Raw genomic sequence first — 72089 nt, forward strand, 5'->3', positions numbered from 1 at the left:
ATGACTTTTTATTTGCTGTTACTGTGCTTATAGTGTACTTCTGTCCCTATCTAACAGCCAGTCAGAGCCAGCACCGTTTTGCATGCTGCAGTTAATGATCCATTCATTCAAATCATATAATCTCTTCATTCTTCACATTTCTAAATAATGAGTCAATTTTATTCCTGCTTGTATTATTAATATCTTAAGCAAGGTTCTGGATATGAGTGCATTTTATTTCATGAAACCATGACTGTGGATGGTATGATAAATAATAACTACTCAGCCATGTTATTTGTTGAATGGGTGGATGTAATTGACATTGACTGCAATAATCTAAAAACAGATTCTTATAACGTTTTTATTCAAACATGACCCGTGATCATTCCTAGATAGCACATAGCTCTGCCATTGATGCTGATTGGTCCCATTAGCTGTCTATATTGTAAATGGATTCATGTGCTGCTCCCTCTTAATTGTGAGTCAGTCTTTTGCGGTAAAAATTAGTAAAACAATAATTAGGGGATGGGCGAGTGCAGGTCAGTATTGGTGCCAATACTAGCCTTTGTTTAATGTATCGGCACTGCAATGGGGGCTGCCATCTTGTGGCCGTTTTCTGTTCAGGAAGTAGAAATAAGAATAATAGAAAAGTGCCATTGATTTCGTGGAATTTTAAGGAAAAATGCTAAATATGGGAAATAGGTCTTTCTTTAAAATCATCTGTCTGGATTCGATTTGTGTCCATCAAAAGTACTAGTGGTATCGGTACTTGGTAGCATCGGGGCAAGGGGGTGGTGGTGGGGGGGGGGGGGTTCATTGAACAAGCCTACTACTACTACTACTACTAATAATAATAATAATAATAATAATAATAATGATAATATAATTTAATAATAATAATAATAATAACAATAGTAATAAAGATGCCTGTATGCCAGATGGCAAACACACGACATGCCCCAAAAACATAATACAGAATCTTGTCAATATATCGTGTTAATTACATCCGTATTATTTGCTGCCGTTTGATTAAAAAAAATCCTGCTATGAACGAATACCATTGTTTTATTTTTGGATGTGTAATATATATATACTGTATACATCTGGTTTTCATTTAAATCAAAACGATTACAAGAAATGTGGTGGATGGAGAAGGAGAAAAAGAAGGAGGATGTGGAGGAGGAGTATGCAGCCTTCGGCAGACAGTCAAGCGCAAAAGACACAAGAAGAAGGCTCATCCGCTCGCCTCCCCATTGACGTCAGTCCCGTATCACATGAACCGGCGCCGACCAATCAGAGCGGCGCTGCTGGAGAGAGCTGGCTCATTTACAGCAAGATAGGGGGAAAATACGGAATAAAAGGAAACCGAGCCAGTGAGCCTGTAATGAGCACAAAATCCCGGGGAGGAAGCGAGACCGGCCGCAATTGGAGTTTTCTTTCCTTTTCGTACCCCTCGCCGCGTCTTTCTGCCGGTGGATTATTCGTTTTGGCTCGGCGGCGGACCAAATGGATAAGGCCATGGCCCTAACATATTGAATCGCTCATTGGCAGCGGAGGGGAGTCGAGACGCGCACCGCGGACACACTTCATGGAGCGTTGTGCGGGGAGGAAAATGGTGGATTGTTTACAGTGTATCATAAAAGCCTTCCCCCGTGTGGATATCCTGCCATAAAAGTGCTCTAAGGCTCCTTTTAGCGCCCGTCTCGGCCTCGTCTCTCCAGTAATTAGTCGTGTTCGAGCACCACTAGGTAGGTAGGTGCCCCCTCCCCCAGCTCGATCAGACACTGCTCATTTGTCATATACATACATGTAGGTAGGTGTCTTGTTGTGTGGGTGTCTTGTGTCAAGCGATCGTCCTCTGCTCATTTCGGGAAAACTGTTGGATTACTGGATTATGGATTTCAACAGCGCCGGCGGAGGCAACGAGCTGCACAACAACCAGTTTTATCAGTGCGAGGAAAGCAAACCTTTACTGGGGGACATGACGGAGGGGAATAATAACGCCAAAGTTGCCGCGGGGCCGTGTAAGAGGAGCCTGCAACACTGCAGCAGCAGCGGGATGCGCTACAAGCTGCTGCACGAGGGCGACATCCAGGTGTGCGTGGTCAAACACCCTCGCACCTTCCTCAGCAAGATCCTCACCTCCAAGTTCCTGCGCAGATGGGAGCCGCATCACCTCACGCTCACGGACAGCAGCCTGACCTCTGCCACCGTGAGAATCTTCATTGTATTCCCTGCGCGCGTGTGTGTGTGTGTGTGTGTGTGTGTCGTTATACAATTAATACGCTGCGTCTCGCATTCCACAGGCAGCGTCGGTGTTTTGTCTTTTCTTGTCTGGACGCAGCAGACGAACGGCAAGATTGTGCACAATCTGTTTGACGCAGTTGGCGAGAAAGCAGCGTGTCAACATGTTGATGATAACACTGACGTTGTGTTTGACAGGCGCCTTCGTCGGCGCACCTTCTGAGTCGATCATACCTGTGGTAGCTCACAGGTGTTTAGGTTTTCATACGGGGTGCGCAGTCGGGACAGCTTTCAACATCACTTCTTCCTACCATTTCCTCTTTGGTCTGCGGGGTAGGAGAGTGCTTAGCACATCCACCTGACAGTTCTGAGGGTTCAGTTCAGAGTTCTTTTGGGCTTTGAATCAGTCCAGTGGCCTTTCTTGTGTGGATTTTGCGTACGTTCGATTACTTCGGATACTCTAGCTTCCTTGCACATTCCAAAAACATGCATGTTGTGTTTATTGATGACTGTAAATAGTCCTCAGGTGTGATGAATGGCTGTTTGTGTATAAATGCGCTGCAATTGGCTGTTGGCCGGGTCAGGGCCAAAGTCAACTGGGAACTCCAGCTCCCCTGCAGCCCAGCAGTAAGGATAAGCAGTCGGGACCAGTGGTGTAGTCCAAGGGTATACATGAGTACAGCAGCTTATTGTATGCTCAGTACCAACATGTTTTTCAGTCAGCCTTGTGTATACCTAAATCCCATCAAATACACACCATTCAGTAATATATGCGAGTCATATTACCCTTTTTATCTCAAGGATGTTGAAGCCATGACCGACCCTCCTTTGCCTCTAATTGGCTGGTATTCGCCAACCAATTTCATACAAAACAACCAAACAAACTTACAGAAATTATTGTACTCCTGACAGAGTAGAGTTTTATTAATGCCCGAAGGACATAGTGAGACAATGTTGAGTATTGTGAAGCGATGTGTAAACATAGTCATTCAACTAGTATATTATTTGTTTTTATAGCATATATCCTGTTCAGGGAAACCAGAGCCTATGCTCCACTGACCAGTGACCATTAGGACCAACATTAAAATTCAGTAGCGTTGTAGGTCTAGGCGTCCATAAAAATAATATTTTTGTAAGTCTCTGTAATATGATCTATCTATCTATCTATCTGTAAATTAGTCAGTTCTACTCATGCTAATGTAAAAATAAATATCCCTGTGCCATCTAAGGGAGAGCATGTTTATTAGGAAGTGTGTGTCATAGTTTTAAGGAAATAACATAGTGCCGCTCACAAGACTTGTTCACAAATCGGACTAATGTGACTCTAATTTCTAACTTGCCATGTTAGCGTAACTATCAGTGATTGCTGTAAAGTATTGAGCCTGCCAAAAGTTGGTCTGGATATAAGAGGTTGTTGTCCTTTTCACAAAGTAAAGTTACCACAGCACTGTACAGTAGTGTTACTTTTATTCACCATTTTAAAATGTAGTCTCAGTTTTATTTAAGTCCAGTTTCAATCATGCTTTGTTAGTTTTTATCATAGTTAGTCAACCTCATCCCGTTTTGATTTAGTAAATTTTTAGTCAATTAGAAATCTAGCATTTTAGTCCAAGGAAGCATAATTTTATTCTTCTAGTTTTAGTCAACAAAAACTGTCAACATTTTAGTCTAGTTTTAGTCAGGACAATAATCTTACCCCTGTATATAGCAGATAATGTTGAACATTTCGGATCTAAAACTATTTCACAAATAATTTTCTCTCATCTTTTTCTTGAAAAACAACTTCACACACAATTACAGTATATCAACAAGTGACATGACTACTATGGCTCCATGCTATGAGCTAGTAAATTAGCCAGCATTGCTTAGCGGACGGATTAACATTATTGTTGGAACGTTATAGCCGTTGGATTAATGTTACGTTAATATTAACTATAATTGACCTTTCACTGTGAATCCACTTCCTGTCTGTCCCATGTGTTTGTGCATGTTGCACTCGCTAGCTGCTGATTTGAAAGGGGCTGTCTCACATGGCAGATTAGCAGAGACAAATTTTACAAAATCATATCATTTTCGTCTTGTTCATGAACTAAAATGTCCAGTCCCAGTTATTGCTTATTGAGGGTTTTAGTCTCGTCTAGTTTTAGTCCAGTGAAAAATGCCTTCCTGGGTGGAGTTTGCATGTTCTCCCCGTGCTTGCGTGGGTTTTCTCCGGGTACTCCGGCGTCCTCCCACATTCCAAAGACATGCATGGCAGGTTAATTGAACACTCCAAATAGTCCACAGGTGTGATTGTGAGTGTGGGTGGTTGTTCGTCTCTGTGTGCCCTGTGATTGGCTGGCAACCAGCTCAAGGTGTACCCTGCTTACTGCCCGAAGCCAGCTGGGATAGGCTCCAGCGCCTCCCGCGACCCTTGTGAGGTCAAGCGATTAAGAAAATGGACGGATGGATGGATAGTAAACTATATTAACTTTAACTGAGTCTTCTTTTTTTTTTTTTACATTTCTGGAATGTTTACTTCTGTGAATGAGAGCAGGGAGCTGCTATTTAGGGAAATTGGCACATCAAATTTCCTGCGTCATGGTCTAGTAACATTTGAGAGAAAATCAAATCTTTGTGGCTTTGTTGTGAAGAAGGTATGTTATACTGCGGGGCAATCTCCTAGAACGGTGGCATCCATGTGATTGTGATGTACCTAACACACTTTCATATGGGGATAGCGAAGCTTAGAAACACCAAGACACCCCTGAGGGATGTGGGTATGGCAACTTGGCGGTCGCAGTGCTTCATTATTTGCTGGCGCCGGAGCGCTGGGCGAGTGGTGAGATACACCCTAGAATGGTCATCAGCCAATCACAGGGAGAAATTATGTATAAACAAATAGCCATTCACAGTTTTTAACACACTATTGACACATTTTCAGTTAACTGAGAAATGTGGTCTTGGGGATGTGGGATGAAGCCAGAATACACGGAGAAAGAAAACCCACAGTAGTATGGAGCTGAGATTTGAACCATTAACCTCCGAACTGAGGGAAATGTGCTAGCTATGATGTCTGAAAATAATTTTCCCAACCAACTCTAGAACTTTTGAAAGGTTTTCTTAGTACGTGGGCAACACTTTAAACCGTGCCATTAAGTGTAAGCAAGGTTGGGGAGTCCAGGTCCAGAAAGTAAAATCCATTTGGCTTTAGCCACAGATGCTTCTACTCAACAGGTGGAGACGAGCTTGTTTACCTGCCAGTTGAGTAGAAGCACCTGTAGCTCTTTTTACTTTCTGGACCTGGATTCCCCAACCCTGAGTGTAATACACACGTTTAAAATGCCAGTGAGGCAAGATTGGGATCACCGTTCATGTCGATGACTATGTTTATATGCTGTAAATTATCAATATTTGGGTTTAAGTAAAAAATAATGGTTTCTGAAACATTCGGAAGAACCCACTTACCTGTGTGAGCAACTGAAAGTCAGAGCATAATTAAACACCCAAAAATGTGTTTGTTTTTTAAACTAATATCTAGTAATGGCATACTTTATTTTTTATTATTATTTTTATTTGTAGTTGTCTGTGAAATTTGTGTGGTGTGCTATTAATTAATTATTTATTTATTTAGTGCCGCAGGGGGGCAATCTGCACGTTCGCCTAGGGCACCAAATCACTTAGCCTGACAGGAAGAAAGCGAAGTCATAAGTTGACATCCTTCAAAATAAATTTTCCAAACCTGCCATAAGAATGTAGTCTTAGTTCATGATAGTTAACTCAACACATACTATGCCACCCATTGATTGGATGCGAGTTTCCGGTGCCTTTTACAGATGTTTATTGGACAGCAAAACACCGTAGAACTAAAATTTCAGACATACAAAAAAGACAAACATATTCCATTTACTACAAACATAGCATTGCTTAACATCTAAGCTAACAATAGATCATTCAAAATACTACTGACCACTTTGGCCTGTTCTCAGTCAACGTCAGGCAATCATCACAGCCGAAAAGGCTTTAACAAATTCTTACACCAACGTTGCCAATTTGCTCGGCTTTTACAAACGAGGAATGACGACGAAGAGCAACCTTCTCGAAAGGAAAACGGCCGCTTTTTCAAGTGCTTGTCTTTAGCTGCGTAAAACTTACGGAGCTGCTGTAAGAATGCAACTTCCGGTTTGACATGTCAAAATAAAAGCATCGTATTGCAAAAGAAATAAAGATGGCAGCAATCACACATACTGTACCTTTTACACGCAACTAACTAAAATCTGAGATGCTAGCACAGTTGACAAGTAAACAGAACCTGCCCCTTTCCAGGTTACGTTGCTATTCGTGTGAATTTATTATGCAAAGGAGTTAGCTGTCATAGTTCAGAGTTGAAGTTCAGCTTTGACCATTGTCAATATAGTTGTGATGCATTGAACCGCAGTATTGTTTTGGCTCTTTTGATTGTGTCACATGTCCAGTTTATCCTGAAATTCCCTTGTGTGTGTGTGTGTGCGTTGTTTTTCTTTGTTCATATTTTGTGTCAGCCAGCCTGCACACAGTGATCATGTGCCTTTGTGTTGACTTGTCGGCGACGTCACATATTCTTGGCTCAGCGAAGGCAGAATTCTGTTGGAGACGATTGTATTTAGGGTGAAGCATGACTTTGTGTTTGTTGAGAGAAGTTATGTGGGCAGAAAAGCAATGCTGATCCATTTGTTACAGTAGGCCTAGCTTGCGCAGTTGCTTGCTTTCAACAAAGAGGCTGCACACAATATTCCAAGCAAGATGGTTTTACAAATTCCCCATCTTAAAGCATAGCACCATTGTTCTCAAAAAGCAAGAAACCTTTCAGAACATGTAGGAAAAAAAGTTCATCCTTTTTAATCCAGCTAGCCACCGAACCATGTTTGTGTGTGGGAAAGCTGTGTATGTGAAACACTGGTCAAGTCCGCCATCAAAAACCAAACCTTGCATCACATTGATGAAAGAAGAGTGATAGAGTAAGCACACTTCCTGTGTGCGAGTGGCTCACAAAAGGCCTGAGACGAAAGGAAAGTGGGTGCGGCACAAGCTTAATAACCTGGAAAGAGCCACATTGATAATGTGAATCACTCAAAGGTGTTTTCCACAATATCAATCTGGGACTGCTCCAGTGTGATCTGCTCGGGAGAGGCGGTACATTCAGTACAATACTTTGAGCTGATTGGGCGATGGGGCAACTTGTGCACGCCTACCAAACATTTGACCAATCATGGCAACGGATGAAAATGTCATCGTCGTCGTCGCACGGATTTATATCGCTCCCTATATAATCCACCCATTTTCGTCCATCTCAGGGGGCGGCCATTTTGTTACTTGCTGTTGACTGTAACTTACATTACAGCTGCTCAGGACTCGGGTAAGAGCCAATTACGGGTCAGCTTCGGAAAGCTGTGACCACTATAGTGATGTCTAAGAGGGATAGACCACCGATATTGGGCATTTCGACGATTATCGGTATCAGCGATTTTTTTTTTAATTTAACGGCCGATAAAAGGTAACACTAAAACCATTTTAAAGGTGTATTGAAGGATTTTTTTGTCGCTGCGTCTTCCGGGTGGATCATCTTAATGATTGTTTCTCGATCTTGTTAATCAATCTGCTGTAACGACGGCGTGCGCACTCGTTCCTAGCTGCGCATGCGCACTTTGAATGTTTGTAGCATGTAGTCGCTGAGCTTCGGATTCAGCCATTCATCGTTGTTGCTCCAACCGATCTCACCGTATACTTAGAAAATGGCTGAGAGCCGCAAGAGGACATCCGTCTATGAAGTAAGGCTGGCTGCAGAGACTGATGAAGATGATGATAAAGATGAGCTTGCACGTTAGCAACATTTGACAAGCATTTCCTCCGGACGAGCAGGAGAGCTTGTAGGATGGTCTTTTAAAAAATGTGACAAACTTGAATACACAACTATTTATTTACATTTTCAGTTAACTTTATAAGAGATGCTGCTGACCCTGGGAGCCTTCTGAACTTTTGGGTTTTTTTCGACATTAAAACAAAGAGTTTAAGATTTCAGGTATTTTTAATTTTTGGAAAAAAATATTTACTGTAGAAAACTATAGAGAGCTATCGTATTTACTTGTTTAAGTTTTGATTTAACTATTACATTTTTTAAGAGGTACTGATAATTAGTGTTGTCCCGATACCGACTCTGATACCCAATTTTGCAGTATCGGCCATCGGTTCAGAGCATTCAAAGGCCAATAGGATATCTTGGCTCAGCATGCAGCGAACACGTCACACATCAGTGAGTGTCGTGCAAAAGCAACAGAAGATGCTGCATCCAAAGTCCTATATTAGTGTCTGAAATAATGGTATTGGCATGATACTTGTTAGTACTTGCCAATGTCGATGCCACTGTTTTTATGCAGTATCGGGGCCTCTCCTGATGATATTGGAAGCTCCCTGAATATATATATTTTTTTATTAAAAAGATAAAAAACAACAAGCAAGCAAAAAAAAAACACATTTAGGAAAGTCTGAAAATGTGTTAAATAAGCAATAATACTTTAAGACATTACAACAAAGTCAAGTTTGGCATTTGTATTTTTTTTTTTTAATTGACACCAATATTTCCCCCCCATTTTTACTGAAAATGAATATCGGCCTTCTTGACTAATAATAATCGGTATCAGCCCTGAAAAAACAATATCTGTCTATCTCTAGTGATGTCCACATTGAGCAATCTGATTTAACACTTGCTTTATTAAGAAAATGCTGTGATATCATCAGCACTTGGCACTTATGTCAGTGACTTTTTAAAATGTAATTCGTGAATATTGTCATTCACTGTGTAGGCTTGATTTGTGGTCAGTCGTGTAATTGAGGAGTGATCTACTCCTAAAGGCAAATGAACCATTAATTTGAAAGACATTTTATTTACTACAATTACAAAGTACAAACCTACTAAATACTTAGATGTGCAGTCTTGAATGTGCTCACTACAACAACAGAATTCTACCACACATTAGTAAGAAGTCTCATTAAGTATTGTACAGAGATTACAACAACAATGCAAACAAATCTGTGGCTTTACCACTTCATCATAGCCAATGCTTCATGAAACTTATCTTTGTTTTAATTTCAAACAAAAATAGAAGGTACAGAAAGTTCCCAGCGTCAACAGCATCTCTTTTAAATTTAATAGAACATTTAAATGAATGCAGTAGTTCGCTGAAGTTTTAAATTGATCTATTATCAGCCATATGATTTTTCAAAAAGGCCGTTGCCGATAGTTGTCAAAATGCTGAATATCGGCGCCAAAAATCACCCAGGGTCAATAATCATTCCATCCATACATTTGAGCAAGTAAATGTAGTCAAATGCCTTTCTTTACCTTATTCAGCATCCACACACAACTCGATAGAAAGTCTAGACCAGGGACAGGCAAGTTCGGTCCTAGAGAGCCGCAGTCCTGCAGGTTTTTGGTGTCTCCTGCCTCCAACCCAGGTGTTTCAAATCATCAGCTCATCATTACGTTCAGCAGGAGCCTCTCAGCTGTGTTCGAGGAGGGATACATCAAAAACATGCAGGACTGCGGCTCTCAAGGTCCAAACTTGCCTACCCCTGGTCTAGATGGAAAAACGCTGATAAATTCTGCTGGTTAACACGACAATATGTGAAGACCATTTTATTTCCACAAGTAAACTTAGTTTCTAGGAGCAGATCGTGACGACTACGGCTTCTGAGCATTCCCGGCTGCCGAAGCTCGGAAGCTGGTGCCTCGGAACTCTGGGCCATCGGGTGACACCGAGTGAGCCTCAGCTGTGGCTGTCATTCCATTCAGGAGAATGGGAGTCTCTGCAAGCGTGTGCTTGCCAAAACTTTTACTCCACTTTCAAGATTTATAATAAATATTGTTTTTTTAGTCTCAAGCAGACTTCAGCTGGTTCTGTGTGCACAAGCTATATTTCTTTTTCCCAGTCGTCAAGATTGACCAATGACTAACTGTTTACTTTTTTTCTTTTTCTTTTTAAAGACACACACACACACACACTCAAACTCACAAATGCATTATCTTATAGGGCTAGGTATCAACTCTGAAAGATATTCTCAGAAGTACCAATGTTGCAAATAGTAGAAACTTCTTTCTCTTACTTGGAGCATTAGTAAAAATATGAATATTTACATATATATAATTGAATCCAATGCAGTTACATTAATCATGTATGTTTTATTGAACATGACCTGATCAAAACAATACATAATAATTGAAATCTATGTAAATAAAGTGGCAAAAACACTCTGGCAAATCACGACATTCACATTCCTGTGACGGTTTTTATGCTAAGCTTCCAGTGATTAATAAATAAATAAAAACAAATTGACATAAGAGACACAGTCATAGTGCATAATTATGCATCCACATTTAGTCCAATTTCATACCTTACTTCTTTTGGGGGGTATTTGTGTTCAGTCTTTCGCGTTTTCTTTCATTTAATGTACAGTTTAATTACTGCCACGTGCATGCACTCCTCTTAATAATGTGGCGGTAATGCACCAAACGCACCTGCCAACCGCGATAAGAAAGAAGAATAAGTCATGCATTACCGCCAGTGGCCTTCTTCATAGCCATATGGATCTATGCTAAAGAAGGGGGCGCTAATGAACCAAAAGTATTTGACAACCATCAAATGGAAGTAGAATAAGTAGTGCGTAGTCTTGTGTAAGTTATAGTGTAGTATGACTTATTTACTATTTAGAGCAGCAAAATGCACAGTAAACGATCAGGATTCTACTTTTGGCTCCAATGAGACGCATAATTTTAATTAAGGTAAACCATTTAAAACTTCTACAAAAAGAAAAGGTTTTCCATAGTGCATCTGTCTAAACAGTGTGTGTTTGCATGTGTGTATTTTTCGAGAGGGAGACCCGCGATGTGATCCTCTTGCGTTAAAACTTGGGCCATTTTTAAAGTTATATAGCAATCAGCCGCTTGGAGCAGCTCATTCTTCAGCTGTTTCCTTTCTTTGTAAGCACTGGGCTCCTTTTGGGGTACTTTGAAGGGTTACTTTGAATAACAGAAGGGCACATTTGAACAACGCTCAAACAAAGTTTTGAACAAGTACGTGCCTGCCTCTGGCACATTAATTTACCCGAAAAAGCTGTATTAAAAGTATCGATACATGGTTTTATGAATCGATACTGGGCTATGAAAAGCAATATTGATTAGATATCGATATATCAATATTTTAAACCCAGCCCTATTATTTCAATCGGTTAGCGATTAGGCGGGGGCACCACCTTACCAACCAGAGCCCAGACTCACATTTACTTATGAAGTCCAGCACAACAGCACCATTTTGCCTCCAATGTCATCCAGTGGAGGCTTGGGCTCTTAAAGTGACAGTAACCAGAGCAACGTTAGTGTATCTCAGTCTGCTTTCAATATCGATCTAATTCTGAGCTATCGGACTGATATTTTAATTATATTAATTATGTCATTTTTTCCCCAATATTGGTCCAAAAATTATCCTGCATCCCTAGTTTTTTTTCAGTTGTTATCCGCAAAATTGCATTAAAAAGAGTTTGAAATTGATTGAGCTATTGGATCACATTGCTTAACCTTTTAATTATGTCAGTGTGAGCATGTGACCCGACATGACGCAGGAAGAACTTGTGAGTGACTCTTATTGTGCTACTAGTAGTTGCATGACTTTTTTCATCTGGTCAACAGTTTAAAATTACATTATGGCTTTGTATGTGGATGTTGGCACTGCGGAGACTTTTTCTGACGTGAGCGAGTCAGGAACTGAGCATTGTTGGCTTAGATTTCTCAAAGCTCTCATGACAGAAGCAGCCACAGCAAACCCCAAACCACATAGTCAACAAACTCGCAGCTCAGAAGCTTGTTTTTTCATGTTTGGGGACATTGTCGGTCATCTGTGTAATTTCTGCAGCCATTGAGTTCCTCATTTAATGCAGAAGTATCATTCGGGGAAGTGACACTTAAATGCCGCATGGACGTCATACTAGGGAGTTCAGCAGCCATACACATGCATCAAAGTATGATCAAGTCCCTAAACACATCATATAACATGTCATGATCAGGTCTGATCATGTGTCTTAACCAACTGACACCATACTATGACAATGTCAATTTGAGGGAGTCACACTTGTGATTATTTGTAAAAATGAAAACAAGGCAGCCAAGATGTAAAAATCATAATGCTTGCTTGAGAACAGGAACAGGAAGAACTTTACCCGTTAGACGGATTGTGGTTTTCTTTGTGTGTGTGTTGCAAACACAGTGGCTGCAGAACTCTTTCTGTGTTTTATGTGTCAATAAATGTGACATGTAGCCTTTGACCAAACGAAAATAAGGATGTGAATTAGGGCCCGACCGATATGCACTTTCTGAGGCAGATACAGATTTTTGGCAGAAGAAAATACTGATTACCGATTAATCTCATTATTTAAAAAAATATATATATATAATGCATAAAATTACACTTCACCCAATTCCTTTTCGATGGGTGTCACTTACGCACAAACTTTCGCTATTAAGATTCTCTGCTTTGAATGACAAGTCCATAATCTTATTACAAAAAACATGAAGTATACAAGGTTATTATATAGATTTATGTGTCAATGATAAAACCATTCTTGCTTGTTTACAACTGCTGTAAAGCATTAACCTTTTTTCCTGTGTGTTATGGCCTCTTGGGGGCAGCGTGGTGCCCTGCATCCATGGTGTATACACTTAAAGTGAGTAAAGAAGAAAGTTGCGATTGAATTCTATTAAAATAACTCATTTTTCACACATTGGGAAGAATTTGTGCCTTTTGTGCCACAAGATTTGTGTGTGGATATTCATTATTGAAGGAAAAACACTCCAGTCGATGCTAACTTGCTGTTAGCATTTGAATGGGATCCTCCCTTCGCTTTTAACATTAGCGCTAAGCTTGCGATGTTTTAAAAACAAAGCATATTTTGTATTTAAATATACAGTGGATATAATTCTTAACATCGTATGTTTAGTTTTACATTTAACTCCAACTGCGGTGTCATTAAACGGCTTAAAGGACGCTTAAAGACAACAGAATAACCAGAACAACATACGCTACACACTTGCTAGTTTGCTAATACTACGCAAAAAAATGGTGCATTCAGGGTACTTTCACAGCGTCGGAAACTTTGGCTTTGTTCGATAAAGTTTTTAAGGGGAAATAATCAGCCAATTGGCCGATTGTTTTGGCTGACGTTTGAAGGCCAATAATCGGCCGATTGTAATCGACGGCCGATTAATCGGTCGGGCCCTAATATAAAGAGAAAGTGAGATGAGTGTCAGAAGGAGTTAGATGAAAAGAAGAAAAATAAATAAGGAAGTAAATGGAAGAAAGAAGGATGTTATTGAGAGAAAGCTGAAGACAACATGAAAAAAATAACAAGGCAAAATTGAAATGCAAATGAATATGAATGGTTACTTACGCTGCTTTACGCAGCTCTGCTTATTTAACTCAGTTTGGAGCCATCAGTTTTGCCGAGATACCCGGGGGGAGTGCGAAAACCAAATAACATTGAACGTATCAGTTAGAGACACACCAACAACAACAACAACAATGGAGGTCATTGAGGGTCTTTTATTTACTTTGAGCATGTGACTGTGACAGTAAGGAGACTAATTTAATTTGACAGGAGAATGGGGCCAGCATGAAAATGGACTTGCTACATTCCTTGTCATATCCTTGTTTTATCAAATGGTACAATGATGCAGCGATGACTTATCAGTTAGAACATTGAGAGACCAGCAGCGGTTTATGTTCATCTTGCGGCATCAACTCACCATGTTCAGAACCCTGAATGACAAGGTAGTACTTACCTGGTTTTGAATTTCATGACTGTGAAAATGTACAATGTAAAAAATCTTTCCACTCATCGAATTGGAAATTGAGTGTTTGTTTCTAGCCATTCATGTAAACCTAATAAGAGCGACCTTTTCACGGCACAGAACAGAAGCAGCAAGGCTCCCGAGTCTCTTTAACCCTCCCTCAGCTGTGTCTCTTATCAGGCTTCCTCCATGACCCCAGTTCCTCTTTCCTTTCTATCTCCACTTGCTTTGTGTGCAGAGTGTGTTTGAGCGTACATAGCAAATATGATCTGTGTATATTATTTTAAACTACAACCAAAGCAAACGGCAAGAAATAAAAGGAATTGACCTAAATGAACAAATCTATACTAGTTTCAATGGCACTTTTCGTGCTCTGCACTTCAGACAACTTGAAACTATTGGCACACCGATGCACAAGATGCATTGAGTGTCGGCGGTCCATGCTAGTGGGAGCATGGCATGAACGACAGCAAACCACTTTTGTAGCAGTTTGCTTATTGTGAGGCCAGTGAGGTTTGTTGTTAATCACACTCAAATGTTTATTAAACTTTTATGGCCAATATTGCAACAGCAATCTTCGCGTAGTATTCTTGGGGAAGGGATTTATGTGTGTCAAGGGTTCCGTCCATCCATTTTCTCTACCGCTTTGTTTATTTATTTCACCAATTTGGATAATTAGAAATTACTGTATATTAAACCATTGGTTTGTTTATTGACCACTGTTGAGAATCTACTTAAAATTAAAACAAAAAATTGTTTTAAAGACATTGAAAGTTCAAAGTTTGAAATTTGAATACATTATACATTATACTTGAATGTATTAGTTGGTATTTTGTGATTGTCACCTCAAAATGGAGCTTGAAATTATATTACTATATAGGTACTTTGTTAAATCTGTAAATGTGGTAACCTAATGGCAAATTATCTTAACTTTAAATAGATTTTTCATGATTTTCAAGTTCATGCATGTCTATTTGTCAAGCACCTGGATTGAAATGCGTTGCTCACTGTGTCAAATAGTAATATTCAATTTAAATGCAATTCATTGAGATTAAATTGAGTTAATATATGCTATTTGTTTTGTAATCAAGTCCCCAAATACACGAGTATGCAAGTCACAGCCAATGTTTAGGCTGACTACCTAACTCATTTGCTCCCAAAAACGTATAAAACCGTTCTATTTTAAATATTGCCTAAAAACGTATTTATACATTTATGTTTTTATATGCTAGAGCATACAGAAGGCTTTGATGCAGCCTCTGACCTGAAGAGGACGTTAAGCAATCGTAGTTATTACAAAAAATGGCCAGCAGGTGGCAGCAGAGTATAAGAAATCAACTAGGGCCATGTTGCAAAAAAGCTCTTTTCCCCACTGTTTTCAACAGATTTGTGAATAATGATGATGCTATATTCTAATGCTAATTGCTGTAAAACGGAAACAGATTTTCCTGACGAAAGAAGAGACTCTAATCTTTCTTTTGGTAGGGTCCATGTTTTTATAGCGAAGGAACACAATATTCTGTGGGCCTTGCAAAATCCAGTAAAACAGCCGGGAGCGAAGGGGGTTGCTTTAGTGAAAATGGCTGGGAGTGAATGAGACTGTTAAAGGAATGCTACACAATCTTGCTAAAATGTTAACAACAGTAATAAGTTACACAGGAAATATTGTTTTCTTCCTTTATCACTACAGCTCTTCTGTGTGTGTGTTTTTTAACCTCTTACTGATTTTCTCCCTGGAAACCAAAAAAAACAACACACACACACATCTCCATCTTTTTGTTTCTATGGAAACACATCAGTAAGAGCAGCAAGCAGTAAGATTATGTTACCTCTTCTTCTCTAATGGAAAGCCAAAGAAGTTTTTGAGAAATGGAAGGAAAATGAAAGCTGCCTCTTGAAGTAAAAGGTGGAAAGATGCATCGTAAAGGATGAGATGTGGAGATGGAGAGGAGGAAAAGTAGGCAGACAATCGGCCACGTTTTTGTGCAAGATGGGGTATCCATGGTAACCTATCAGAAAATTGAAACCCCGTCCGTTTTCTTATTCCGCTCTACCTCTCCTTGTTTACAAGCATCTCATTTTCTCTTGCAAATTATTATTCCACTTATTTGAATTTTGATCATATTGTGTTGCTGTACACTGCACAGAAAACGCTGTCCAGTAAATGTGTTGCTATTCATAGACGGTACGGAGTCGGGACCAAGCCCTGCCGCAAATAGTGAAAACCCACAGCTAATTTATATCCCCCTAAAAATGTTTATAATAATTCATAGGTTCAAACTCATCTCACCCTTAAAAACAATAATCTTAGAGAAACATGAAATGTGTTGGAAGTGTTTACATGCACATATGGTGAAGACTCTCCATAATGTCCACAGACAACCCAGGCTAAACTTAGCTCCTCCCTATATATCTTCTCTCAGTCTAGATGTATCACTAAATACTTCCTTGACACCAATTACTACCTTCCCCTTAGCCAGGGCTTTGGCACCATCTTGTGGCGTCTTGGTCACTACAAGAGCACACATATGCAAATAGATGAGTTTTACAGTGAACAGCTGAACGGGGGGAAAAAAGAGTCACTGCGACTAAGTGGCTTTTCATTGTGCATGCAGTATATACAGGCAGAAAGATGTTTAGTGTTCTTGAACGAATAAGTGCAGTTTAGAATAAACATCACGTGTGTAGTCACTTTGCATATGTTGGAGGTTTTGTCCGAGTGTGTGTGGCCTCACCCTGACTTCCTGCAGGCATTACAGGAAGGGAAAGCAAAAAGCATGTTTGTTCTCCGCCTGTGTGTATTTTCACCATAGAAAGTAGGGCTGGTGCAAATGAAGAGAACCACCTGTCTGCCTGACACTCCGGTGGTATGTCAGGCCAACAAAAAGGCACTGGCTGCTGATTCCAAATGGGCTTGTGTTGATTGGAGCTGTGGCTGTGTGTGCGTGTGTGCTGGAGGAGGTCAGAGACAGGATTGTTTAGAGAAGAAACATAGAGGCAGTAGAGCGATACCAGATCAAACCATAGAGGCTTGTTTTTCCACACAAAAACAAATCAACTATGCTGATGTTCATTCATCTGATCATACAATCAGAATTATAATCATTCTTTTTTAAGCAATGTATGCATCTTTCTTCAGGGATAGTTTTAACTGAAAAATAATTACCTTGTGTCCTGCTCGGTGTTTGCTAAAACTCGATACAGTGGCTTGTCGATTTTTAAACTAATGATCAGATTCACCACAGGTCACCAAGTTGTAACACAATGACACCTTCCACTTACTAGTAGTTCTCAGTTAGTATATCACCCATTGTACAGTATGTACAGTACATAGAGTTAAAGCCTTTCAAAATCTACATGAAAAGCTGTCCTTCCCTCATTTCAGAATTCAAACTTGATTGCTGAATCTTGGATACCTTTGCATTTTTAATTTAGATACAAGATTGATATTTTTTTAATTTAATATTGAACTAGAATAGCATTTATTATAGGGCTGACCTCTGACATTAGGGCTGGGAATCGATTCTAATTTCCTCAATCGATTCGATTTTAATTCAGAAGGGTTCCGTTTGATTCGATTTCAAATTTTTTCCGATTTGATTCACTTCACTTCCATCCAATATTGATTAATCATGGAACATCAAGTCTTCTTAAATATCAACGACATGGTAAAAACTCCACAAACATTAAATCCCAAATGTAATTTTGCAGCTGAAATAACTGGCTAAATGATTTATTGTTACACAAGCATTGGCATCAGAAAGGATGAGATGAAAATATTTTTATAATTCTATTTCAATAATTGTAAATTAAAAAGATTCTGAATTGTCTTAAAGTGCAATAAGTCAGGTATTTCATAAATTTAAGAAAATACTTTTAAATTCATGTGAACAGTAAAGGAAAACAGCCGTCCCTTTTCTTAACCGCTTGACCTCACAAGGGTCGCGGGGGTGCTGGAGCCTATCCCAGCTGGCTTCGGGCAGTAGGCTGGTTGCCAGCCAATCGCAGGGCACACACAGACGAACAACCATCCGCACTCACAACCACACCTAGGGACAATTTAGACTCTCCGATTAACCTACCATGCATGTTTTTGGAATGTGGGAGGAAACCGGAGTACCCGGAGAAGACCCACACAGGCACCGGGAGAACTTGCAAACTCCTCCCAGGAAGGCCGAAGCCCGGACTCGATCTCACGTCCTCAGAACTGGGAGGCGGACGTGCTAACCAGTCCCCTACCGTGCCGCTGTCAAGAAAACAGTCAAATACAAACAAACAAAAAGTCCTTAAAATTCTCTTATAAATTTATGGAGAAAAGAGATATTGAAATAATCGATTCATGGTTTTATGAATCAATATCAGGCTCGGAAAGGAAAATCCATTTGATATTTATTATATATATTTTTTTTTACATTATATTTTAAACCCAGCCCTATCTGACATAACATTTTATTTGAAATTTTATTTTATTTTAAACACACTGGTCCATGACGTGACTTTAGGTTGTGTGTAAAATAGTGACATCCAAGTCGAGCATTGCTGGTAAAAATTAACATTTGCTTTGTTTTGAATGATAGGTCCATAGATCGGCCGGTGCCCATGTCCGGTCCTCGAGAGTCCCCCCTATCCTACCTGTTTTCCATGTCCCCCCTCTTCCGACACAGCTGAATCCAATAATCAGCCCACCAGCAAGCTTAGCAGAAGCCTGATTGTGATCCTGATCATGAATCAGGTGTGTTGGTGGAGGGAAACATGCAAAACAGGTTCTCGAGTACCGGACTTAGGCACCCCTGCCCAACAGCCTGTTCAGCATTCACTTGTGTTTCAGTTTTTCTTAGTGGAAAAACAACTACCATAATGTTCTTCATTGGTAGCTAATTAGGGTGTAAATGACGTTTGCAGGGCCCATTTTTGTGGCCGTACAGTAAGCCTCCCTTCACACAGTGACGCTAATGTCTGGGAAATCTAATGATTCATGTATTACTATTTGTGCATCTGTGAGAGACATGTGCCTTATTATAGATCCTCTGTGGCATTAAGCATTTTTCTGCAAAGCTCTCTTGAGCCTCACAAGATAAACAAGCTCCTTTTCTACTGTGGTGTCTCATTTATCGGTTTGTCTTGTCTCCAGAGTTGAAGGAATTTGTCTTTGTTGTCTATTCATAGCAAGTCAGCCCAGGCTACATTTGTTTTTGTTTTTTCTTTCCGGATGACAACCAGCAAAAATAAATGCTACATTGTCAAATCCAGTCCCAAAAGTGTGATTTATTTATTTATTTTCTCTTGTCCACAGCCCACTGGTTACATGGAGACTTCGTTGTCCTACAGCTCCATAGAGGACTTGCAACTGCTTTCGTGGGACAATGCACCAAAGTACTGTGTCCAGCTCAGCTTCCCCGGTGGCACCGTCCTGCTGCAGGTAAACGCTGTCTTTTCAATGTGTGTGGGATGTGGCAGCATTGGCAAGGTTGGTTGTTCATCCCAGAATTATTGATTACATGACGATTTGAAAAGCAAATCATGTAGCACCTCTACAGACAGTGAAAGCTCTAAAGTTGACCACAATCTGTTCCGTGACGCTGGTTGACTTGACCATTTGATTCAGCGTCAACTGTCATAAAACCTTAATGGACTACACAGATGGTGTTTAGTTGGGTCTGTGTCGTGCCTGGTCACACGGAAGGTGTGAAATTAGACAACAAAGTCAATCGTTGTTATTTCTATTTCTGAAAATGTGTGTGTGATCGATCCGTTCTGCACTTCCGCCCCACAGTTTCAAAAAAGTCAGGCTAATTGACAAAATAGCTGTCCCCACCCCAAGTGGCGACACGCCATTGACTTGGCGGTGAGGCTGGCCGAAGAACCACTTTGACACAACAGCTGAAGTACTATCACGTCCACACCAAAAGGCAAGCAGAGCTGCAGTTCTGGCACAGATTAGCATTAGCTAACAGTGTTACTGTGTATGTTTCTGAAAATAATGGAATCAATTGTGGACATGGGAGTAGCTGGTATTGGCGTTTACCATTGTTATGCGTCACATCACTCCACTAATTGAAAACTGGCACTAATTTGAGGCATTTCCCCCCTGAAATTGTATGACTTTAGAAACATTTGACTTTGGAGGTTTCACTGTGGATCTGGTTATAGTATTATTTTGAAGAAAAAAAAAAGGCTGCTGGCACAAATTGTAGCCAATATATATAGTAGTTTACATTACATAGCCATCATTTCAAAAGTGAGGGGAACAAATTGTTCAGGGGTAAACTAAGTTTTATAAACAAACAATCATCCTCTCAATTCAACTGCTTCTCTCTGTAGTGCAGTAAGCACTATAATCAAACTGTCTGACACTGACTGAGTTAAAACACAAGGACAGTAAAGCTAAGTAGCCAGTTAATGTACCAAGGTGAGTGGTGAAATTCAGTAAAACATAATTTTTGCACACAAAATGGAAATGCAAGGAAAATAAGTTACGTTAGGATAAAGTGTTAAACCCCCCATTTTATTTAAAGGGTTTTAGGATACAGTGGAACCTCGGAGTTTGAACGTCTCGAAACTTGTACAAATCGGACTTCAACCAAAAAATCTGAGTAAAAAAATGCTTCGGAGTTTGAACTAATTTTCGGAATTTGAACACCCAAGCAAAGCAAGCTAAACCGAACGTACCAACTACGTTGCGGTAGTTGAGATGATGCGTTGCTCATTTCCAGTCAGATCGTGAATACTCCCGGTGCTCCATACTCGCGAGTGCATTTTGACTTTACTACGACAATTTTCTTCGCCATGGGCCCAAAGAAAGACAACAGTGCGAGTGGCAGCAAAGAAAAACATACAGTGCTACGAACCACAGTGGAATTAGGAAGGAGATTATCGCGCCGTTGTATTTACCATGACTACTTCTGTAGATACTGGCACGAGGACCCCCCTTAGCTGTTCGACAACGTGCCTGACGTTAAACATCGCACGCAAGGACCGCTTAGTAGTCTAACAATATGCCCAATGTAAAATACACAAACTCAGCACTTAACTTAAGCAAGCATTAACATAGCATGTATCATCCACTGATGCCATCATACTACAACAAAAAAGGTAAGGTATTTTTTATTGTTTAAATACTGTACTGTACTGTAAATGTAAAAAACATAAATAGAAATTAAAATGGGAATTTTCTGTTTTTGGAGCTTGGGAACGTATTCATTGCATTTACATTATTTCCTATGGGAATTCGTTTTTCGGAGGTTGAACAATTCGGACTTTGAACACTTCGCAGGAACAAATTATGTTCAAACTCCGAGGTACCACTGTATTTTGATGTCGCTGAATCCTAAAATGGTGTTGTTTTTCAAATGTGCTCATTTTTTAAACATTACATATTTTGGTTTATTTGTTATTGTGTTTAATGGCAAGAGAGGAGAGAGAGTGTGAGAGTATTTGTGTGTGTGAGAGAGGTTCAGTTAAGGGAACCATTACGTGTGGAGCTTCCAACGATACTGTGGTCTCTAATTATTGAGCACTGGGGCCAGTTTAGGCCAGGAGTTCAGTGTCCATCCTTATTCGAGATTGATAGATATATCAATGACTTTATTTCTCATCTTTTCTTAAATGTATTCGGATCGTGGATCGTTGCATCTGTTTAAGGCCCCGTCCATACGAAAGCCCGTTTCAATGTATCCGCACAGGTTTTTTACCATTTGGGCAGTTCGTCCACACGACGGCGCGGTTTCGCAGTTTGAAACCGATCACTTTTGGAACTGGGCTCCAGAGTGGAAAGAGTTCTAAATGCGCCTCATACGTTCCAATGTGGACACCATATGCGGGATACTCCTCTAGTGATGATTAACCGCCAGTCTGTCAACAACACTGGCGGATGGCCGTGTCGTCATCGTTTTGCGCAACCTCCTTAGTTTGCTTATGCCTTTATAGCCAAATATTTTGCGTGATGTTGTTGCTTGCACTTGAATCACCCGCCATTGTCACTTCTCCTGTTTTCGTCTTACTGATCTGCATATATTACTGGATAGCCCATACACGCCCGTGCAAGCTGTTGAAGTCACAGGGCAGCAGACGACTTATAAACTACTTTGACGTCCCCCTTTTCTTTTATCGCTCAGTTTCTAGACCCCAACATTAGATGTGGCAGAGTCATCTTTTGTTGAATTACAGTTATAATTCTTTAATAAAAAATATACAAGTTTCCTCCTGTAAACATCACAAAGCATATAATTCATACATGTATTTAAGTTGTAAAATGTCTGAAGTCCTCTTGTTTATGTTCAACAAATTTAAAACATCATAAATCATGCTGTTTCTACTAAGTCTCAAATGTTCTCCAATTTCGATACTGTAAATATGTAGGATCGTAAGCCGAGAAACGTTTCTTGGGAGGAGTAATATGGCTGCCTCTTGGCTATCCAGATCAGTGGTTCGTCTCCTTCGCTGATTCTTCTTCTACGCTTTCCGTTAACTCCCTGTGGCTGCGCTACAGCGCCACTCCAGACTAGGCATATACATTACAGCCGTTAAACGTCCTCAGCGTCTTCTTTTGGACACACGCATGTCTTGAAACGTTTCTGTCTGTCGGCTTTGCTTCCGTGTGAACAGGGCCTAAGATCTTTTGATTTCTTAATTAAACAGGTCTGAGGTAAACAGGCTTGGGTGTGGTCAGTGAAAATGATAAGTGATTAGCCACATTTCGTTATTAAACAAGGGAGGGAAGTACGTCTTCACCCGGGGCTAGAAAGCTTTGAATATTTTTTCCCACTAATAATAAATGTCATGTTTATTTATTTACGTTTCCATGGTCTGACATTTGTTCAACCAATGTTGCAACTGATGTAGGAATAACTTTCAGCTTCATTTTAAGAAGTCTCACACAAAGGTGTCATTGTCAAATTTAGTGGTTGCTGTTCATCTATTTCTCCAATTACCACAGTGTAACCCGACTACTGTAACCCACCATGTTATAATCATTACATAACAAAATTTCCAGCTTACCAACGCTCCCTGCCAGGTGGTTAGATCTCTTTTGTGATTTTAGGCAAACGTCCAGTGTTTATCACACAGGCAAAATCGAGCAAGGTTGTTTGCTGGCAGCTTGAAAACTTGGGCTACAGTATAACTGTATACAGCTGCCATAAATCCCGATTACAAGGAAGTAACTTGGTTATAAGCTATGACAGCTTTTATTATTATTGTGTACATTGAATTGTTTCTTCTAACATGTAAATACAAGGAGTAATATGAGACAAGGTCTAACATACATTCCACGATTACCTGAAGGACCTTTCTAGTATGCTGGTTTGCTGTCTTATACCGCTGACCAAATTTGACAAATGACTTGTGTCTTCTTTTGTGTGGTCCTGCAGGCTGCTAACAGCTACTTAAGGGACCAGTGGTTTCACTCCTTACAATGGAAGGTAAGCATGTCTTTTGGTTTCATATTGATACTTCGATAAGATTGTGCTGAAATCATATTGCACTGTGTGATTATATTCACACAGCAGCTTCTAATACTGTATACGCGAGACGGTGCAATGCTATGGTTGAAGGAGCTTGACCAGGGAGTGTACTTGATAAGTTCTATACTCCTATTTCTATTCTTCTAAACTTAGACTGATAAAACAAAAACTCATTGTAAATCTGCGCTAATGCTTCACCAATATTTGTCAATAGTTTATTGAGAAGTAGTCCCTGTCGGAGTTCGTCAAAGTGAGCCCTAAAATGTGGCCTTAATGGCTGCCCTAAAACCAAAATGGCTGACTTTGTTAAATTTGAGGCTTGGGTCCTTGAGACTTTTTCATGCGTCTCCCAAATTTTGTGTCAATTGATCAAATGGCTGTCGAGGGATAATACATTTTACTGAGGGTTAGGGTGTGGCTGCTACTGTGGCAAACCTTTCACCTGCTCAAACCTACAACTAACGCCCGAGCAGGGATTGTGTGACTAGTGTGCCACATTTTAAGGGAATGAAAGGCGCCGCTTTAGATTGGCCGGGATTGACCACACCCACTTTCGCAGTTGCTCCCTCCTTCACTGGAAAATTAATTTGTTATAATAATAATAATAATAATAATGATAATATCAAATTATTTAAAAAAACCAGCAATTCCAAGAAAAGCAAAACTGTTTCGGTTATGGAGCATCTCTATCAGGCTTTCCCACACTTTGTCAGCTTGCAAGACACTTAAAATAAGTTTAAACCTCCAATGAAAATGCAAAACGTACTTAAAAATAAATAAATATATATATATATAATTATTTATGTGTATAAATATGCTAGTGTAGCTTGTGTAACTGCATGAATGTATATTGCACAGTACAACTAGGCATGTCAACAAAAGGCATTTTTATTTATATAGCACATTTTAGAGCTGTCACTATCTAATATCTTTAGAATCGATTAATCTCAATTATTCAATTGATTAATCGACAAATCAGATAAATTTTAATTTTGCATTAAAATGTATCACAATTTTTTTTTCCCAATTACTGTTCATTAACCAGTAATTGTTTGGGGGTTTTTTTTTTGGGGGGGGGGGCGCTTTGTATTCGTATAGTGATTAAATAAAAAGGTAAAAGTAAAAACAGGTGTTATGCAAATGACCAAATAGAAGATAATCGGTCTTCTTTCATGATGGAAATCAGTGAACAATTACTGTTAATATGCTGAAAATCAAAGGGTTTGGACAATTTTAAATAAAAAATGGCTCCAAACGATTACTCTATTATTAAAATAGTTGTCGATTACTTTGATAATTGATTACTTATCGATTAATCGATTAATTTTAGCTCTAGCACATTTCATACACAAAGCGTCTCAATGTGCTGACTTAACTAGTGTAAATTGTTTTGTTCTTATACTAATCAGATGAATTGAACTGAATGGAATCAGCCAGAGATGCATAATTCGGACAGTAGCTGCTGAGCACACTTCCAAATGATCATCTCATTGTGGAATGAGACTGGGGCTTGTTAATGTTTTTATCAATGACTCAAAAATGCCACTCCACATGTCCCTTCTTTGGTGTCGCGATTGTCCACTGGCAGATGAGGAAACATCATGGAAAGACTTGTTGTAATTTACAGTGAACAAATGGCATAGAGTGCATGAATTGCTTAATGTTCCGAATTCCAGCTGCTCTGACTTTGAAAAGAAAAATGTATTGTTCCTGTCACTAACGTCCAAAACGAAGCGCTAATGCCACCTAGTGGCAGAAAATTACCTCAACACAAATCTATGACTCAACGTTTCACACTTCTTTGAACCGTAACTGAACTGCAACTTAAGGACTGGCAGCGAGTAAAATTAATGCAATGGTATCGACCACACCCCCATTGATGTGTAATGGGCACCCTTGTTCTACATCAACTATTTGTAATTAAGAAACCATACATAAAGATTTTGGTCTTATGCAATGCTGTTCATTTGATGCATCTGTGGCATGAACTGAAAAGCCGGTGGTGACTTATTTTCCATGTAGAAAAAGATCTACAAATACCGTAAGGTGTTGAACAACCCAAGCCGCTGGGATGTTGTGCTGAAGGAGATCAGAGCGCTCGTGGACATGGCTCTGACCTCACCACTGCAGGACGAGTCCATCCATCAGGCCCCTTTACATATCATCTCCACGCTGCTGGCCGAGGTCGCAACACGCATACACAACCATGTGGAAATTGTCATGTTTTTAAATAACATGTTTACTAATTACGGTTTTATTTTGTCAATTTCATTCATCATACACAAAGGTGCAAAGGAGGCACATTTGGCAAAAAAGATATATAGTTGAGCTACAATGAAACCTTTTTAATGTTTTTGTAGGCAAATTAAATAAACCTAATTTCAGACTAATTGCTGGTAGGGGGGATTTTGTTCATCAAATCATGTATTGATTACATTGATATTGTACACAAGTCACAATGTGATGTTGAATATTATATAGAGTGTTACTGATTAAAATGATGTCATCAATATGACTTAACCTATCTGTATGTCAAAACTGTACAGTATAAGATGTTTCCGTGATTTTCCTTTGGTATCTAATATCTCTTCGGTTACTGACAGTTCCCAATTTTCGACATCTTGTTCTTGTTTGTCTGGTTGTCATTTTCTCTGAGGCAGACAATTTTAGGCAAGGTGCTATATCTCAGCTAGGCATAATCACTACAATTCATTCCTGTCTTTCTTTTTTCTTTCCTTTTATCTTCCGTAGTTTTTTCTTCTTTCTTATTGGGTTTTTTTTTTCTTCTTTTTTTAAATTCTGCCATTCATTTGTATCGTTGTTATCTTTTTGCCCTCAGAACTCTAATCTCAGCGCACAGGATCACGAAAACATAATTGTGGTAAGAGTGAGGGACACACATTTACATATTTATTTTTGTGGGTGTTAATATCCGATATTTGTCAGATTTAGTTTGATGATGGCATTCATTTTTTTTTTTTTCTGCTTCGGTACTAATACAACAAAAGTGATGACATTGATAATATTTATGGCATACGTTTTGTGTTGACCCAGTGGATATACAGTAGTTTTTTGTTTTTTTTTCAATCTTATTTCAAACATGTATATAAAGAAAAAAAACTGATTATAAAAGTACATGTGTAAAGACAAAATATAAAAAAAACATCTAAAACAAACACAACATTCAAGCAACATAAGAACATTTCACAGTGTTTCACCCAATCATGAGCTACACATTTACACATACATGTTTGAAAAGGAGTAGGAAGAAGCATAAACGTATCAGGTCCTACCCCTTTTAACATCCGTTACACAATAAATAGTAGGTATGTATAGTAAACAAAAAAAACTGCTAGTATACAGCTAATAAATCTTCATTATTAATAACAAAGGTTATTATTAATAGTGAACACATTGAACAGTGTGCCTTATGCATATATTGTCATACTTTTACATATACATATATTTTTTTTTCCTTATCAATAGCAACAATAATAATATCAACCAATGTTACTTTTCATTGAAACATTGGTTGTTGTTGTTGTTATTATTATTATTATTATATTATTGTATTATAATGTAATGCAGTGGTATATATCTGAGCACAAACACAGAAGCTTTTCCTGTAATGTTATTTCGAATTCACCTGTGCATAGTTTTGACATTTTGACTTGGCATATGTGTTCCCCCGGCCCTCTTTGGAATATTGTTTTTAACCGTGCCTGTGTCTGGGTGTTCCTCTGTATTTACAGGCAATTGCACCTCTTCTGGAAAACAACCATCCACCCCCAGATCTTTGTGAGTTCTTCTGTAAGGTGAGGCGATGAGATGTCCTGGAGCTGTAACAAATAGTAGCGATTTATTAGCGACATCCCATGTGTCTTATATCACTAAGATGGCCTTGACTTTTTGCAGCATTGTCGGGAGCGACCGCGTTCCATGGTTGTTATAGAAGTGTTCACTCCCGTGGTCCAGAGAATTCTTAAACACAACATGGTGAGAAATGATGACCGTCATGAATCTCTGTTGTCCTCGTGAGCTTTATTCAGTGGGGATGAGTCAGGTTTTGTGTTCTGCCCTGTTTTGGCAGGATTTTGGAAAGTGTCCTCGACTGCGCCTCTTCACTCAGGAGTACATCCTAGCCCTGAATGAACTGAATGCAGGAATGGAAGTTGTCAAGAAGTTTGTTCACAGGTGAGAAATGTGAATTGTGCAATTTTACACTTCTGTGGATTCAATAAATTAAAGATTGACTGACTTTTATGAAGGCTGGGTCACGTTGGCTTACGTGGTATTTAGTATAAATAACAGAATGTTTATATAAATGAATGGAAGCGGCCAGAGGTGGGTAGAGTAGCCACAAATTGTAATTAAGCAAGAGTAGCGTTACTTTAAAATAATATTTTTCAAGTAAAAGTAAAAAGTAGTCATCAAAAAAAAAAATCACTCCAGTACAAGTAAAAATTATTTGCTGAAAAGAATACTCAAGTAACTGCTTGAACATAAAGTCTGATTTATTTTTTAAAAGCAATGTCGTCAGACAGACAAAAACAAAAAATTATGTGCACATTTTGGCATCTTCAAATCATAGAATTAAAAACATAAATAACTTTTTGAGCTCGAACAACAGTGCAAGCAGACACGTTCGCCCAAGCATGCACAATCCATTCACAAATTGTGGCGTAACTCGCTCGGTGCTGCCTCCCAGTATAATCACCAGAGGTGGCAGTTTCAGCAAAATGTCATCTTTCAGTTGACTCTTTTGGGTTCTCATCATGCCTGCCAGGCCTCAACCAGGGCCGTATTTCCTGTATATAAGCAACGCGTCCACGGAAATGCTCCCACACAGTCAGTCAAGTGGAACGCTTACCGAAGTCACTGAACAACATTTACAGATTTTGGAAGTCGGTCCGAACAAAAGGCGCGTTTCATTACTAGGTGCGCTGTCGATTTTTGAGAAAATTTAAGACTTTAAAAAATACGGGAAATCTTACATATGAATGGGGTGGCGGGTAGCGACTCGAGTGTAGCCCAATATATTGGAGTAAGGGTAGCGTTTCTTCTTCACACATCTACTCAGGTAAAAGTATTGTGCGTTAAAACTACTCTTAGAGGGAATGTTTTTCAAAAAATTACTCGAGTAAATGTAACGGAAGTGGCTAACAAAGCACACGGGGCTAGACGATTTTTTTTAAACTTCTCTTTTTGTCTTTATGACAGTTAAGAATGGTAAAACGTCACTTAAAACAATAATTTGCAGTTGTCGGCGACACTTTGAACTTTGAACCCTGCAATTTAAACAGCTTGGAAGTCAGTCACTGTCACAATGCGTCTTTAGAGGTTCTGCTGTCTTCATCTAATTTATCTGAACTTTGATTAGATAATGACCATGTTTCCCACCTGCACTCTTTCAGCATGCACGGGCCAACAGGGCAGTGCCCGCATCCACGTGTCCTGCCAAACCTGGTTGCTGTATGTCTTGCCGCCATTTACTCGTGTTACGAGGAATTCATTAACAGGTTAGTCAGGTGCACATGCAGTACGCAGTCACTTTTCATCTTTTCTGCTCTGAATGGTTGGAGTTGCCTTGCTTTCTTCACTCTTTTTATGCGTCTGGCGTTTTGAGCTGCTCAGATATGTTGATCCTGAAGGTCAGCATCATAAAAGATAAATAGCATACTTTCACATACCCAGCGAGGCGAAACGCTGTCTGTCAAATTCCCAAATGCGGTAAACAAGACTTGCTCCAGAATGAACATTTTTATAGCCGCGCGCAAAATAGGGTTATACTGTAATTTCCCCTCAATTTATAACCCCTTTCCCTTTCACTGACTAATTATCGTATTACACCGGGATTACACCACAGCTATCTATAGGCATATAATGATTCAATCTTACCTTTACCACCATGACGATGTAATTTTTTATGAAATATTAGGTACAGGGGAAAAAAGACAACCATGAGTGGGTCGCGAACCAGAGACGCGCTGCTTACAAGGCGAACGCGCTAACCATTACACCATTCATTGAGATAGGTAAAGCAGCGCAAAAAGATGTATTTGTAGTTTATACAAGTGTCAGCCAGAATCCTTTCTGGGATTTTAAGACGGCCAATTGTCATTGCACTTTGGCATTGCAAATGTGAAGGATAATTGATTGCTTTGAATTCATTTGGACAGAACGTTTACTGATAAAGGCTACTTTTGTCACTATCCCATGGAGGTCTCAGAGAAAGTGGGCGTGCGTTTAGTCCGCAGAGGCGGTGCGGGGGTGGGGCCGCACCTCACTTAGAGTGAGCACCCGCTCGTTTTCTCGGTTTGGGAGGGGCTGGAGCTTGGAAAGCAAAATTACCAAAAATTTCTCATAGAGGGATGAATGCAGGAAAATACTACTTCAGTGATGTTTTTGGTGAGGAATTGGCATTTTAACATGGCTAAAAGCTCCAAAAAGTAATTGTTGTCCCATGAACTGATTAGAAGAAGAGGAGAATGAAAATTTTGAAAACGTCCTCATAACATTAAATGTCGATAGAATTAGCATATAACAGGTGCTCTTCAAATTTGGCAAGCAATAAAATGAAAAGCCTTTTAAATTAAGTGATTATTATATATTTTGATTCATCGTGATTAATCAAAATTCTAAAATGTGATTAATCTAATAAAAAATTTGAATTGTGTATATTTATATATATATATTAGGGGTATGAATTGCCTAGTATCTGGCGATTCGATCCGTATCACAATTCAATTCGATAAGATTAATCCCGATATGGATCTATAAGTTGATTATTGCGATTTATTATTATTTTTTTTTACTCAAATTAAAAAAAAATACTAATCAATAAACTTATACATGTACACAGTAAGATTTTTATGAAAATGTATTTATTCATCTGAAGCTTCAGGCTTATAACTGAGCCACTGTATTTAACAAACAATCTGTTTCTTGTATAAACAGCATTAAAATAAAATATTAAGGCTTAATGTTCCATTAATTAACATTCTTCCATGCTTAACGTGTGAACCCTAACCCTAAGTAAGACATATTGTTGAATATTTCCATTAAAAAAATGATGTTTAAAAATCGATTCGATATGAATGAAAGATTTACGCAAGCCGAACAGTTCTCCTGACACCTTTCACGATGATGTTTTGCACCTGCCTTTCAGATGCAAAATTGACTGAGTGGCAATTTAGCCTATTCCTAATCTGCAGGTTTTTACAATGTATAGCTTGCCCGTAAGTGGTGTCACTCAAGTATGTTCCATGAGGCTTTGTATTGACCAAAATACACCACGTATGATGTAACCACACAATCAGCGTCATTAACATTGCTGTTGCCAACATCATTCACCCCAGAGAATAACACATCATTATTTTTTTTTTCCTTTTCGGAAACTCCAACACCTCCAAGGTACCCACTCCCCTGGCTCAATGGTCTCACCTATTTGTTGTTTACATGTGTGCATATGTTTATTCTTGGAGGTTCATCTCCATCACCTTTGCTTCTTTTTGTTTTCCACCGCCATGCTACCCTCCAGTCGAGACAACTCTCCAAGTTTAAAGGAAATCAGAAATGGCTGCCAGCAACAGAATGACCGCAAGCCTCCGATGCCCCTCCGCCTGCTGCGCCCCGAGCCTCCAACGCCACCTTCTACCACCCTGCTCCCCCTCTCCCCCAACCTCAGTCCTCCTCAGCCACCTCCTCCTGCTCCTCCAAACCCTCCGCCATCAATCCCCATATGCTCCCCAACTCCTAGCATGCCCCTCTCTCCACCTCCATCTGTTGTCAACTCCAGCGAGATCCTGGTGGAAATGGAGCGCAACAACAATTCCGCCAACACAAAGCGGAAATCCGAACACGACAGTGAACCCAACCTCATCGACTGTCTGCTGGTCAGCCCGGCCGTCAACACTCTGTCCATCCAGCTGCCTGCGCAGGCGGACCGTGTGCTTGGATGCTTCGCTCTTATCCTGAAGATGCTGTGAGTCTTGCACTGACCTTGGGGAAAGGAATGGGGTTTCCAATCAAATGTTTGGACATTTTTAAGCAAATTGAGTGAAAATGCGCAAAACCAACATGCAACTATTTTAATTTATTATTTTGCGAATATTGAGAGGAGAGGAGACTGCGGCATGAGATGACGTCATATTACAGCGTCTCTGCCACAAGACACTCGACTGACTGGCAACAAATGGCAACAAATCTCAATTTCTTCATCACCTCCAAATTACCTTACTTTATCATCCGCCGCCATTTTTTATGACTTCTACAATATGTGGGTGACGTAAAACAAAAATTATTGTGATGTCACGTATATCCGGTCCTGTCATTGTTATTTGCGCAACCAGTTTCCATAGCCAAAAATAGCATTTTCCTTCTATGGCTACATTGGAAAATTCACCCACTAAAAGTGTAAAAACTTTTTGGTAAATTTGAGGCCGAATTTTTAGCATTTCCATTCAGGTTTATTTTTGCAATTCTTGAAAATTCGAAGAGAAAAAAAGGTGGATAGAACCCCACCTTGTCAAAGTTGGAAAACACATGCTGATCAGTAAATCATTTATCACATAGTCCAATGCTATAAAAAGCTGTCATAGTAAGTTATCTATAACCTTATAAACGCCAGGTCAGATTAATAAATTGAAAATATCTCTGTGTAGTTCAAATTTTTTCATGTTTGACTTTAGTATGTGAACTTCTTTTGAGAAATGTCTCAACCTTAAAATATCCACTGGTTACAACACATCACAATACCAAGAGAATGTATTACATTTAAATCTTAGTTTGTTCATTTCCCCCCGTCTTTCCTGTAATTTCACAGCTAAAGGTCAAATTCATGAATAAGAGAAATAAACAATCCGCCTCTTTGTATTTGTAAAGATGTGTAGCATGTGAGGCATTCAAATTATCCACTGATGTGAAAGATGATACAAGTGCCTCAAAAGTGTTTCAAGGTTTATAGATGCTAGTGTCAAAATGAATGAATTTAACAATATATTTATTTTTGAGGTATTTTAGTTTCCAGTGATGCAAAACGGGACTGCATCATACTGAAGTAATAGTTTGACCTACATGACCCACATTTCCTTTTGGTGTTCTATCCACCCCCAAACTACAATCATAAACATTGACACTAAAAAGCAATTATTACGTTTTTAGACTAAAAAAACAAAACCTCACCAGATTTGATGTGTGTACAGCAATTTTCTCTCTTTTTTTATCTAATGGGTCCTGATGACGAACAAACTTCACATTGTTTTGTGAAGGTAGATAAAAAAAATAATAATTGTACAGCTCTTAAATTAGGTTAGTGTGTATGTACAGTATGAAATACTGAGACAATACAGAGTGGTTTCTACTCAGTGAAGGTGACATATGGGTATGCCTGAAGTAATGAAGTGAAAATGGGTCGGACAGTGCTGAATGTCATCACACAACGTGAAAGTGGAGCTGTTACGTGTGACTTTCTTTCAAAGTGAAGGTCTTGTAACCACATTGAAGAGGCTGACCTTCAACTAGACTTCATCATTTGTTAACTAAAGAGAACCTGGTGTTACTTCACTCCCAGTAATGCGAGACACCTTCTGTTAAATCAGCAGTGGGCTTGCGTCATCTCAGCGGCTCATGTTCAACCACACCTTTTGTTATTACTTATTCAGCGTCCAACCCTCTTTATCTCTGTTCCTCTAATGACTGTCTTTGTGTGTGTCAGGTCGGATTATGACGACTGGAGGCCTGCGTTGGCCAGCCTGTTGCAGCCCATCCCTTTTCCAAAAGAGTGAGTCGTCACACACGTTAAAATGGACACGTCAGCACAGTGAATATATTTAACCAAGTACTGTGGTTTATTTTTTACGGTTATTGTTGTGTCGCAAGTAAGACTTCATTGATAATTCGAACCATGTTGTGAATTGCATCTTGTAGAAACTGAGGCAAAACGGATTGTACATGGTGAGCTGGAGCCTATCCCAACTCATTTCCAGTGTACACCCTGGAATTGACCGAAGTCAATCACAGGGCTTATCTAGACAGGCAACCATTCGCCTTGCATTTACAACAAAGGGTGATTTACAGTCTTTATTAACCAAACGTGCTTGTTTTTTAAATGTGGCCGAAATCCAGGGAAACCCAAGCAAGCACGAGGGGAACACACAGACTTCATCTCCACCTTACTGTCTGTCATCTCAAATTAATACAAATATGACATAAAAAACAACAACAACAACAGTTGATTAATTTATTTAATATTCCCCATAGTTGATCAAAAATACTCAAATGCCAAATGAGGTTTCAGTCCCAGAAATACAGTGCACTATAGGCTATAGTGCTTTTAATACGGCTGGGCAATTTGGCATTAAAATACAATTTTACCTGTTGCTTCTTTCCCTTGACATATTACTGCATCTTACTGAAGCACAGTACTGTAAATGTGAAACTCTTTTTTGGTCTGCATGACTGATTATACTGTCCCCTGGTGGCCAAGGCACTCACACCAGGAGCAGCGCCACAATTAGTTAATTTGAAGTATTTAATCATGATACACAAACTGTTTAATTCTTAACATTATATGTATGTTATTGCTCTGTTTTTAGAAAGTACAGTATAAATATTTTCCTTATCTAAAAACACATTAGACATGTAGACATGATCCTTCATCAAATCAAAATTTTGAATGCTCCACAATTTAACTTCGTCTATTCAGCCCCTTTAGTTCCCGTCCAATAACCCCAGCCTAAACATAATTATACATTGTTACTAACAACACAGTCCATTTTAACAATACTTTCTTGCTTTGGGAAGTTAAGACCATTGTTTCCTATGGGGACCTGAATGCTGACGTTGGTTGAAGTCCCTCAACAACACTCTGTCTCTCTCCGTGAACTGGAGAGTTCATGTCTCGTTCCCCAGAGAGTCTGTCATACAGTAATATGCTTGAAGTAGCCCCAAGCCATTTCTGGAAGCAGCTCTTGAGAGGTTCATTAAGCAATGGAGATGAGATGACCTGCAACTCACCTACACCATTGTTGCCCCGTAGATGACTTGAGGCGTCATTAGGAAAAGACAACAATACTCCCAAGTATCCTGTTGCTCAGGATACAATTAGGCACATCAATGCACATGCTAACACGCACACACTGACATTATTGCGATAAACAAAATTTTGTAACGGCCAAGTACAATGGTTCCGAAGGCAAGCACAATATCTGTTCAGATTTATTTAGCACAATTTAAAAACAGTGCAAGGAGGGAATGAAGCCGAAATGGCTTGTACAAGATTACGCTCCACACTCAAAGGGTCATATCAGATTTAACAAATTCTAGATAGACAATAAAATCCATAAAAACTAACAGTACAAAATTAATTGAATTGAGAAGAGAAAGAAGAGAGGATAAGAAGTACATGCAGTAAAAACTGATTTATGATTTCCTTGTAATTGGACAAAGAGGGAAATGTAAAATAATTATGAAAAATCAGGATATGAGTAAATGTAGCTTTAATTACTTTTTTTTTTTAACTGTGTAAGAGGATATATTTCTCAAAGACGTTCCAAAAAATTTGTGCAATGCAATATTGTTCTGGTTCTTTCACATTGTTCTAATCTCAAAACAATATTTCCCATAGAAAATGGTATCTGTAAAGTGACTTAATTAAGTCTCATCATAAACAGATGTAACATTTGAAAGACCGGGAAAATATTTTTTTTTTTTATCTATTTGACACATCACAGAGAAGATTGATGCTAACAAATCTGCCTAATGTGAATGAAGAAAATAAACAAATGAAATCAGGCTCTAAAATCATGAAAACTAGATCCCTCATCCCATAAAATGTGCTTTGTCTGCTCTGCCAATCAGTCGCATGCTTTTGAACAGTGCTGCATTAGCCGCTAGCTAGCAAACTAGCTCAGAGGCAAACCCTACAATTGCGTTTCGACTTACTATGGTAGCTCGAAAAGAACAATTAATATAACACTCAGGAATTTAAATAACACCAAGCTCTTCTCTCCAGGGCAGGTGCGTTTTTCATGTTTTAGGCATGGCTTTTTAGCTAACCGCATGCTAGGTAGAAATGTGTTATCATTACTAAGGAACTGGCAATTGCGCCAGACAGCCGCTGATGGAATAATGGCGCTCGAATCAGAACTTACAGTATGTAGTGAGAGAAGTTTACTTTCTGAGTGTGTGTTTTTTCTTAGCTGTTGCTTAAGTGTGTTTCTGTGTCAAACGCTGCTCAAGAACACGGCTTGTGCTTTGTGATTGCTTCACCAATAGGAACTGTGGATGCGTTCACACCCTGTTTTCACGCCCAGCACAAGTCTAGCGCAAACTTTGCACATGGGTAGAGTTTTCTTTCTGTTGGTATTTTTTAAACAAACAAAGTTAACAATTGTTATGAACACAGCCAACTTGCTTCTCGGCCAGTGGAAGTGGCTCCATTGTTTCCCTTTAAATTGAGCGAGGCAGAGGCGCATGGTCTACATTGGCGAAAGCAGAAAGTGACTCGCTGGAGTACATGTTGGAAATTGATGCGCGCAAAGTACATTTATAAGGAACTGCAAGAAGATGTCTACTTATGGATGATGTAAAGTTGGGGACGATCGCAGACCACCCCTTTGTATGAGCCATTTTGTGTTGTAGCATGTGGGACACAAAGATGGCCATTATGTGTCACCATTGTTTCCTACACATCAGTTGCAGTGGCCACTTGGAGACCGCCTTCCATCTCGATCGTTTGTGTCCATGTGTGACCCCCTCCTCAACATAACTGTGCCTTGGTCGAGGGGATGATTTTAGGAATATATTAAAAATAATAAATTAATAATCATACGTTCAATGCAAACCAGAAAAAGGTTAGCTGTGCAGCCTAGCAAGAAATAAAGTAACGTTAAAATTCACCTTCCCACTTATGAACATGATCACAATTTGTCCTTATCTCAGTTAAAAATGAGCTGGCGTCCAATGTCTTACTCAACAATGTGAACCTACCTACTGTGTTGTGTAGCTACAGAGCTGTTTAGGCTAAAAATGATTTGGCTCATGCAGGTTATAGCACACCGAGATTATATGGCTTTCACATTACATGGAAACCACCCTTGAGTGCATCTCTTAATATATTATCGAAGCCAGTTGATTAGAATAAGCGTCACAAATGATTACAATAAATTACTTTCTTATCTTGTATAGATAGCATTCCATATCAATATTTTTTTGTTCACAAGGACTGACGTAATAACCAGTAGAACATGACCTGTGACAGCATGTTGAGGGGTTCCTCTAAAATAAATGAACAAAGAAGAGCTGTGTCATCAGTGGCCATGTAAAAGGTTCAGCTCAAACCAAATATAGCGCAATGTTGTCATTAAGACACTGACATGTCATTTGTCCTCTTCTGCAGGGCCCTTGCACATGCCAAATTCACAAAGTAAGTATCACATACAGCGTCACTGGATCGCAAAATATTGATTTTTACCTTACTAACGTTGTGTCTCCTCGTCTGAATAGGGAACTGAAATATGTTATTCAGAGGTTTGCAGAGGATCCAAGGCAGGAGGTGAGAGTTTGTTGAAGTTCAATCCGGTGTCAAGCCCCTCAATGCTCCAGAGAACACTTGTGAACAACTCCTTTGTACCTTAGGTCCATTCCTGCCTACTCAGCGTGCGTTCAGGAAAAGATGGCTGGTTTCAACTCTATAGTCCAGGAGGGGTGGCCTGTGATGATGATGGAGAACTTTTTGCCAGTATGGTGGGTGTACATCCTCTCAATGACAGAGTTAGCCTTAGTTGGATGTCATTAATGGTCCAATCCCTCTTCCTCTTCCTCTTCCTCTATACCAGGTGCATATCCTGATGGGCTCCTGTTATAAGACTAAGAAGTTCCTCTTCTCTTTGGCTGAGAACAAGCTTGGCCCCTGCATGCTATTGGCCTTGCGCGGGAACCAGACCATGGTGGAGGTATGTCATTGTTTAGACTCCGTTTTTTGGGGGGGAATTGTCTATTTAAAGTAGTCGTAAATGGCTGTTTTAATCACGCTTGTGCCAACAAAGACCTCATTGAGTTTTGGTGATGAGGATTAAAGGGATTTCTTGTCACTTTCCAATGCTACAGCCCACTTGAATTAGTGCTATTGGGGCAATGAGACACAAGACAGACCTAGAAACTTGACATGGACAGACAGGAAAAAAAAGCAACAACGCTCTTTTGAAAGAGTTGCCTTGTTTCAGTACAAGCCAGAATGGTTTAGGATTGTTTGCCTTGCCTTGGTGGAGGGCTGCACTCTAATAAGTGTCAATGATCATAGTGAATATGTTCCTCAATTTTGCAACAGTTCAGATTATAAAATCCATTAACAGTCGACAGTTACAAAATAAAAAGGATCTACTTACTAGGGGTAGGGGTCAAACAAGTTCTCGATAAATTTGAATACCTCGGTTAAAAAAAAAATTGTTAAAGGAATTTTTTTCCGCCTCGTGTGCCTGTTTATTTGGTGTGTATCTTCGGGATGAATAGCCGCAGCTACATTTGTTAATGTTTTACATGTTGGTCATGTGATGAGAAGGCAACTTCAAAATAAACCTTTGCTTACCAAAGAATATCTTCAATGCCTTGAAACGCATTTATTTTGAAATTGTTCCAAGCAACGTATAGTGGGGTGGCGCCTGTTGCCAGCGTTAGCGTGTAGTGGCTAGCAGCTAGCCGCTAAGTGAGTGTCCCATGTCAAGAGCCGTTTAACTACTTTCGAAAAGCAGTTTAATTAATTTAATAATGACAATGCACACTTTTGCTGACAGCCTAACTCAGTTGCAATTCTGACTGATAATTTTTTTTAACAAACCAGGCTCGCTCGAATGTGATGTTTTTGCCAGTAAACGCACAACTGTGTGGATCTGACATCACTTCGTCACATAGTCACTAATCTTTCTATGGAGGTAAATACAGTTTGCTGCTATGCACAGTTTGAATTTAAGTTAAAAAATGATTATATAAAAATGAAAAGCAGTTGGTCATTCATTATTAAATGAAATGTGTGTTATTTTTGCTTCTCTTTCTCTCTGTAATTAGAAGAGGGATGTCATGAGAGGAATTTGTTTGAATGCTTAAGGCCCTAGCTTTATGCCCAGTGCAAATGTAACACAATAGCACAGTCGGACTGTGCGCATGGCTGCTCTTCTTTTTTTTCCTATTTTTTTTTCTTTTCAATAAGAAGAGAGCGCTTGCGCCATTTTGGAAGCACTAAACTTGTTTGCCATCCAATGGGAGCAGCTCTCCTCATTCAATTTTTTTTCACTTCCAGTGCACTTCGACCATGGTGGTCTTAACTCGTGAGCGCCATCTATTATAAACATTTGATTGTGTGCATGTGGCCAGATTTTGTGTCTGATGTTGGAGTACAACATCATCGAGAACAAGGACACCCAGCTGCAGATCATCTCCACCCTGGAGAGCACCCAGGTTGGCCTCCGCATGTACGAACAGCTCTGCGACCGACAGCGGGAGCTCAAAGAACTGGTGAGTTACTATTAGTAATGCACATAAAGACACACATGCCAACATATAACTGTTATCTTACAGCTTGATATTCTTAAAGGTATGTGCAAACTAAAATGATTTAAGATGATAGTACATTTGACTTTTATTTAAGTTTGCAGCTTGTATGAAATGAAACCAAAAACTAAACCATAATTTTTTTTTATAAATGCTATGCAACTATTAATAAATGCAAACAGAAATACTTGAATACAAATATTTTGAAAACTTTTTTTAAATGCTAACAAGTTACTAAAAAAAATAGGAATAGAAGGCACTGTGCTTTAAACAAAAATAAAAAAGAAACTTCTAAGCTGTGTTGCAATGGACCGATGGTAGTCAAGGAGCCGGTATTCATTTTCATTAAAAGATAAAATATTGGCTTCAAAATTTGCAAAAAATACGAACTCTAGCTCTTAATTTTTCTTTTTCTTTACATTTTAAAGCATATGTTTATTGAGCAACTTTTTAGGGTTCATAAAATATTGGAGTTAAAAAAAAAAAAATCTTAGTCAATAGACATCTTTGTTTTGAAAAGTTAAATAAACACTTAAACAATTGTTTTCAACAGTGAATAAAGTATTCAGAAATTTCAAAATATCTGAAGTATTAAATTTGTACTTATCTTAGTTTTAATTTCAAACAAAAACAGAAGGTGCAGAGAGTTCCCAGCGTCAGCAGCATCTCTGGAAAAAAATTAAATAATAAATAAATACATTTAAATTAGTTGCCTGAAGTTAACACTTTTTTTAAAATGATCTATTATCGGCCATATAACTCTTCAAAATGGCCGATGCCGATATTAGTCAAAATGCTGAATATCGGCACCAATAATCGGCCCGGTCTATCCCTAGTTGTCAACACCGGTTAACCATTATGCAATAGTAGCCCTAGCACTTCTGTTTACATCACAGGTGACCCAGGTTACCTCCATGGCACATGTGCGTCAAAAACAGGCAGCGGGAGGCGAGGCAGTTCAGAGAGAGAGAAAAAAGCATCAAGAAAAGAAACGATGACGATGATTAAATAAATTGTCAATGTTTTTGGTGGCCTGACTTGTGACTAGTCGACTTTCCTTGGTATTAGTCAAACTTTTAGAAAACACGTCTCCCAAAGTCTGCTAGAGTAGACTCCAGCAAAAATGGAAATAAAAGATATTTTTTTAAATATTGAGAGGAAAAAATATGCAAGCGAGGATGCGGGGTTTCGCTGTTTATTGCTGCTATTCTAGTTTTGGCTTCTGCTAAAAGTTGACCACGTACTAAAATGTAAAACTTTCACCAATTGACCTTATTTAGTATCTGGTCATCTCAGTGAGTGGAGATCTTAATTGTTTTTCCCGGGATATAATGTACAAGAGTCTAAAATCCCTCAAGGGGCATATTTTTACATTGCTATTAATTGTAGCAAAACAAGTGGGCACATGGGTATCTGCCTTTGCTCCTCTTTGTAAACAGTTGCATGCTTCTTTACAAGTGTAGAATGTTATTTCTGACTCTATTTTAAAGCAGTTACACTAATAGCAAGTATAACAAATTTCAACATACTATATATTTTCAGCATTTGCATTTTTATGATTCAAACATTTAGCACCACCACTTTTCCACATAATACACCCCATTACTCAAAAGTGTCAACTTCCATACTTAGACACTACACTACTCACACACACCATCTGCTGCCTGAAAATGTTCCTGCAAGGTCATGTGCATTGACGCCCTCTTTTTTTTTTTGTCTTTATAGCAAAGAAAAGGAGGCCCCACCCGCCTGACTCTCCCCTCCAAGTCCACGGTGAGATAACAGTGATGAGCTCCAGTGTCTTTCTTCTTTGCCACTCTGTCCTCATATACGCATAAAGCTCAATGAATGTACCCTTTGTTATGTTTTAGGATGCAGACTTGGCTCGCCTGTTGAGTTCAGGTTCCTTTGGGAACTTGGAGAATCTCAGCCTGGCCTTCACCAATGTCACCAGTGCCTGTGCCGAGCAGCTCATCAAGCTGCCTTCGCTCAAACAGCTTAACCTGTGGTCCACTCAGGTACACACGCGCACTCAGCCATGAAATCTCACAACTTCATCAAGCCACAAACTCCATGTTGAGCAGCACACAGACAATTCAATTATAACAAAAAATGAAGTAGTACTGTAAGGTAGTGGAAGGCAAATCGAGAAATTGATGCCTCCGATAACTTGGGGGAAGTCAGTTTTTTGTCAGAAGTAGGGGTGTGAATTGCCTAGTACCTGGCGATTTGATTCGTATCACGATTCATAGGTCTCGGTTTGATTTGATACTGATTAATCCTGATACGAATCTATAAATTGATTATTGTGATTTTTTTTGCTCAAATTTAGAAAATACTAATCAGTAAACTTGTACATGTACACTGTAAGATTTGTATGAAAATGTATTTATTTATCTGAAAATTCAGGCTTATAACTGAGCCACTGCATTTACCAAACAGGTTGCAGTCTGTTTCATGTTTGAACAAAACGGAAATAAAATATTAAAGCTTAATGTTCCATTAATATAACATTCTTCCATGCTTAATGTGTGAATACTAACCCTAAGTAAGACGTTTTGTTGAATATTTCCATAAAAAAATTGATGTTTAAAAATCGATTCGGCCGCATATTGAATCGATTCGAGAATTGCATGCTGTAATATCGCGATATATTGCCAAATTGATTTTTTCTAACACCCCTAGTCAGAAGGGTACATTAAATCCTCTTCTAGCCAATGTTAATTAACTACAGAACAAAGCAAGACCTCAAATTGCCTATTAATTATTATTTATAGATTGGATTGCTACAATTTTGAGAATTCTTCACTATTGCTTTTTGTCTGTCTGTAGTTCATTTACTTGCTTTGTGTTACTTTTCATGTATTAATATTTATTTAACAGACTCGTTAAATACAACATTGCTTTAAAAAAGGGGGGGGGGTCTAGTGCATATAAGATGTCTAGCTTCAATTTTAACTTTCTCGTGAGGCTTTAGCATACCATAAAATACAATTAATAAAGCAATAGAGAGGAATACACAAAATTTCAACAATCCAGTTTATAAATAACATTGATTACATTTTGCTACGTTTTTACAATCTTGCTTGTTTTGTGGTAAGGTTAACTTAAGTTATTATGCAATCAACTCAACGCCTGTGTGTATATATATATATTTTTTTATTATATTGTATTATATTTTAAAAAGTTAGTTAACATTTCTTGAATAGAAATATTACCTTGTAACAATAATACAATGGGGATTTATTTATTTATTTTGCAAGTTCTGACTGGATGTTGCTAACTTTAGCTCGTGATGTGTATAAACATATTATAAAATGTATTATTTATTATTAATATATTATATTATATATATATTTATATATAGAATATATTATTCTTGTCCGCAGTTATCATTGATGCAATACACTAAAACATCCTGGGATGTAACCGTGTAATTTTACTGTCACGTTTTTATTTTTAAAGCTGGACTTAAGCAAATGCAGGATATGTTACGCCCATGTTGCCAAGCCTTGTTTCCTCGAGTGGTTAATAAAAACCTCCATTGTGAAATATGGCTTACATGGTTTGAACCCTTTATACAAAATACGCCAAATTCGACCAGAGTGTTGAGCCACGTGAAATAAATAGTTCACAATTTTCACTATACAGGGGCACAGATCTATGATCTCTCTGGCCATGTTACATCATCCACCCATGGAGGTCTTCCTTCTAAACGTGCTTTTAACTGCGCTACGCTGCTTGCGTCTGCGAAAATACCAAAACCCAGTTGATCCTGCCACTGCTCAAATTTTGATCACGCTTTGTGCAATACTTGCACTGGGCACAAAGACCAAGTGCCTCTATTACGTACACAACCACAGCACACAGTGTTGAGGTAGTGAGCTGTGTAACGTCTTGGACGACCTCGCCACGGTTTAACAAGCTCATGAGCTTGCTAGCATGTTGGTTGGCGGGCTAGCGAACGTAATAAACGGTTAACTTTCCCTTAAGTGTCTTATGTGGGTCGGCGCATGGATTCCAGTCCACGAGCCTGTTAGCAGCTAGTAGTCGTTAGCATGCAAACCTTGATGGCTAACTGCATACTGTAGCGGCAGAAATGGGCCAATGTTATATTACGAAATAACTTGCAAATGATGGTGCTCAGAACGTATATAGTATGGGAGGGGCGAAGTTAGCGATGAATACACATTATGCAATATATGGTGCCTTAGGGGAACAATCAAAACTTCTCTATTTTTGTGATGTTGTCAAATGCAGATAACAAAACCGATTCAGAAAAATACCATATGGATATTTAATGTCTTTCCACAGTTCGGGGATGCAGGACTGCGGTTGCTGTCTGAGCACCTGGCCTGCCTTCAAGTGTTGAACCTGTGTGAGACTCCTGTCACTGATGCTGGATTACTGGCTCTCAGCTGTAAGAAAATAGGGCTTGCACATGACTCTGTATACTATTGTTCCAAGAATTCCGTGAGAATGTGTGTGAATATATTACAAATTCTGTCCATATGCTTGTTTCAGCCATGAAGAGTTTGTGTAGTCTGAACATGAACAGCACCAAGCTTACAGCGGACACATATGAGGACCTCAAGGTAAAAATACAAGACATAAATCTGATAACGACAAAATGTTTGGCTTTGTGTCATTTTCATATAAAGGCTTTTATGACATGTATTGTTCGGCCAGGTCCACTCCTCAGGATGTTTTTTGTTACCTTTTTTTGACTATGATTTCCTGTTATCTCATACCTTTGGCCATCACAAGTTGATAGGGACCGCCCCCAACTCGGGGCCGTTTGGTCACAGGGGCCAAAAAACAACCCTTTTGGGAAAAGCTTCTGGGGAAATTGTGTAATTGCAAATGTCAAGGTAAAGCAACTGCATGAATGGTCAGAAAACTCCAAATAGGAGATTTAGAAAAGAACAAGATCCTGAAAAGGAATACAAATTACTTGTAAAGTTCCGGTTCTTTTATCTTGAATGCTCGCTATACTAATAACAACAACCAGGAGACTGCATATTCTCAGTGGAACTATTTACTGGATGCCAGAAAGATTGAGTGCACATCTATGGAGCCTTACCTGCTGAATGCGGAAGAATTCCGAATTTTGTGTGATTATGTTTAATGTTGCGCCTTGATACCCTGGTCCACCTGGGGGCATAACATTATTCACTTTTTATGTAATTCAGTTTAGATAGTTTAGTACTACATAACCCATATTTCATATATTGTTTAAGATTTGATTTAGATGCAGAAAATTTGTTTAATACCATTTGGAATGGTCATTCTGGAATTTTCTTTTTTCTTTTCTTTTTCTGATTTAGGGTGCAGTGGAGTATTTTGGTCATAGCTCCTCTAATACTTCAGATAGAAAGCTTATCTTGGACTTAAATTGAAGGTTACAAATGTGGAAAGTTTTTAAACAAACATTTGAAGCAATGCAATGCACAATAAAATGTTTGAAATAGATCACTTTTGATGGTAATTTGTCAGGCCGAGAGACATTTTTTGATCTTTTGGGGTATGTTGAGGGTGATATTTGAGAATTGAAATACAGGAAGCCCATGATTATTTTCCTGCTAGTTCCCCCATGTGTCAGGATACACCATGCAAAATTTGAGAGCTTTCTGACCATTTATGCAGTTGCTGGACCTTGACATTTGCAATTAGACAATTTCTCCAGAAGCTTTTCCCAAAACGGTTGTTTTTTTGGCCCCTGTGACCAAACGGCCCCGAGTTGGGGGTGGTCCCTATCAACTTGTGATGGCCCAAGGTATGAGATAACAGGATATCATAGTCAAAAAAAGGTAACAAAAAACATCCCGAGGAGTGGACCTGGCTCCCGGCTTGTGTTGGTCATTTGGCATTTCTTGTGTTGTATCTAAGAGCTCTATTGCACTAGCTGCAGTCATTTGTCAGTTTATAATGATAGACATGTTTAATAGCATTGCAACAAAATGGCATCCTTAACCAGGAACTGTAAATAGCAGAATTTGTTGGGTTGAAAATGAATACAGTATTTGTGCATCACCATCAACAAAATAATACTTCAAAATCATGTCCAATTGCTAATTTAATATGTAAAAAATAATCCACAAATTAATTACGCTGTAATGGCTCACTTGGTACAAACACATTTCCATCATTATCCTCCCAAACTCGCATGAGTGATGCAATAAATAAAACAATAAGCTGACTATGCAGTGTAATAGGGGGAAATGAATCTGTACGCACTTACCTTATGCGCTTCATTCTGCACCGGCTTACTCAAATGTATGTAACCTATTTTCTAAAAATATCCAACTTTGTGGCAGCAATGCTGCACGGCTGCCGCGAAGAGGCAGAGTTTTATGACACATCTGAGATAGTTCAAGTGTCCAAGAGAGTTGATGGATTTTTTTTTCTCCACTTGAAATTTATTAATCTATAAAAAAAATTACGAATGACGTAGAGACAGACTAATATTGTAGATTTGTGGAAGAATATGAAATTGGTGTCTGCCTGATAGTGACATTGTAAAGCTCACATTTTAACATTCCTAATGGTTACACAAATATAAAAAATGACTATTGTTTATATGTAAATATGGAATTGCATATTCACGTTTTTTTTCCAATTGCATTTTTTTTAAATTGTTTTTTTAGAGGGGGTTCCCCATTTTTAGTAGAAAACGCATATATCAGTGTTTTGTTTTGTTATAGGGTTTTTTGCATTTCACTGGGTGTCAATTATACATGGGTTTTCACTAGCGATGGGAAAATGAAGAATGATAAAATAAAGGGATTTTTTTGTTTACTTCTCTAGCTGATGCTCTTGATTTAAAGATGAAGGCTAGTGCATCTTTAACTCATTCACTGCCATTAATGGCTATAGACGTCAAAAATTCATTTTAACTATTTTTTATTAGTTTTACACTTTTTCCACGAGTATGAAAACCTAAAAAAAAATGTTATTGTACATTTAGATCAGGTATCAAATTTGTGATTAATCGTGGGTTAATTATTGAAGTCATGTGATTAATTACAATTTTAGAAAAATTAATCGCCTGACGCGATTAAAAAAAACGATTATTAAAAATTAGGGCGGTCAGGTGATACAATTTTTTAATTGTAATTAATCGCATGACTTCACTAGTTAACTCACAATTAATCACAAATTATATATCTGTTCTAAATGTACAATAAAAAAAATTAGGTTTTCACACTCGTGTTAACAAAAGTGGAAAAAAATGTTAAACTAATAGAAATAGTTTAAATTAATTTTTGACGTCTATAGCCGTCAATGGCAGTGAATGAGTTAAATCAAGAGCACCATCTAGAGGAGTAAGAAAATATCGCAAGTGGTTGATGAAGCTTCATTTCCCGATCACTAGTTTTCACTATTTGCAGGCCCTGCCTGCAAATGACTTGTGGGGGTCTACTGTAAAACAAAACACTCTTACCTTAAGTTTGATTACAAGTGACAATAAAAGTCGCACTCTTTTGACATTGATTGAGTTTCATCAAACTGTGCTTGGGGGAACAACATGTTTGGTTTTTTTTGCTTGTCAATGTCTTTGTTAGCTTGATGCTCTTTGTTCTGCAGCTTTTATAATCGTGTCTAAAAACTTGTGTTTAATTATGAATTAAAGCTCAAAGGGTGTTTGAAGTTGAGGCCCTTCACTTGTATGTAGCGCGTTATGTATATATATGTGTGTGTAATGTTCACTATGAGTTTTATGTGTTACCCCCCCCCCCCCCCCCCAGGCCAAACTGCCCAACCTGAAAGATGTCGACGTTCGGTACACAGAGGCCTGGTGATCGACTGTGCCGGCCTAACCTGTATGGGGAACTCGATTCCCGCAAGCATAGCCACTCCGGAAACAGTTCACAAGCTTTTTGTTGCGTCATCTGATATTTTCATCGTGAGACCAGGATGTCAGATGGCAATCATCTTACTTTAACACGTGCGTGAGTGTGTGTGAGGAGACGATACAACGATGCCATCACCGGGAAGGAAGGTTCCAATTTTTCCAACAAAGAAAGCTTTATGGACCTTGTTGCTTCCCTCGCTACTGCTGTCAATGTATAGTGGACCTTTTTTTGCTAATGTGATCAGAGGATGTTCAAGGACCTGCTATACTGTAACAAAACTGATATTTTTTCCTCCCGATATTCTTGTAATATGTTGTCAGATATGCCAGCTGTGATGTTTTGTGGGAAAGACCTTCCACTCTTTTTATGTTGAATCTCTTATGTGATGAAGTGCTTACATTCCAGCTCTTCTCTGCCCTATTTCAAGATGTAGCTATTCAAATGGACTTATTTTCCTCTTAGTCTCCTCAGTCCCCACTTGCGTTGTCCAGATTGCTCTTTTTTGGTTGGGAACGGCTCTGGCTTTACAAGTTGTAAGACTGTGCCTGCTCCTCATTTACAAACATATTCAAATGCAAGACAAAAAAAAAGGGTTTTACCAGCTTCAATATACAGTGCATATTTTTCCAGGCATCTGCACTTTCATATACTGTGTGTTTATATGAAGATGAATGTCAGGAATGGCATTTGAGAAACCGTTTGGGATCTGTGGAGGAGGATTTAGCAGTGATAGCAAAATACGTCCCTCTTTTATTGGTCAGCGTGCAGACTGATCAGCTCGCATCACTATTTAAAGTGGAAGTCAACCTTAAACGTTTCTCGACAATAATAAGTTATATGTGACCTCAATGGTCTAAACCTAACATTCTGATAGAATTTCATTTGTGGAATTTGAGTTGTGAAGCATAACCCAGCCGTTTTTATCCATCTCAGAGGGCGGCCATTTTGTCACTTGCTGTCGACCGAAGACGACATCAATGTCAACGACCAATCGCAGCTCACCTGTTTTCTGAAACTGCGCTGTGATTGGTTGTTACCTGAGACCTGAGCAACATTGATGTCTTCTTCGGTCGACAGCAAGTGACAAAATGGCCGCCCCCTGAGATGGATAAAAACGGCTAGATTTTGCTGCATAACTCATATTCCACTAACGCAATATTAACCAGAATACCATTTTTAGACTAGTGGGGCTGCATAAAAACATATTATTGTCCCCCCAAAAATTGGCTGGTTGACTTCCCCTTTAATAGGACGTTTGTGTAGCAGTAGCTGGGCTGACTGGGACTGCCTGTTATTTATAAGCCTCTTTTACTCTCTGGGATTTGATCTTGGCAGTACAGATGTACACAGACTCACAGTTTCTAGTTGTTTGACTGCTTGTTTTCAACACATAATACATGAAGCCAACCTAGAGCGTTCCCATAGATGGGCCTCTCTGGACTATGCCATGGCGGTCACATAGATCTGTTAATGTACACCTGGAGACTAGACCCATCACCAGCTAAGAGTTTGTATATTTTCCTATGCTCTGTCTTTCGGGCCCTGTTGTAGACAGTTGGACATGAAGAAAGGACACTTGCCAAACACGTTTGTTTTTGTCTTGTTGCATCAAGCCAACATGAGCTTCTTCCAAGCAGGCTGGTGAAGCAGATCTTGTTGTGAGCTACCCGTGCAAAGGCGCAGTCTGACCTCCTCTGCCAAGGTCGTACTGCAGACTCTTCTTTTCTGCTGTATTTAAATCAGTGGTATTCTTAAGCTGATTTGTAAACACGATGTTGGGACACAATTCATGTATATATTATGGAGGATGATTTTTTTTGGGGGGGTGGGGGGGGACTTTTGGCCATAATTGTCCCTCCACATTCCCTTAAAGAGTTGCCGGTGTACTGTGGCAACATTGCATTATACAGTTTGTGGTAATTGCCCTGCCTCACCGCAAGTCGGTCAGTTTTGTCTGGTGTATGTGGCTCCACATTGAGACAGAACAAGACAACTCCAACTTTTCTCAGTGCATAGACTTTGTTTGTACGTGCCACTTGCAGAATGCTCCCAGTTGTTGATGAAAAGCAAAAGTTACAGCAGAGAGTAGGATGCCGTCCAACTGCAAATTACTTACTTTACTATTTATTAAGGTAAAATGCAGTTTTTTGTTTGGTCAGTAGATTTCGGGCCATCCTTATCCTCGCTAACTTTCATATCCTGTATAATGTACATACAATTGTATATAGTCTTTTATTTCTTTTCTTGTATTGGAATCATTTTTAAACCCTTCTCATGTTTTCTTTTACGTATCGTAATCTTGGCCTCCCTTTATCGGTGGGCTGCCGTTGCCTTCATTTAGCAATCTGTGTGGTTGTTTTGTTGTTTCACACAAAGTGCACTGTAATCAAAATAATTGTTTTCTTTGCATCCTATTTTGAAGTTTCCAGCTTTACTGATTTGATGACAGAAATCTGATGTTTTGTTGGTCTTGGGTTGTTTTGCATGTACAGTACGTGTCTCTACATCGTCTAGAATTTTCACTTTTGGTTGTTTTATATAAGGTTTGAAATTGTGATAAAGGGTTTGATCACTATCTGAGGTTAAGTGCTGAAGTAGAACAATCACTCTTGTTTTTTCTCATCATCCACTCATAAGCCATGGCAGATCTTGTCATGCACTGTAATTATTATTATTATCATCATTATTATTTAGAAAACATTGTAGTGTACCATTGTTGGTGATAAAAGTCCCTAGCTAAGAATTTACCGAACACGACCACTTAAATGAAGTCTAAAAAAAAAAATGTTTTTCAATTCTCCAAAAGCGTACTGTAACCTCGTTGCCTGACCAGATCAGGAGCACCACTTTTTTTCTTTTCTTTTTTTTACTAGTTTGCTTTTTTGATTGCATAGAATTAGATAACCACTCTCACGTTTGAAAACATACTGCTGTGGCTACATCTACTGGTTGCGTGATGAATGAATAAACTACAGCCAAATTCATGGTGGTCCCTGCTACTGTGTCAATTTTATTTATTGTGGGGGTTTTGTGCATTCAATAATAATCGGTTAATTTTCTCGGTGCTGATTATTTGACTTAAGCCAAGCTATTTGTATTGCAGCCTTCATTAAACAACCTCCTCTTTTTCAGAAAGACATCAAACCGCACATTCTTGGTGGCTGAGTCGATGCTACTACTTTTTGTCATGTTTGTAAATTTGGGGCCGCTCTCGTTTTGTTAAATGTTCACCTCCAAGTTTCTTCGTAAGAGATACTCCCAAAAGCAAGTTTGAAGGTTTGAAGTTGTGTTTGAGTCAGGCAATGTAAGCAGCTGATCAGATTGGGCAAATCTGACTGCAAATCAAGAATTTGTATTTTGCATTATTCCTTCCTTGTATTTTGGAGGGGGCAGCAGGAAAGAGCGTCCATCTTATTTTCTGTTTTAGTCCTCAGCATTGATCTGCTTCTACTGGGTTATTGTTATTACTATTATTGTTATTATCATTATTATTATTATTATTGCTGCTACTGTTCTGTGGCTGTGATAAATCAAAAGACCTTCAACATGTTGTAAAATAATTTTAAACAAAAATAAATTGTCTGTGAGTATGTGTAAGTTGTAGGTGTTGACTTTCTGTTGCACACAAGACTCACTTTTCTCATAATGGTCAGCTTTTCACAGAAAGGCAACTGTCCACTGACAAACACGTAACGTTTTGTTGCACACACACATAAAATGTGAAGAGAGCTTCTTTATGGACACTTAATGTACGTGATTCCAATTAATGTAAAGAAAGGATGATTTGTTTGGTTTTGTAGCTTTCTTAGCATTCATCTAATTGTGCCACTGGGTTATTATAACTGTTGCTGCTGCTGCTGCTGACTGTTGTGTTAATTTATTATATTTAGATTTATTCAGTTAAGAAAAGTGGTTGGTTAGCTATCCAGCTAGAATTGACTAGCAATTTCTCAATTTTTCAATGTGAGTAGTGCTGAAATACATACGTATTCTTAGGCCTCCAGCAAAATAGTTGTTTCCCATTTTGAAAGAGACTACAGTATAAGGGCACTTAATCCGATTGGCTTCAAAATATGGGTGTTTCGTCGGAAGAGGATCAAGATGCAAAGGTTTTTAATGCTGTTGCCATGGCGATGCACTGTTTGCCAATTTAAAATGATATTGACTTTGATAAACATGTGTGAAAACATAATGATACTTTGCACACACATCACACCTGGAAAAATAATCAATATTTTATTAGTTTATTGTGTGATTCAAAATTGCTTAAATGGACTGCTTTTTATATAGCGCTTTTATCTACACTATATAGTGCCCACACACATTCGCACACCAGTGGCGCTGCCAGGTCCACTGGGAGCAAACCGGGTTTCAGTGTCTTGCTCAAAGAGACTTTGACATTGTCACCAGGGGTGAGGATCAAACCCACAACTTTACAGATGGGAGACAACCACTCTACCACTGAGCCATGCCGCCTGCTTCAGCCTCATTTCCATCGCCGGTATGATATCTACTATACTCTACTCTGCAAAAGCCCCGTTTCCACCAACAAATCTACCTGGCTCTACTCTACTCGCTTTTTCTGGTACCTGCATCTTTGCGGTTCTAAAAAAGAAAAAGAAAAAAAGTAGCCCAGTTCCAAAACGTGACGCAATCATTTTGGAGGTCAATGATTGGTTCGACATGTCGTCATCACCACCCCAGGAAAACAGCTGCCATTAACGATGAAGAGAGGACAACAATGACTTCCAAACAGATTAATGCTTGGACTTTTGAGGAGGCGCAAACCTTTTTAACAATATTGAATGCAGTCTTCTGGTTGCTGCAATATTCATTCGATGTCTTCAGGCTGAAAATAAACAGGCACAAACCATTGTTTTTGCCTGTGTGTGCAGTGCACGCTAGCTGCAGTCGCTTTAGCATGACATCACTGGCAAGGTGAGGAGGGCTCCCGGGTGGTGGCTGTGGCAGTGGAGGCGCACTGCTTTTTGGTGTAGAGCAGAGTGGGGTAGATACCGTCGGTGGAAACGAGGCTTAAGTCACATTTTAAAGAACTCCTAGAGATGTCATCCGATTTATCTTGAAACTGTGGCATGTTCATCTAAAGATGCTCAAGATGAAAAGTAAAAGCAAAGTTCTTATTTTGTCAAGCACTGTTGCCATGGCAACACACTTTTTACCATGAAAAAATTATACCGATTTGGATGTTCTGTACATGTGTTATACATTCAGCCCCCGTCTTTTGCATGTCACTGATGTACACTGAGTCAGCAGGAAAGGAAAACCAGTTGCTGAAAATTAGAACGATACAAAGACAAATTGGGTGTGACTTGATCGTTTGATCACAGACAGATGTTATAGGTTTCTTTGCTTTAATCATGCATGGACATTTTCAAATGAAGTTGTTCTCTTTTTCATATTGCCTATTCAACTTATTTTGCCGTGAAGACAATCAGAAGTGTTCTCTTGCCAGATAAAGCACTCTTTCAGTGAATCTCATTGTGAAAATATTTCTGGGCTTGTGCTCCCAATTTAAAATGGAAAAGTAACTGTCATTAAATGTCTCTCCTTGTACAACATGCTCCGCTCACCATGGAGAGTAATGGCTTGTATATACTCCACAAGAACAGAAAAGTGTGTTGTTTTTCTCAAGGGGGCAAGAAGAAGAACAAAGTTCATTCTGGCAAGAACATTTCATACTTCACGAGAAATCTTCGCGAGAAGGTCTCGGATGGGCCAACCTCTGCAGCACACGATACGCTCAAAGAGAAAGCATTGTGCGTCTTTTGCGACAAACCTTCTCCTTCTCTCGTTAGCCAATATTCTCATGACCTTTTCCCACAAATTATTTGTCATTGTCGTCAGTATATTCCTGACACAGTGTGTTGGAGCGATATTTTTACTCCTTCATCACCTCGATATCCGCAAAACTCTCCATTGTTTGATAGCTGCTACCACTGGGGAAAATGAAGAAATTACATTATTTTTACATCATAAGGTCAGCCAAATGTGGTTTGAGCACTTTACTTACGTCAGGCCTTGATAGGCTGTATTCATTGAGAGAAACAACATATTTTGCTGTACTTAAAAGTATACAGTTTGTAGTGATTGCCATGAAAAACAAACAAATACTTTTTTTAATTTAAGTTAAAACTGTCTGTAAGGCCTGACAGTAAATTATTATTTGAATGATATTTTGGTAAGTCATCCTTGTATGGGTGTTTTTTGAAAACCTAACACCATACCAAAACTGCCAAAACTTCTAAGAAACACTGCTGATATAGTGGGGTGGGGGGCAAAAATAAATAAAAAGAACAAAATGGCTGAGTCCAGTTCGACAGCTACATAAATTTGATTTCAGTGATTCCTTCATAAGTTCGTCCAATAAAATGTTAAGTCAGGTATCGTCATTTTTGTCCAGGATATTTTGCTTTTTTTGCTTTTCTTATGTAATTCTGTTGGACCATAAAATAAAACCATGCCTTATTTTCATTGCCTTATTTTTCTTTCTTTTTTAAATTATGGTTGTTGTTTGTGTTTTTTGTTGTTGTTTTTTTTTTAACATATTAGTCCGTTTCAAGTTATTACAATGATCATTGTATTTTCTTTCATTAACAGCAACTACATTATGTTTCGACATGTAGTGTCCTATGTATTATTTCTTATGCACAAAAAAAATTGCATACGTATAGACCCTCGCATTCCCCACAACTCACGCCCAGTCATTCCACACACGTGATCACGCTGAAATGCCCCTCTTACCAGTTGCCGTTTCATCTTAATTGTTCCTATGGTCCCTTTATTTGCAGCCTCATCTTTAAAGATATCAGCAACAGCTATTTACAAACGGCACTAAAGAGCAAGATGAGAAGTGCAAAGCTTCGCCATCATACAAAAGCTAATAACGCCACGATCGGTACGCTTAAAGGAAAGGCAGCGCCATCTGCTGGATATCGTAGGTAGGACAGTTTCTACTACAGTCTAGTAGTACAGTGCATTCATTGTAAATGTAACCGAGATTTACGTATAGGAACACAAAATGTTGGAAAAGCTAAACCTGACCCATGACCAAAAGTATGTTTTTAATACTTATAGCAAGGTTCACATTACACTAGTCAACATAAGTAGCTGTGTGCCGCTCCGTCATGGGAAGAATTGTAGCACCCGGCGTTTCCTCATCATTAAAGCGAGTTCGTCCTCCTCAGAGTTTCCAAATAAAACCGATCCAGCTGTGTGCAGTTGTACTCTTTGCGACTGCGTCATCCGTCTTTGAGCTCGACAAAGAGGAACAGACGCAGAAATGTCCGGCCATGCATTATTCTCTGTTTCTTTCAGTCTGTGCTTGTGGGCGGTTGTCGGAGTCGTTCCGAGCCGGGCAATGATCATTCCGGGCGGCCAGGAGCAACAAAGCTTTGTCAGCTTGAACGACATGTTCCGTGAAGTGGAAGAGTTGATGGAGGATACGCAAAACCTACTGGAGGATGCCGTCGACCAGGTCAAATAAAACAATATCTATTCATCTTTACTATAGCCCGATGTTGATATGATTTTTATTTGTGTCTATTTTTATTTTATTTTTTATTTATTTTTTGTGATGCGAGTAAAGAGGAAACCACAGCAGCAGTGATGCTGATCTACTGTCGTCAGGACTGGCACTTTCAAACTGTATCAGTTTAGCAAGTTTATTGTTGTTGATGTTGTTTTTGTTGTTTTTGTTTGTGTTTGTGTTGTTTGTTGAGAAGTATGCCCTTTTATTAATTACATTCATTAAGAGAAAAAAAGATTATGATCCTTGCCCTATTAATAATTACATTTATTAAGCAAAAAAAAAAGAGAGAGAAAAAAGTAAAGATTATGACTGCATGCAATTTCTTCACCAATGCTAATTTACACCGTTAATAAAAACATGCTGTTAAAATTACAGCCCTGTGACAGAATAAATAAATATAAATTAATCAAGTGACTCACTACATGGGCTATCAGTGAGTATATTTCTTGTAACCGTACACTTTGTCCGGCCTTTTTGGTATATGCCATTTTCAAGTGGATTCTAACTCTCAGATAACAACGGAGACTGCCAAGTCACTGGAAAATCATCATCACCACAACCACAATGACACAAAGACGATAGATGGAGCAATAACCATCCAAACTGACAAGGTATTTCTTAAATACAGATACTTAGTTATCAGAACTAGTCAAGAAGTCTTTTAGCTAACAGTTTTTTTTATTTTCCTTTATTGTCTTTTAAAGGAAATTAATAGCACGGCACGAGAGACAGAATCACCACAAATCCGTGTGGAGATCTCAGGCGAGTGGAACAGTGTGTATCATGTAAGTCTTTAGCGTTCCTGTCGTCTTTCATGGAAATGTAACAAAAACCTAACAAAAGCACACGGTCAGTTAGAGTTCAGCTAATGATGTCTGACTAAGTTTTAAGGAATCCCGTTTTGGTTCTCAGACAGACTCTTCCCTAAAAATTTAAAGCAAACTCTAGCAACTTTATTTTATTATCACAGTACTACAACCATTTAAATCTGAAATTTAACTATACTTGGGGTTGATTGTTGTCTGCTTTCAAACTGTAAGTGAAATGTGAAGTCTTGTTTTTACATACAGTTACAGCATGCAACTAACACATTGTATGTTTTTCATTTTTCATCATTTGTCAACAGGCAGCAAGCATGTTGATGTCAGGTGTTGACTGTCTGCTTTTTATTATACATATTGAAATCCCTAAAAGGGGAAATTGAACTCACAAGCTGCTGCATATTTTATGGGGCACTCACACACATGCAGGAATGTAAGAAGAGATGTCAGAGTGAAAGTGGCGTGCAATCAGTGCTGCACCTCTTGAGCTGGGGGTGCGGGGTTTTAACCATTTTTAATGAATAACTTAAGTTTAGGTATTTTGCTTTGCTCGCAGCTGTCATAAGGATTGATGCAAGGAAAACCAATTGGTGAAGCAGGGTAAATGTCTACACTGTAAAGAACTGACTGTAGAATTTACAGTAAATAACCGGCAAAAAGTTGCCCGCTAAATGTAAAATCTCAGTTAATACTGTAAAAATCTATTATAGAATACTGTCATTTTTTGTGCATTTTTTATTGTACAAAATTTACAGTTACTTAAATTACAGTAAATAACTAATTTATATACAGTTAACTGTAATTTATACATTATAAATTAAAGTTACTTTGAATACTGTTGCTGTAATTTATATTCAGTAAAAAAAAAATTTTTTTTTTACAATTGTCACACAGTTGTCTTGTCATTTCCTGTTTTGTTTTGAAAATTCTGACTCCTTTCGTTTCAGGTCACTTGCCTTTCCTCATGTGGCGTCAGCGTCAATGCTGATTCCTGATTGTGTCCACCTGTTTCCCATTACCCTCACGTGTTAAATGGTCTGCGTCTCCCCTGGCTTGTGCCAAAGTGTTTTCGTCAGAGCCACTCAAGCCAGTACTGTCTTTTGTGTGAACTTTGGTTTGTAACTTTGTATAGCCACAGTATAGTTTTAGGTAAGGAGTGATATTGTTTTGTCATTTTGTCATTCAACATTTAATAGCCTTTGTTTTTTCCCTCTAAACGAGGAGTTTTTTTTGTTTAATAAATATCTGCCTTGGCCTCAAATTCCTATCTCTGCGTCTGAGTCCTAAAACTGACACGACGTGGCAGATTTAGAACTCAGACGCAGAAGACAGGACAACAAGACTGAGGACTGTGACTGGCTTGAGTGGCTCTGACGAAAACACTTTGGCACAAGACAGGGGAGACGCAGACCATTTAACACATGAGGGTAATGGGAAACATGTGGACACAATCAGGAATCAGGGTTGACACTGACGCCACATGAGGAAGAGCAAGTGACCTGAAATGAAACGAGTCAGAATTTTCAAAACAAAACAGAAAATGACAAGACAACCTCACCGCGGTGTGACAAAAATTTAACAACAAAACAGTGTAAAATTAAATGTAAAAATCTATCATAGCATATTATTGTATTTTTTGCATGTTTTTACTGCATATAAATGACTGTTCCTTAAATTACAGTAAGTGACAAATTTATATTCAGTAGTAAATTGTTTACAATTTTTTACTGTATATAAATTTGACAACAAAACAGTTAAAACATTTATTTAAAAATCTGTATAGCATATTACTGTATTTTTTGTTTTACTGTACTGTATACAAATTACAGTTACTTACATTAACTTTAATTTATATGTAGTACAGTAAAAAACAAAACAATTAATATAAATTAATATATACAGTAATATGCTGTAATAGGTTTTTAGTACATTAGGCTAATTAACTGATATTTTACAATAATAAACTGGCAACTTTTTTTGCCAGTTATTTATTGTAAATTCTACAGTCAATTATTTACAGTGCACTCTTTGACTAAATGTATAACAATGTTTATCCTATTGAAAAAAAGCGAGAGTTGAAACTTGAAGATTACGCCAAGCTGCGATATTTTGTCCTTCTTACTAATGAGTTATCAGTAAGTCCTTTGGGGGGGGGGGGGGAAATATTTACTAGACGAGACTGATAAGTGCTACCGTGCGTATGACTAACAGCAGCAGCATTTGTCTGGACCATATTGAGGTAATTACAGGGTTGCCTGGCCCCTACTTATAGTTTCCAGTGGGCTTTTATTACTTCAAGAAGACCTCATGACAAATGCTGCAGAAAAAAACAAACACAGAAACTCAGTGAGGATATGAACAGTGCACGGGATAATTCTTTTAAAATGATCTGGTTTATAGATAGCCTATTTACGTGACTGCACTGCATGTTATTTTAACAATGGTTCTGGCTGTCCACGAGCTAAGCAAATGATCATAATACTCTATAATGCTTGCTAGCAAACCAAATGAAAACAATATTAAGAGGCTAATCCAGATAATCATCTACTTTTTGTTTTATAAGGTGGATAAAGGTCTTAGCTTTAACGAGACTGGTGGAGCTCGGTTAAGCTAGGTTGGTTCTCTTAAGTGTTCTGCATACTGACAGTGGCCAAGAGAGTGCAAGAGCCTGTTTAACGCCACACCTTTTTTGAAGGAAACTCAAAGCTGCTGAAAAAGAAAAAAGAAGAAGAAATATGAGACGGGCCAAAAATGAAATTATTATTAACATTTTGTTAAAAAATAATCTGCAATCACATAAACAATATGGCTAAGTTCAATGCCATCTGGTGATCGTTAGGTCCAGACTCTCCTACTTTATCCTTGACATGAGGAACTGTTTTAAATTATGCTTAGTTATATTTGCACTGCTCACGCCCATGGGAAGAGAAAAGACAACAATAAAGGGTGAAGTTCATGAACTGGTGCTGTTTTGGGCAAAAACATAGGCAGAGATTGAAGTGTACTTTATTTACTGTAAATTGACAGTAGCACATAATTATAAATTCACCGTTATAAATGATTCATTCTTTGAGATGTTAGTAACTTGTTTTTCTCCAAAGCCTGAGCAGGCTTCAGAACTAGAGAACTGCTTGCGTTAAAATATGTCCAGTAATTTTGAAGCATTGTCAGTGTAAATTAATCAGTAAGTTAGTGTATATGGAGACCGAGGCATAACACGCAGAGCATATCGTGACTGAACAGCAGAGCAGGCACAAAAGGAAAGGTGGGAGTAAGAAAAAGGAAAGGGTAAGAGGAAACAGCAACAGACTTGCAGTTTATGGGCCTAAAAAGCTGCATACACACAGTCGGTCTATTAGTTCAAAGTTCCTGCTTCATTTCTTTGCCCCACGAGTGATGAAATGTTTATCTCTCACTACAGGAGTGCATGGTGGACGAGGACTGTGGTGAACTTAAGTATTGCCTGTATGAGATTGACAGCTCCAAGTGCCTCCCCTGCATACCAACTGATATGGTGGGAAGTCAGCCTTGTTATGTGTTTTTCTGTTAAATAAGCGTCATTTTTATGTGCGCAATGAAACAAATGACAGATGTTGTAAATGCTGAGTACCTTTCAACGGGCACCAGGGCTGGACTGGCACAAAAAAAAATCGGCCCCTTGCATTTTGACTTGGGCACGCCGGCCCAGCCTGACTAACATGTAGCTCTGCCACTGATGTTTATTGATTATGTTTCAGTTTGCTATCTATATTCGAAATAGATTAATGGAGTGGCCCCTCTAAATTGCGAGCCAGCCTCTTGGGGTAAAATGTAGGAAAATAATAATTAAAAAGCACTGCATCGGCTCCAAAAGATCCCAAATGGCCAGTCCAAGCCCTGACGGACACACATTTACACATGATCAAATCAATAGCCAAAAGTCTTTGATTTGTAATGTCATTACTTTAAATGAATTCCGCTATATGCAATCCATCAAGGAAATGTAGTCCAGCCAAATGGCCATGTAAAACTCTTTATTTATTTATTTTTTATTATATATAATTATTTGCATTATAGTTTGTATATCTGAATGTATTTCCCTTCTTAGCCCTGCACAAAGAATGAGGAGTGTTGCTCAAGTCAGTTGTGTGTTTGGGGCCAATGTACAGTCAATGCCACTGAGGGAACAGAGGGAACAATCTGTCAGGATCAGAATGACTGCAAACTGGACCTCTGCTGTGCCTTTCAACGAGGTAACCTCTTTTCTGGAAGACGTCCTCAAAGACTAAAAAATAGCATTCGTTGAATGCTATTTAATCTTCAAGGATGTATGTGCATGGTTGAATGGCATTCAAGTATTCAGCCCGTTCTATCCATATACTTTCTGCCACATGTTTTGCTCAGTGCTCAGATATTGCCAGCTAACACTGGGTGAGAGGCGGGGTGCACCTACATATAGACAACCTTTCACCCATATGGGTCATTTAGATTTGACTAAAAAATCTAGCATACATGTCTCTCTCTCTCTCTCTCTCTCTCTCTCTCTCTCTCTCTCTCTCTCTCTCTCTCTCTCTCTCATAGAGCTTTTATTTCCTGTGTGCAACCCCAAACCGGGGAAAGGTGAGGCCTGTCTTAACCATCCCAACCTATTGATGGACATGCTTGCCTGGGACCAGGAGGGTCCTCGCGACTACTGCCCCTGTGCCAATGACCTTCAGTGCACACTTCGAGGGTAAGAGCAAAGATTAGATAATACGATTAGAGAATGTAGGTCCTAAATGATGCTTCAAAACTTTCAGAAGCACGGCAAGTGAGTGAAGTAGTTACTTCTTAACTAATTTCTTTGCTCCATTACCTGTATTTTTTTTTCTGTTTCAGACGTGGATCTGTTTGTGGGCCATAGTACTGGAAATTAACCTATTTAAATTAACATACATGAGGTTGCCTGCAGCTACAGTGAAGTCGTGATTGATGATTGACCAAAGAACAGCAAACCTGCTGCAACTGTCAGTTTTTCAAGATTTGAAGGAGTTGCACTGTTTTTTAATGTATGTATTATTTGTAATAAAAGATGCAAATACCCAAGATAAGATACTGCATCTTGTTTCTCCTCACCCCCTCTGAAATTGAAACAACTGAACACTAGGGGGCCCTCGTATTTTTTAACTGCATGCAATGCAAAACTGCGTGATAAGAAATTAGTACCGACTGAGCTTTGTTATTTATTATTTATTTGTGATTTGTACATGTTTCAAACTTGTAGTCTTGAATCATGTTGATTTGTTTTAGGATCTCATAACGGCTTTTATGACATCTTTGTGGTGTGGTCTTGACTGACAACACCAATTGCCTCCATTTTAATCAAAAAAAAAAAACATATTGCAGTTTCAAATGTGATTTGTGTAGAAAAGTAATCTCTATGATGCTAGATTATTGCCGTTTATATTCAATATAAAACAACCAATTGTGGGGGAAATCAAGAAATAGACTACAGTACTATTTTTCGTCGACTCTTTGCTGTGGACCACGCCGTTCCAATGACGTCATGACGTCACATTATCCGCCCCACGGCCAGCTTCCTGGTGAGTGACCACTCCAGTCTGTTGAATTTAGCGATATCTACCGATTGCTTCCCTGCTATCAGAACGCTGTGCAACAGGCTATCAAGTAAGGAAGCCCGGAACAATCCACGCTTAGGTAAGTAGAAGCGATGCAGAACACCCGTTAGTTGGTATTCTCTCGTAACTGAATTCTCCCTTTCCAATGGTGGTTTTCTTAGCGCCAACTTGTGCGCCAGGCGGCTCGAGATGCTTAAAACGCAAGAATCGTGTTTTTTTCCCCCCTCCACGGTTCACCTCACGCTCGTGTTCGTTTCCCTTGGCTACCACAGATACAGAAACGTCCCTAGCAATCTCCAAGACACTTTAACAGCCGCCGTGATGCTCTTTTGTTAAGCAGTAATGTGAATTCTTCTCGGTGTGCCAGCCCGCTGTTAAACTTTCTCTGTGAGCAAGCAAAGGCAGAAAAGACGTTAGTGGGTAGCACGTTTACCATTGGGGCTGGGTAGTAATGCTGTCAAATAATATAGTCACTGTGTGATACGCTTTGTGTTGAAGTGGAACTCCACAAGCTTTATGGTGTGGTAATGATGCGAGGCATCATCGACGAATTGGAATCACGGGATCCAGTGGCTTTCCACAGCTAATGCATGAGGTCTGTTAAATGCAAATGCTGTCTGTTTTGATAGGTTGAATATTTTGTGTGCACCGAATATATTTTATACGGATGTATAAACGATCCATGGTCGCGTTTTCATTACCTCATAGTAATCCATAAAAAACTTGTTTATTAAAATTAATCCAATTCAAATCGACATTGCAATTTAGTAGAATGCTATTTGGAAGAAAAACTTCATTTCAGTCGGTTTGTAGGCTTTATTATGTATTTAAAAATGTTTTTACATAGTGTCTAGATGAGTTCAGAAATCTTTATAATCTATCTATCTATCTATCTATCTATCTATCTATCTATCTATCTATCTATCTATCTATGCAGCTGCACTAGTCTAAACACGGAATTCTGATTAATACTGAATTTGTGCAACAGGAATAAAGCAGCAAATGCAAAAATATCTTACAAACCCAGAAAACAGGTGAGGTATGATTGGTCGTTACCCGAGACCTTATGCTGCATTTGAGGAATCTTTTGTCATGAAGTGTGCACTGGAACACCCCTTTGAACTCAGAGATCCGAGTTGCAAAGTCGGAGAGAGAAAAAAAGGGACCCGATTTCACCGACCAGCTTCAATCTGACGTCACTCGAAAATGGCGACCCCCCCCCTATAGAGTTAGAGACACAGACCATGAATGTCAAAATATAATTGACATGTTTATGTACATCTCTTTATTTATCATAACATAAAAAAAATAATTATATATATATATATATATATATATAAAAAGGTAACTTCACCGAAGTAATATTTCTTAAAGACTTAAATAAAACTGTGTAAAGACTCTAAATATGAAATAATTATTGAAAATTATCATATTATATCATGAATTGAGACAATACTTGTTCTGGCAGGGTGAAAGCTTAATGTTAGAACCCTTGCTATAAGACCAAAACATGTATGTATCATAAATCAGATTTTTTTTTTTTTTAATTGTAATGCAGATTCATTTATAGTTTGCATTTGTTAAATAAACACGGATATAGGACCTTGATAAAACAATTGCATATTAAATCGCAATCACTATATTGAGGAATCACAGATTTTCAAAACGTACATACAGTAAATGGTCTCTCAGGATTGAGACGTGGCCTTCAGTTTTTAGCTGTTGGTCTTGTTAAAAACTAGAGAAGCCAATTTGACATGTAATACAAGTCTGTGTAAGTCATGTGCAGTTCGAGCCTGGTGACAATACTGTCTGTATCTCAATGGGCAAATTGTTCTGGACTTGTGCCCTGAGTGCGGTTTTGAATTTTCACTTCATGACACTGTTTGCTGAATCTTCATTCAACTTTTGACTTTTCCCTTTCTAGTTTTTGTCTTGGCAGATTTAAATAAGTGAGGTGATTTGTAAACGCATAAACACCCCAAAAGAAACTTGATCTTTCTCGTTCTCACCCAAGCACAGCACTGCGCCTCTGAGACCAAAGCTTTCCTCTATGCCGTTGTGCCTGGATAGAACGAATGTAATTTAAGTAATGAATTATTGAGAGTGTAAATGTGACATCAAGGATCAGCTTGCTGCCTGTCTGTCTAAGTGTGAGCTACATTAGCTCAAGAATAGACACCCGATTAAAGGTCACACCTAAGTTTAACCTGCTTTCTATGACTGGTTTGTTTTTAGCCCTTACACTAGCTAGACTTGACTTGGTCTTTCATGGCCAACTTTTTGATCACAACTGACAGTTTTCTCTGTGAGAGAGTCTCTTATGTGCTGAATATGAAACACATGCACACACCTCTTTATGTTAAATTCACACGTACAGAATTCCTTTACAGATTGCACAAATAATGCAGCGTGCAAATTCATTCATGTTACAATTTTTTTTATTTTTACATTGACTTAAAATACTGTGGTATACTTCTGACTACCTTTTCTCAACCCATTTTGCAATGTGTAGGCATTTGGAGGTAAACTGGTGACATTTGCCTTTCTCTTTACTTGACGACCTTATTTAAATGTTGTCTTGGCTCCGGCCTTGCTTGTATCCGCAAAGGCCACATTTACTATCTGCCTCATGTCAACTCGTTGTTAGTTGTCACAGAAATGTTAATGACACCCACAGGGGACAGAGAGCCTGCACACGCCAGCCAAAGATCAGCTGCTATAGTTACTCAAGTCAAACGGAAAGTCGTGTTTTAGTTCTACTGCAATGAAAGCAATAATGGCAATGAATGAAATGTTATGTTTTGTTGAAAGTGTATATTCTCTTTCATGCACGACTCTCTTGTCTGAACTCTTTGCAAACGGAACTTAAAAAATGCCTTCCCCTTTTTCATAGCCGCATATATTGCCTTTTGCAATAACAACCTATTTCCACAAAACCATTTTGAAAAGTGATCTACTCGGTACTAAAACACAGTAAATTGTGTGATTATAACGTGAACTGTTATCCTGGACTGTCTTTTAAAATTGTCCTCCAGTATGGAACAAAAAATATACCTGCATTGCAGACAACACACTAGGGACCCCCTCCATATTATGGTTTAATTAAAAAAAAAAAAAAAAAAGTTCATTGTTTAATTTAAAATATTTAAAAACAGATACTTATATATAAACATTAAAGTGTGTGTGAGAACCCACAGTGTTTAAGAATTGATAATACTCATTGTCAGCCTTTCAGTAGTGAATATGAAGACATTAGTGGAGATAAAAGAGAACGCTGTGTCAATATTGATTTAAGGTATCACTAAATGGCCTGTTATCAGCTGGACCGTATCTGTCTTCTTGAAAGTCCGACATCATTTAACTGATAAGACACTATACTGCAAAGAATAAACACATCCCATTGAAAGTTATCCTTCATAACCAGACAAATGCCAATTAGCCCATGTGTTGTGTTTATGAACTTTATTAACCCAACTGCTGGCAGTCAGGCTGCCCTCTGGGTATAAAACCGCACGTGCCAACTTTCGACTCGAAACAAGACAAATGTAAGTTTCAAACTGATGATGTGTTAGGCGGAGCTAAACAAAAAGACCATTTTTACAGGAACTTCTCCACATCGGGGAAAAAGCTCTGGTCAAAGGTGTAGAGATGTTCTCTTATCTCTAATACTTTTTTGTGATTTTGTTTTGTTTTTTTGAACAGGAGGAGTGGTGATGAGGAGTTTAGCAAACACATTTGCAGACATGATGAACATACCGGAATACTATGCAGGGAAAAATGTGCTGATCACTGGAGCAACTGGCTTCATGGGAAAGGTACAATAGTAATTGACTTGGCAGGGAGTCAACAGGTCTTTTGAACAAATGTGTGGAACAAGCATAAGCCGATTTCGGTGTCAGCGTGGTATTACTGTATACGTTATGAAATGCATTTCTTCCTCTTTAAATGTGTGGTATTTTGAACACGTTCATTATTTAATATTGCCGGCATGGCTCATGTGCTAGAGCGGTCGTGTCCCAATCCAGAGGTTGTGGATTCGATCCTGGCCCTTGCGACCACTTCAAAGTGTCCTTGCGCTAAATTCTGAAAAGCGCCAGTTGCTCCTGATGCGAGTACAGTAATTTCTAGACTATAAGTCGCTGCTTTTTTCACCCGCATTCGACCCTGCGGCTAATACAGTACAAAGTTGCGGTTTATCCATCAGATCACAAGGGGGCGCACTATAAAGGAAGCGCAAGAGCGTCAGGCAGAGCAAAACAAACCAAGTGAGCCAAAAATACAGTAGGAGAGACAGAACGAGAGCGAGACAATTTGCGCCCTCATTATGGAAAAGAAAGTCGCGGTAACATTAAAACACCTGCGTTTTACAGTCGGGTGCGTCTTATGTGTGTAACAAAGTCGAGCATTCCCCAAATTTAGCCAGCGCAGCTTAGTCAGGTGCGCCATGTAGTCCAGAAATTACTGTACCTTGTAGGTGGAAAGGCGCTATTGCTATGCAAGTGAATGCCCATTTACCATTGTTGGCCCCAAATCTTTTTGGACCCTATTGTCAGGAAGAACACACTAACACACCTCAGATGTAATGATAATCTTATAGGACAGTTTTAAGATAAGACAAGAATGTCAGGCGTTTTGATTACCTTGGTCGGGAAGGGCCAAAATCGGGACAAAAACAGCTCAATTGTATTTACATTCTTTTTTCAAACATTACATAAAGAAAACAGACAAAATAAATCTAAAGTAAAATACAAATAAAGTTGAATTGTCAATACTTGAAATAATAGGAAAAAGTACAACTTTTCTCCATGTTGCAAGCCTGTTAGGCCAACCCTAAGTGATTTTAAAGTATAACAAGTCATATTTAAGTAATATGGCCAAACAACCCTGTTTGGGTTACAAGAACAATATGCTTCATTTTATTGTCTGTATTATTTTTACCCCGTTCCTCTATGACTACTACAGGTAATGCTGGAGAAGCTGCTACGGTCATGCCCAGGAGTTAATGCTGTCTATGTGATGGTCAGGTCAAAAGCTGGCCAGAGCCCTCAGGACCGCATTACTGACATGATCAGCAGCAAGGTAAGAAGTGTTGAGATTAAGGATGCACCGGAATGACATTTTTTGGCCCGAAAAGGAGAAATGCTTGGCCGAAAACCGAAACACTGAAAATAAACTATGCCAATTTTTACTATCATTGTATTTAATTAAAATTATAATATTATTAAAAAATATTTATTTAGCACTGGCATTCTAACAAAGCACAATATAAATTGAAGTGTGTCAACACCGCAAACTGTTGGGTAATGCTACATTAAACACCAAACGCGGGGTGAGTATTTTCTGGCGGTGCGATTGTTTTTTCTAATCAATGGCGGGCACGGATGCGTGCGGTTCGGATGACGCATTTGTTCCAGTGAAAAAGTGGAAGCACTCGAAGGGGGTTGAATCAAAGAAAAGAAAAAAAGGAAGGCGCTGCAGGAGAAAGAGTGGCTGACCTGTAGTGTAGTACTCGGTTGGCAGTGCTCTCTTTTTTCGACCCACTGAAATGCTGTACCGTAGCTTACCAAAGTGACCTCCTTCTCCGTTGTGCGCAATGAAGCTGCAGCGACCGTTATGAACTCAACACGGTGAAACGCTAGCGAGTAGTAAGGCAGACACTCCCCCCAGCGTTTGGTGTTTAATTCAAACAGACGCTTGCTTGCAGCGTTTTTATTTTATTTTTTGCTTGCATCACCACAACATCCTATTTCGGCCATATTTTTTCGGCTTTGATTTTATTTTGGCCGAATGCCGGAAATGTTGCCATTTTGGGCCGACTATTTTCAGTGGCCGAAAATTCGGTGCATCCCAAGTTGAAATACAATTATACCTTGGGACAGGAGTGTGCTAGCATGGGAGCATATGAAGAAAAGCAAGTCAAATTTATGGATGTATTCATTAGTAGTATAGTGGAACTCATCCATCTCAAGCACGACCCTTGTGAGGATTAGCCGTTATCGATTACTGTACTTTGTGTTGTCTGTAGACATCAAAGGTGCTAAAGACCCTTCTTTAATGGCACCGATTCAAAATATCTCAGATTAAGGATTACGTAGTGCTTTTTATTTTATTTGAATAAAAACGTGTCTCTCTCTTAGCTGTTCGAAAGGTTACAAGATGAACAGCCATGCTTTGCAGAGAAGATTATTGCAGTGAGCAGTGACCTGACAAAGCCAGAACTGGATCTGAGTAAGGACAACCAGCGTTTACTAGCTGAAAGCGTCAACATTGTCTTCCACTGTGCCGCCACCATCCGCTTCAATGAGCCACTGAAGTGAGTATTCAAGGTTTCATGGTCTTTTCTTCCTTGGAATGGTTTTCTAATTGTGCTTGTACAACAATTACATGCGAATGAATGATTGCGTGAAGCATCTTGAGTATTTTGAAGAGCATTATTTCAGTGAAAAGTATCATGATTGTGCGGTGAGTGCATCCATAAATATTAGGGATGTTTGCTCAGCTTGTCATTTATGTCATGTTGGTTGGTGTGAGTCAGTGTTTGCAGTACACAGAGATATCTGACACTTGACTTACTTAACTCATTCCCCCTCTGTTTGTCTCCTGGTCAGAAAGGGGCAGTGCCATTTGATTAGTCGGTAGATTCAGGGTGAGAAATGTGAGAAATTATATTTGTATGGGTGTAAGTCTGGCTATGTGTTTTGGACCACATCTACAAATTGACTTGTGTCTACAAACATTCAAATACAGAACTTGACTTAAGACTTGTATAACTTTGAAGTTATGTTGATGCCTCGAGGGCCTGCAGGTTTTGGATGTTTTCCTTCTCCAACACAGCTGGTATATGATCAGCTCATCAGCAAGCTCTGCATAGGCCTGATAACGATCCTATTGATTGGTATCAGCTGTGTTGGAGAAGGGAAACATCCAAAACCTGCAGGGCTCTGGCCCTCGAGTACCGAGTTTGCCCACCGCTGCTTTAGGCAGTAGCCTAATTTTAGGACAAAAGTTCTGAGCAGCTCTGTGAGGCACGCAGCACAGCTGTGTTGTTGACCATGTTCCGATTGTCATCCTTAAATTTGTACTTTTCAATCTTTCTAAAACTTTCCTTTTTAGAGATGCAATGCAGTTGAATGTCTTGGCTACTCAGAAGATGCTCGCTCTGGCCCATAAGATGAAGCATCTCGAAATCTTCATCCATGTATCCACAGCCTACGCCAACTGTGACCGAGAGCTCATTGAGGAAATGGTCTATCCTCCCCCGGTCGAGTACGTCAAACTCATTGATGCTCTGGAGTAAGTTCATTTTGACTTTTATCAAATGGAACTATCAGCTAATCGGTCTTATCATCAGATAAGATTTTGAGGATTTGATTGAATTTAGCTTGTGAAATGATTAAATGTCCAACATGTAGGGTATATATATATATGTATATATATATCTTTTGTATTTAAAGGCACCGAACGCAAGTTACCAACTTTTTGCAGATTTGCGGCCCCTCTGGTGAAAAGCGGAATGGAAGCCAGCGACGTGCACGCGGCCAGAGCGTCGAGACGTTAGTTAGTGGTAGTTTTATTGTGCATTGCTTATCATAAATAGACCCTATCGCATTTTCGTGACGAGGTCTTACCTTTTTAGCGAGAAGAAAGCAAGCTGTGGTCCCGTTTCATCCTTTTTTCCACCGACTCCAATATTAACGCGGCTCCAATATTGATCCGCGTCCTCCCGCGATGCTTGTGCAACTTCAGTTTTGCCCTTTTTGGCACACTCGACAGTGTTATCCTTTCCTGCTCGGTATTCTGATTGTGGTCGAGGGTGAGATTTTTCCCTCGGCCAGTGTCACCTCTGTGGAAAACTCCCGTTGCATGTCGCAAAACTTTCGGCCGATGGTCGAACAAAAGGAGCCACCGGGAGACGGAGGGTCGCACTGCAGTATTGGTTTATTATTATTATGACACACTTTTATATCCGCTGTGGCACACGCTTGTCTTTTACCACGGACTCGTTCCCACTCTCCCAAACACTTCCGCCGTCCCAACGCTTCCGCGGAGCGAGACTGAGCGCGTGCACGCGCCTGGCAGGGAGACGGCTTAAAGTTTCTGTCCCGAATCCACGATCATTATTTAATCTCCAGGAAAATAGGGGCAACAGCCATTGTGCCTCCTGTCCGTTATACAATTCTTAAAACGTGTGGGTGAAAAATATGGTTATTTTAACACGTCCACGTTGCGTCATGCACCTTAATGTCAGACTCAGCATTGTGGTCATGGTATTATATAGACCACCAGTGTCAGCTGTTGAGGAAAGGCTTTTACGAGTGTTTGACAACTGTTTCTAAGTATTTGGTGAGATTATCAAATCAATCACACATGAATTTGTCAAGTTTTGTTGTAATATGTTGAGATATAGTGAAATTACACTGTTACTCTCATTTGAAAGTGCTTTTTTGAGCCGATTTTCAAAAGGCAATAAAACACAAAAGCATTCCTTTAAAAGGCCCGAAACCATTTATTTTGACCCTTCATCTGATTTTCAAAAATTTTGGTGCGTTGCCATTCCAACCACTCAGAATTACTTCGATTTGCCATTTACTGCTACTGTGAGCAGGATGCTCTGAATTATCCAAAATTGCGATGCCACAATTTGGATAATACCGCACCTACACCAAGTTGATCAGCCCATGACTTGGAAGCTACAGTAAACTGGGCAAAAAACTGCCACTTTCAAATCATGATTGAATTACAATGTCTGAAACACTACCGTACTGTATGTCACGGTTTTTCAAAAGGAGCACAGTTGATCCTCCTAACTTTTTAAAATTGTAGGTGCGCAAGTAGAAGATTTAGGGGCACACACACTGTAAATTGACTTGCAAAGTAAATATTCATCCCACTCGTTTTCACATTGCTGATAAATGGGCTGAAGTGTGGAGCATAAGTTTGACAGCAATGAAAAATATTCAACAACAGTGATTGTAAAAAGTAAAAAAATAATATGAATAAATCAGCAAATTTACTTGGTTGCACTGGCGCTATCTGAAATGTTAGGGACAAAATGCCACCATTTAGGGGCAGTCTGAAGCCCAAACAAAGGTATGCATACAGTAGCTGCATTGAGTTTTGTTGGATGCACATTAACAATCAGTGTTAGCTTCTGATTGGTAGCGCATACTTGATTGCTTCATGAAGTAGTTCATAGGTGTCAAACTCCGGTCCTCGAGGGCCGCAGTCCTGCAGGTTTTGGAGGTTTCCCTCTTCCAACACAAGCTGATTCCAATCAGCAGGATCGTTATCAGGCTTATGCAGAGCTTGCTGATGAGCTGATCATATATCATCTGTGTTGGAGAAGGGAAACATCCAAAACCTGCAGGACTGCGGCCCTCGAGGACCGGAGTTTGACACCTATGAAGTAGTTGACACCAGCTAGGGGTGTATTATTGTGTTTGGCCATGGGTGTACACACTGGTAGCTTGGTGCTAAAATGCTGAGGAAAATTACTACTATATAACTATAATATCAAACCGTTTTGGGGGAGAAAAAATGTATAATGTTTCTCCTTAAACAGCTACCAAGACGGTTTTCCTTTGTGGATCATACGAGACTTACCTGAATACAGATATGACTTGTTTTGTTTTTGTACTGCTTTAATATTTAAACTGCTGGGTGGTGTGTTTTTTGGAAGCGCAAACAGATTCCTTTTTTGCAAAATGCCGCTAAACTTGTTGTCTAGGCCAATGAAAAAAAAAAGTTCAAATAAGCCATTATAAGCCCAAATCATGATATCCGTGCCATAGATGAGCATATGTAAACCCCTGTTGGCAACTGTAAATTCAATCATATACTCATTTTGTCTCCAGTTGGATGGACGATGAACTGGTGTCTGCTCTGACTCCCAAGCTGATTGGTCAGCGACCCAACACTTACACCTTCACAAAAGCATTAGCTGAGTATCTGCTGCAGCAGGAGGCCGGTGACCTCAATGTTGCTATTGTCAGACCCTCCATAGTTGGTGCCAGCTGGAAAGAACCTTTTCCCGTGAGTTTTGATTTGAATATTTTCCCTTCCAATTAGAAGCCAGTATAGATGGACAATACTGTATTGTGCATACCTGTGATTCAGTATCTATAATAATAATTTCTTACTTCTATGTGCTGTTTCAGGGTTGGATCGATAATTTCAATGGACCTAGTGGAATATTCATTGCTGTAAGTACTGGGAGAAATATGGTTGACAGTTTGTCATTAATCAGCAGATAAAGTCCTTGAAACTAAAAAAAGAAAAAAAAGAGAAGATTTTTATCACTCCTCAAAGACAGAACTAGTGGTGTAACAAAACTGGTTTGAATTGGAAAGTCAGTTTTGATTTAATCTAACCCTAATCTTAACCGTTAAAATCTACCATCCTTGAATTGTATTGTATCTCTCATGTACCAAGGTATGTATGGCATCGTCTTTTGCTGGATAAATGCACAACCTAGACTAACCCATTTTAAACTTAAAACTCTGGTTTTGGGTTTTTCTAAATTATTTCTCTTGCTTACTCAGATACAGTACAGTGAAATATGTCCCCTTCCTGATTGTTTTTGCTTCTGAAACACCTCCATGCTTAAAATTGTCAAACCAGTGGTTAATATCTCACAAAGACAACCCAAGTAAAAATAACATGCATTTTCTAAGTGATGATTTTATTCATCAAAGGAGAACTAAATCCAAACTCTTAGCGTGGTTCGCTGGCGTCCCAAACAAAGCCTTGGAAATGTCTTTGTCTTTTCGCCTTTTTTTTCTTTTCTTTGTCTGGATGGATATTATAGATTTCACTCACCTTGTTTCTCATTTGTTCTTGAATTTCTTCTGATCATTGCACAATGCCTTCATTTAAAAAAAATAATCTTGTAGCACACCCCACTTTGTCTATTTCAGTGATTTATTGATTCAACACGTTAGGTTTGATTTGTAAAATTGAACGCGGCATTCCATAAACTGTGGTTAATCACACGAAGGGGGGCAATCATTTTTTTTCTCATAGGGCCAAGTTAGGATTGTTATTATGAAGAAAAAAAAATACTACAAATAAAATATCATTTAGAAAACTGCATTTCATTATTGACTTGCATTTCTTTGTGAGATATTAAAATGATCAGAAACATTTAAGTATGACAAAATGGGTCAAATATTCACAGCATGTC

At 38.9% G+C, this 72089-nt stretch overlaps 3 protein-coding genes across 3 annotated transcripts in view; all 3 read left to right on the plus strand.

The window, feature by feature from the left end:
- Positions 1–1301: 1301 nt before the first annotated feature.
- On the plus strand, positions 1302–50534 carry cmip (c-Maf inducing protein). The gene is made up of 21 exons (XM_086074001.1): positions 1302–2191; positions 19368–19493; positions 23443–23493; positions 25558–25719; positions 26375–26416; positions 27288–27350; positions 27451–27531; positions 27626–27729; positions 28950–29054; positions 31076–31519; positions 33251–33316; positions 36935–36961; positions 37042–37090; positions 37174–37281; positions 37374–37490; positions 38905–39045; positions 40807–40854; positions 40953–41099; positions 43396–43501; positions 43606–43676; positions 46830–50534. The coding sequence occupies exons 1-21, from the start codon at positions 1874–1876 to the stop codon at positions 46881–46883; spliced, it is 2430 nt and encodes an 809-aa protein (XP_085930127.1). The 5' UTR covers positions 1302–1873; the 3' UTR covers positions 46884–50534.
- Positions 50535–54094: 3560 nt separating this feature from the next.
- dkk3b (dickkopf WNT signaling pathway inhibitor 3b) lies at positions 54095–60370 on the plus strand. The gene is made up of 7 exons (XM_086074105.1): positions 54095–54432; positions 54999–55097; positions 55191–55271; positions 58729–58821; positions 59395–59539; positions 59868–60018; positions 60165–60370. The coding sequence occupies exons 1-7, from the start codon at positions 54238–54240 to the stop codon at positions 60187–60189; spliced, it is 789 nt and encodes a 262-aa protein (XP_085930231.1). The 5' UTR covers positions 54095–54237; the 3' UTR covers positions 60190–60370.
- A 480-nt stretch (positions 60371–60850) lies between these two features.
- The window catches only part of far1 (fatty acyl CoA reductase 1), a 23203-nt gene continuing 11964 nt past the window's right edge, over positions 60851–72089 (plus strand). The window contains exons 1-7 of the mRNA XM_086074588.1: positions 60851–60983; positions 64610–64722; positions 65870–65986; positions 67045–67220; positions 68021–68200; positions 70762–70939; positions 71065–71109. Of these exons, the coding sequence (XP_085930714.1) occupies positions 64621–64722; positions 65870–65986; positions 67045–67220; positions 68021–68200; positions 70762–70939; positions 71065–71109 (798 nt within the window). The 5' untranslated portion in view covers positions 60851–60983; positions 64610–64620. The remainder of the gene's footprint in view (positions 60984–64609; positions 64723–65869; positions 65987–67044; positions 67221–68020; positions 68201–70761; positions 70940–71064; positions 71110–72089) is intronic.

Source organism: Leptonotus elevatus, chromosome 4 (assembly GCF_054856555.1).
Source record: "Leptonotus elevatus isolate MCC_2025b chromosome 4, RoL_Lele_1.0, whole genome shotgun sequence".
Classification (NCBI taxonomy): Eukaryota; Metazoa; Chordata; class Actinopteri; order Syngnathiformes; family Syngnathidae; genus Leptonotus; species Leptonotus elevatus.

Excerpts from the sequence above, each read along its gene's own strand:
- cmip (XM_086074001.1), top strand. The coding sequence starts at position 1,874 with ATGGATTTCAACAGCGCCGGCGGAGGCAACGAGCTGCACAACAACCAG. Across the intron at positions 27,532-27,625 it reads GAATTCTTAAACACAACATG|GATTTTGGAAAGTGTCCTCG; the intron begins GTGAGAAATGAT and ends CTGTTTTGGCAG. Across the intron at positions 37,491-38,904 it reads GGAACCAGACCATGGTGGAG|ATTTTGTGTCTGATGTTGGA; the intron begins GTATGTCATTGT and ends GCATGTGGCCAG.
- dkk3b (XM_086074105.1), top strand. The coding sequence starts at position 54,238 with ATGTCCGGCCATGCATTATTCTCTGTTTCTTTCAGTCTGTGCTTGTGG. Across the intron at positions 54,433-54,998 it reads TGGAGGATGCCGTCGACCAG|ATAACAACGGAGACTGCCAA; the intron begins GTCAAATAAAAC and ends TCTAACTCTCAG. Across the intron at positions 58,822-59,394 it reads CCTGCATACCAACTGATATG|CCCTGCACAAAGAATGAGGA; the intron begins GTGGGAAGTCAG and ends TTCCCTTCTTAG.